This window comes from Nicotiana tomentosiformis, chromosome 8 (genome assembly GCF_000390325.3).
Source record: "Nicotiana tomentosiformis chromosome 8, ASM39032v3, whole genome shotgun sequence".
Taxonomy (NCBI): Eukaryota; Viridiplantae; Streptophyta; class Magnoliopsida; order Solanales; family Solanaceae; genus Nicotiana; species Nicotiana tomentosiformis.
The window spans coordinates 99,978,041-100,050,129 of record NC_090819.1 but is presented as its reverse complement, the minus strand read 5'-3'; the positions used below and the strand labels follow the sequence as shown (position 1 = coordinate 100,050,129).

Sequence of the window (72,089 nt, the reverse complement as noted above, 5' to 3'; positions counted from 1 at the left end):
CTTGAAGCTTAATGATTTCTAAGAAATTACTGGTGTTGGATTTATTGACCTAGGGTCCGTATTTTGGTTCCGAATCCCGGTATAGGTCCACTATAATATTTATGACCTGTCTGCCGAATTTGGTGGGAATCGGAGTTGATTTGATGTGATTCAGACGTCCGATTGTATAAATATAAGTTTTAAAGTTTTCATAAAAACTTCCTTTGATTTGGTGTTCGATTCGTAGTTCTAGGAGTTATTTTGGTGATTTGATCGCGCGAGCAAGTTCGTATGATGTTTTAGGACTTGTGTGCATTTTTTGTTTGGAGCCCTGAGGGCTCGGGTGAGTTTCGGAAAGGCTACGGGATGTTTTGGACTTTGAAAATCTGGTATTTTGCTGCAGCAGGTGTTCTGGCATGTCCTTGTACCTTCGCGAACGCGAAGAGTAAACTGGGCAGCTGAAGTTTTCTTCTTCGCGAACACGAAGGCTTGGTCGTGAACGCGAAGTGATGGGGCCATTACCCTTTCGCAAACGTGACAAGCTCCTCGTGAACGCGTAGTGTTAGGCACACCTGGGGGAGGGTTGATCATTCCTTCATCGCGAACGCGAGAAACACCTCACGAACGCGAAGGCCGAGGGGGGTGGGGTGGGGTGGGGAAGCCTCCGCGAACGCGAAAGCCACGGACTTATACTCATCGCGAACGCGACAGGCCCTTCGCGAATGCGAAGAAGTCCTGACCCCTATGACTTAAAATAGAACCAAAACGGGAATTTTCCCATTTTTCACAAACCCTCAATTATAACTCGTCTTAGGGGCAAAAAGGAGTTTTTCATGATTTCGAACTGGGTAAGTGTTCTTTGTCATATAGTGGTTGTATTTCATAAATCTAAGCCTATATTCATCATTTATTTAGAATTTAGATGGAAGAAATTGGAATTTTTGTAAAACTTTCCAAAAAACAAAAATTCAGATTTGAAGGTCCATTTGATATCGGAATTGGACAAATTTTGTATGGTTGAACTCGTATCGGAACGGGTGTTTGGATTTCTTGAGTTTTTTCGAGATTTGAGATGTGGGTCCCACTGTCGAATATTTTAATGAATTTCAGATTTTTATCCGAAAAATTTGTAAATTCATATGGAATTAATTCCTATGATTCGTATTAAATATATCAAATTGTTTGTGAATAGATTTGAAGCTTTCGGAGGCAAATTTAAAAGGAAATGTTGTGGTTGAATAATTGATTGGAATTTGCAAAGCGAGGTAAGTGTCGGGGTTAACCTTGACTTGAGGGAATAAAACCCTTAAATTATTTGTTATGTGAAATGCATGTGAACGACGTATAGGCGAGGTAACGAGCGTCTATACCTCGTCAAATTGACTGTTTGCCTACTTACTTGAAAAATCATAAATTATTTTAAATCATGAATTAATTATTATAATAATTGTTTCTCTCCTATTCTTTGTCAAACATTAATCCTTGAATTCTTGCATTAATTGTTACATGCTATTTGAATTATGTGTCTTAATTGTTTTTTGACATTTAACATATTAAATATTAAACTTCCTATTTTCTCCCTAATTCCCATAATAATTTGCTATTTGTCATTGTTTGTTTTATAATTAAATTATAATTATTGTATGCTTGTTGTCTTATCGTTTTATATTAATTATTGCATTTATCGAGAAAATTTCTTTTATAAGAATTGGTAAATGAATGTGTTGGAGGAGCGGGTTGCACGCCGCAACAGAATTGATTGAAATGGATATATATTGGAGGATCAGGTTGCACGCCGCAACATACTTATTAAAAAGTCAATATTGGAGGATTGGGGTGCACGCCGCAACATACTTATTAAAATTTCAATATTGGAGGATCGGGTTGCACGCCGCAACAGACTTATTAAAAAGTCAATATTGGGGGATCGGATTGCACGCCGCAACAGAGTTATTTAAAAGTCTATATATATATATATATATATATATATATATATATATATATATATATATACACACACACTTGATTGAAATAAATACAAGACAGACTTGATTAAAAGGAATATATTGGGAGAGCGGGTTGCACGCTGCAACATAATTGAATGTGAATATATTGTGAGAGCGGGTTGCACGCTGCAACAGAATTGGTTGAAATAATGATGGATTATGACTGTTGAGTTGGCTTCAATTATTATAAATGCGTTACCTGATTTATCTCTATTATTTGTTGTTGTTATCAATATTGCGTACAGGTTAATGTAAGTGATACTACACTCTGCACTTCTTGTGCAGATTTTGGAGTTGGTCCCAGCGGCGTATCATAGACTTTCTCAGATTTCAGTTACCAGAGGAGACTTGAGGTATAACTGCGTGGCGTCTGCAGTTTTGAAGTCCCGTCTATTTTACTTTAGCTGTGTATTTATTTCCAGACAGATTTATTTATTCAGACCTTTATTTGTATTTATTCTAGAAGCTCGTACACTTGTGACACCAATTCTGGGATGGTATTTAGACACCGTTATTTTTATGGATTATTTCACTATATTTCAAACTTTACTTCCGCTTTTGTTTCCTTGATTATTAATAATTTAAAGATTGTTTAAAAATTGGTTAATATTATTCTAACGTTGGCTTGCCTAGCAAGTAAAATGTTAGGCATCATCACGGTCCGAAGGTGGGAATTTCGGGTTGTGACAGTTTTGTTGTGGAGCTACTTGTTAATCTGGCGGGGAAGTTCTCTCATTTGAGTCATTTTCCATGACTGGGTACATTTGAATTGTTGCGTATTAGTGCACGGATGGCACGAGTTGTGGCTCCGAGTTATATTGGTGTGGTATGTCTGTGGAGCAGTTATGTTTAGTAATATAAGGTCATTGGACCTGGAATGGGTACTATCAGGTTTAATTTAGGTATATTCGGGAGTAATATATTGAAAGTCGGCTCAAAAAGTGATTATGGTTCCGGTTGGGGCGAAAGACCTCCATGACTTGTTGGTCTGATAAAGGGTTACGAGATTCTGCGTGTTTCTTTTATTATCAACAGTGTACGAAGGTTTTGAGATGAGTTTTGGTTCGATATGGGTTTAATACTAGTATGCGATTTGTTTTGGAGTAGTCAATGCGATCAGGAATGGTGCTACGAACATGCGAGTTGTGTAATATGCTGGGTGATTATATCTGTGGTTATAGTTATAGCTCGATGCAGCTTATTCAGACTTATACAGCGTGTAAATGTAAGATTCATGTCTTGAAAGAAATTTTAAAGGTTAGAAATTAAACTCCAAGGTTTATGGGCTAAGGTTCAATTAATGATTTTCAGTTGCATTGTGTAGTCAAGCGTATGTAGGATAGGGTGACGTGGGTTCACCCCCGGGTACGTGTGTGGTAAGATGGAATGATGATTTGATGGCTTGGAAACAACTCTTGCCACGTTCGAGGACGGACATATATTTAAGTGAGGGAGAATGTAACGACCCGACTGATCATTTTGAGTATTACAACCTTGCTTCCCCCTTTACTGCTCAAATTGTACTTTATAGTTGTTGTGTGAATTGCCGGGGTAAATGGTTCAGGTCCAGTGAGGTTTTGGAATGAATTAGAACACTTAGTTCCAAGGTTTAAAGCATAAGTTAAAATAGTGACCGGATGTCGACTTATGTGTAACGACCCCGGAATGGAGTTTTGATGATTCCAATAGCTCCGTATGGTGATTTTGGACTTAGGAGCGTGTCCGGAAAAGTTTCTGGAAGTACGTAGTGGAATTTGGCTTGAAATGCCGAAAGTTAAATTTTTGCGAAGTTTGACCGGGGGGTTGACTTTTTGATATCGGGGTCAGAATTCGATTCTTTAAATTGGAATAGGTCCGTAATGTGAAATGTGACTTTTGTGCAAAATTTGAGGTCAATTGGACTTGATTTGATGTGTTTCGGCACAAGTTATAGAATTTGAAGTTTTAAGGTTTAATGATTTCGAATTGAGGTGTAATTCGTCATTTCGATGTTCTTAGGTGTGATTTGAGGCCTCGAGTAGGTACGTGTTATGTTATGGGACTTGTTAATACAATTGGTTGAGGTCCCGGGGGGCCTCGGGTGAGTTTCGGAAAGTTAACGGATCAAATTTGAACTTAAGGAAATGCTGGAACTGCTGCCTACTGGTGTGATCGCACCTGCGAAGATTTTGATCGCATGTGCGAAGCCGCATGTGCGTGAAATAAGCCACAGAAGCGGCCAAGAGTGGGACTGGGCAGTGCTCACAGGTGGGAGGAACTTTCCGCATCTGCGAGGCCTCAGGTGCGAAGGCGTTGGCGCAGATGCGGACTGGGGCTGGAGTGAGGCGACCACAGGTGCGAAGGGGAATGCGCATCTGCGAAGCCCGCAGATGCGAGAATAGTGCCGCAGATGCGAGATTTTAGAGGGCCGGCTGTTTTTCGCAGGCGCCCATTTTTGTCCACAAATGCGGCTGCGCAGGTGCGAGTCCAGCCACCGCAGGTGCGGAAATGCCTGGGCAGTGTTTAAAACGAGGGTTCCGAGATTTTTTCTCATTTTTCGGATTTTGGAGCTCGGGTTGGCGATTTTGGAGCGGAAATTTTCCACACAACTTGGGGTAAGTGTTCTTAACTCCCTTGTGATTATATTCCATGAATTCATCTTCATTTTCAGTGTAAGATTATTGAATCTTCAAGAGAAATAGAAGGGTAAATTTCTACAATGTCACAAAATAAATTTTTCTAGTTTGAATACCGATTTGGAGTCGGATTGGAATGAAATTAGTATGCTTGAACTTGTAGTTGGATGGGTTGTCGTATTTTGTGAGTTTTATCGGGTTTCGAGACGTGGGCCCAACGGGTGATTTTTGGGGCGTAATTTCGGATTTTGTGGAAAATATTAGCATTTCGATATGGAATTAATTCCTATGAATTATGTGGACTAAATCAAATTAATTATGGTAGATTCGAGCTGTTCGGGAGTTGTTAAGCGCATAATGGGATTTTTGGAGCATTGATTAGCTTGCTCGACTTTGGATTCAGCTTGTTCGAGGTAAGTAACTCTTCTAATCTTGGAGTTGGGGGTATGAACCCTGAATATATGTATTTTGTGAATTGTTAGGAGGTGACACACATGCTAGGTGACGGGCGTGTGGGTGTGCACTGTAGAAATTGTGACATAATTGTTTCTGTGAAATTTTATAGTTAAATAACCTTGGCATTTTTCCATGCGGTTTTATGTGTTAAAGAAATTGAGCTGAAAAGCATATTAAAAATCATGTTGAGGCTATGTGCCCGTATTATTGGGACCCACAGAGGTCATATTGCTGTGAATTATTGTGTTAAATTGAAAACTCATACTCAGTCATATTCATTTCATTGCATATCATAACTCAGTTTTATGACTCTATTTTGATGCATATAAATGTTTTGGGCCAAATGCCATGTTTTACTAAAATACCTGAGTGGCTCGAGAGGTTTATGACTGAGTGAGGCGAGGGCCTGATTTATGTTGCATATTTATGGGATCGGGCTCCACGCTACAACATGTTGCATGTTTATGGGATCGATCTGCACGCCGCAACATGCTTGATATCGGCCGAGGGCCTGATAGTAAGGATGAGTGTGGATCGGTACTGCCTGCCTGCAACATATATTATTATTATAGCACGTGAGTTGTACGTGCAGCACGTGAGTTGTCCGTGTAGATTATAGCGCTTGGGCTGTAGGAGTCCCTCCGGAGTCTGTACACACCCCTAGTGAGCGCAGGTATCTACTGAGTGCGAGTGTTGAGCGCTGAGTGACCGGGAGGCATGAGTGATTGTTAGGTATGCCCGAGTGGCAAGAGTGATTGTGAGGTATGCCCGAGTGGCAAGAGTGATTGTGAGGTATGCCCAAGTGGCACGAGTGACTGTGAGGTTTGCTTGAGGGGCTGTATATGAGTGATGTTCTGCCCGAGGGGCTGTTTATGATTTTATAACTGAATTGGCATGCACACATGACATACAGGCATAGAGATGTATTTTTCCTCATGCTGTACAACATCACATCATTCATGATTTCTCACACATTTTTAACAGATGGGCCTAGTGATGCATTTGTTTTACACGTGTTATCCGGAATGAAAATGAAACATATTATTTATTATTGAGAAGATTTTTTTTGAGAAATTTATCGTTCAGGTCTTAGCCATTTTTACTCATTTTTGAGTTTCAACTCTCGAATTTTGGCGATTTCAAGGGGAATTTTCACGACTTTGAATTGGTTAAGTGTTCTTTAACCAAAAGTGATTATATTTCACAAATCCATGTCTATATTCATCATTTATTTCGGATTTAGATGGAAGAAAATCAGATTTTTATAAAATCTTCAAAAACGAAAAGTTAAGATTTGAAGGTCCATTTGATATCGGAATTGGACAATTTTTGTATGCTTGAACTCGTATCGGAACGGGTGTTCGGATTTCGTGAGTTTTTTTTGGGATTTGAGATGTGGGTCCCACTGTCGAATATTTAAATAAATTTCGGATTTTTATCCAAAAAATTAGTAAATTCATATGGAATTAATTCCTATGATTAGTATTGAATTTATCGAATTGTTGTGAATAGATTTGAAGCTTTCGAAGGAAAATTTAAAAGGAAAAGTTGTGGTTGAATAATTGATTGGAATTTGCAAAGCGAGGTAAGTGTCGTGGTTAACTTTGACTTGAGGGAATAGAACCCTATTATTTGTTATGTGAATTGCATGTGAACGACGTATAGGCGAGGTGACGAGTGTCTATACGTCGTCAAATTAATTGTTTGCCTGCTTACTTGGAAAATCATAAATTATTTTAAATCATAAATTAATTATTATAATAATTGTTTCTCTCCTATTCTTTGTCAAATATTAATTCTTGAATTTCTGCATTAATTGTTACATGCTATTTGAATTATGTGTTTTAACTCAGCCTCTCAATTAGTAGCAGTCAAGCACTCTCTTTTAGTGCTTCAGTGTCAATATCGACTTGTTATTACCCATATGAACCTACTTCATGGGATCTCCAATCACATAGGTTGGGTTACCATCTCTATTGACAACATGTCGGCATTAACCCCATCTCTTTTGAGGTTTGAAGAATTAATTTTCTTCCCACAGGTTTAGTCAGAGGATCAGCCAAATTAACTTTTGACTTCAACATTTAGCATATTAAATATTAAACTACCTAATTTCTCTATGATTTTCATAATAAATTGTTATTTGTCATTGTTTGGTTCATAAATAAATTATAAATTTTGTGTGCCTTGATGCTTAATAATTTCTCATTGGACGTGGTATTTATTGGAGTAAGTTTTATTACATTTATGAGTTGTTTAAAATTATATTGGGGAACGGGTTGTACGCCGCAACGAAAATAAAAGTGTGTGTGTGTATATATATATATATATATATATATATATATATATATATATATATTGGGGGATGGGATTGCACGCCGCAATAGACTTATTTAAAAGTTAATATTGGGGGATCGAATTGCACGCCGCAATAGACTTATTTAAAAGTCAATATTGGGGGATCGGATTGCACTCCACAATAGACTTATTTAAAAGTCAATATTGGGGGATCAGACTGCACGCCGCAACAGACTTATTTAAAAGTCTATATATATATATATATATATATATATATATATATATATATATATATATTGAAATAAATATATGACATACTTGATTAAAAGGAATATATTGGGAGAGCGGGTTGCACGCTGCAGAATTGAATGTGAATATATTGTGAGAGGGGTTGCACGCTGCAACAGAATTGGGTGAAATAATAATGGATTATGACTACTGAGTTGGGTTCAATTATTATAAATGAGTTACCTGATTTATTTCTATTATTTGTTGTTGTTATTAATATTGCGTACAGGTTAATATAAGTGAACCTCCTTAGCCTCGGCACTACTTCGTCGAAGTTAGGCTCAGCACTTACCAGTACATGGGGTCGGTTATAATGATACTACACTCTGAACTTCTTGTGCAGATTTTGGAGTTGGTCCCAGTGGCGTACCATATACTTGCTCGGATTTCAGCTACCAGAGGAGACTTAAGATATAACTGCATAGTGTCCGCAGTTCTGAAGTCCCCGTCTATTTTACTTTAGCTGTGTGTTTATTTTCAGACAGCTTTATTTTATTCAGATCTTTATTTGTATTTATTCTAGAAGCTCGTGTACTTGTCACGACCCAAATTTAACCTATAGATCGTGATGGCGCCCAACACTACAGCTAGGCAAGCCAACTAATAAGTCAATCGTACATTAGTTAAACTTTTATTCCAAAAAAATAAAATAAAAATACCAACTTCTACCAATGTGTGTGCCAAGACCTGGTGTCACAAGTGCATGAGCATCTAGTAGATTATACAAAACTCCAATTACTGTCTGAAATGAAATAGACAGAATATAAATATAAGAAGAGACACTGGTAGCTGCAGAACGGCTCAGAAAGGCAGCTCACCACTATGCCTCGGGATGACGTGGGTATGTGATGATAGGTCCTCCACTAGTACCTGTCTCAGATCCTGCACAAAAAGTGCAGCAAGTGTAGTATGAGTACGTAAACAACGTGTACCCAGTAAGTATCAAGCCTAATCTCGAAGTGGTAGAGACGAGATGGCCGACTTTGACACTCACTATGGGTCAATAATAATTGAAATAAAATTAGGATATTCAAATCAGCATGATTTACAGAATTTACAAATAATTTATTTAATCAGCGAAAATAATCAAATTCCTTCAAATGTGATAATTCTCAATATATTAATTAAATTCCTTCAATTCAAATAAATTCTAATTTATCAGTTGAATCTCATTTACAGGAGTAACAATTAATTCCTAAACAAGAAAGAATAATAATTCATTAAATTTCAAGGATTTTTCCAATTTATTACTTAGCTTCACAAGCTGAAATAAATTATTAAAGTATCGTGTAATTATTTTTATTAAGCACGATTTCTGCCGAGGACGTACGGCCCGATCCAGAGTGTCGTGTATACTGCCGAGGGACGTGCGGCGCGATCCATAGATGCATCTATCCTGCCGAGACGTTCGGCCCGCTCCACAAGAAAGGAGGACATTTTTCTTATGTGCCTCCGGAAGGAGAGTATATTCATTATAAGATGAATTTGGGAGGAGAACAATTTCTTTTAACAATTAATTGATTTAAACTGACAATCAAGCCTATGAGATTTTCATCCTTTAATATCTTTATCTAACAATTCACAATATATTCATATAGATGTCAATTAATATAAATAAATCAAAGAATATAGTTTACACAAGTAAAGCATGCTTTGAGTCCTAAACTACCCGGACTTTAGCATTAATAGTAGCTACGCACAGACTCTCGTCACCTCGTACGTACGTAACCCCCACAATTAGCAACAATTATTTAATCTTAATCACCTATGAGGTAATTTCCCCCTCACAAGATTAGACAAGAGACTTACCTCGTCTTGCTCCAATTTAATCCACTATATGGCCTTTTCCACGATTATCCAACTCTGTCTGGCTCGAATCTAGCCAAAATAATTCGATACAATCACTAAAAATTATAGGAAATAAATTCTATAAGGAAATACTACATTTTAAATAAAAATTCCGAAATTAATTAAAAATTCGTCCATGGGGCCCACATCTCGAAATCCAGCGAAACTTACAAAATCTGATAACCCATTCAATTATGAGTCCACCTATACCAATTTTACCAAAATCCGATAACAACTCGACCTCCAAATCTTAAATTTTCGTTTTTGGAAGATTTTGCAAAAATCTTGATTTTTCCTCCATAAATTCACGGATTCATGATGTAAATGAGTATGGAATCATGAAATATAATCAATATAGGATAAGGATAACTTACCCCAATGTTTTCCCGTGAAAATCGCCCAAAAATCGCCCAAGAACCGTGCTCCAAAAATCCAAAATGAAATGAATGAAATGACCATTTTTGGTCCTTAAGTTTCTGCCAATCCGTCACTAAAAGTCCATTTTTGGTCACTAAAAGTTCACCAGAAATAGTTCTTCCAACCTTCCTTCAATTGATCATAACTTTATGTACAAATATCCAAATGATAAATGGTTTAACTTTCTGGAAACTAGAATTAACCGACTACAACTTTCATGTTTGGCAATTTTTTTGATTCCTTATGAATTGCGAGATATAAGCTCCCAAAGTCGGCTCCATGCATCAGAATTTCTGGCGAAATTTTTGGCGAAACTGCTCTACCGGCCTTCATTCAATCCGTCATAACTTTCTGTACAAATGTCCAAATAATGAATGGTTTAACTTTCTAGAAACTATAATAAAACGACTACAACTTTCATATTTTGAAACTTTTCTGATTCCTTATGAATTGCGAGATATAAGCTTCCAAAGTTGGCTCCACGCACGAAATTTCTGCAACCGAAATTTCTGCAACAGAAATTTCCTGCACTCTTTGTCCGAAATCCATTCCGTTTACCTTCCGAAATCCACCCGAGACCCTCGGGACATTAACCAATTATTCCAACATGTCCCAAAATACCATACGAACTTAGTCGAGGCTTCAAACTACATCAAACAACATCAAAACGACGAATCGCACCTCAAATCAAAATCTATAAACTTTGAACTTTCAAATTCTATATCTTGTGCCGAAACACATCAAATCAATTCGGAATGACTTCAAATTTTGCACACAAGTCATAAATGATATAACGGAGCTATGAAAATTTTCAGAATCGGATTTCAACCCCGATATCAAAAAGTCAACCTCTCGGTCAAACTTCCCAAAAATTTAACTTTTGGCATTTCAAGCCTAATTCCACTACGGACTTCCAAATAAAATTTCGATCACGCTCCTAAGTCCAAAATTACCATACAGAGCTGTTGGAATCATCAAAATTTTATTCCGGGGTCATTTGCACATAATTCGACATCCGGTCACTATTTGAACTTAAACTTTAAAGTTTTTATCAAAATTCCATATCTCGGGATAGAGACCTCAAAATTTGATTACAGGCATACGCCTAAGTTCCAAATAACGATACGGACCTACTGGAACTGTCAAAATACTTATCCGAGTCCGTTTGCTCACAATGTTGACCAAAGTCAACTCAGTTGAGTTTTAAAGCTCTAATTCACATTTTAATCCATTTTTCACCTGAAAACTTTCCGAAAAATTTTATGGACTGCGCACACAAGTCGAGGAATGATAAATGGTACTTTTTGAGGTCTTAGAACATAGAATTAATTATTAAACTTAAAGATGATATTTTTGGGTCATCACAGTACTTGTGTCACCAATTCTGGGATGATATTTATACACCGTTATGTTTTATGGATTATTCACTATATTTTAAACTTTACTTCCGCATTTGTTTCTTTGATTATTAATAATTTAAAAATTATTTAAAAATTAGTTAATATTATTCTAAAGTTGGCTTGCCTAGCAAGTGAAATGTTAGGCGTCATCAAGGTTCGAAGGTGGGAATTTTGGGTCGTGACAAGTGTTTTTACAGTTCCGGTAGGTCCGTATCGTGATTTGGGACTTGGGCGTATGCCCAGAATCAAATTTCGAGGTCCCTAGTCCGAGATATGAAATTTTGATGAAAAATTAAAAGTTTAAGTTCAAATAGTGGCCGGATATCGAATTATGTGCAAATGACCCCGAAATAGAATTTTGATGATTCCAACAGCTATGTATGGTGATTTTGGACTTAAGAGTGTGATCGAAATTTTATTTGGAAGTCCGTAGTGAAATTAGATTTGAAATGGCTAAAATAGGAATTTAAAGTTTGAAAGTTTGATCGAGGAGTTGACTTTCTTATATCGGGGTCGGAATCCAGTTCCAAAAATTTGTATAGCTCCGTTATGTCATTTATGACTTGTGTGCAAAATTTGAGGTCAATCGGACTTGATTTGATAGGTTTCAATATCGAATGTAGAAGTTGGAAATTCTTATGTTTCATTAAGCTTGAATTGGGGTGTAATTTTTGATTTTAGCATTGTTTGATGAGATTTGAGGTTTCAAATAAGTTCGTATGATGTTTTAGGACTTGACATAAATTACCTTCAAAAATTATCGTTTTTGCCTAATAATTCCTCGACGTCCATTATATTTTAAAGCTCATGTCGCCTGTATCGATGGTATGGCGCTTCTCCATATAAGTGGTTTATCCCAGATTAATTTTTCTTTTCTATAGATATAGCATATCTTCACTATACTTTAATATTCTTATGATGGTGGTCTCGATTATTTAAAGAGGTACGTCAAATTTAGAGTGAACCATATGACCTCTTGATAAATTCATTATTGGTATATATCACTTGTTATTATAGGTAACATTATCATGCCTCCCGGTGTTTCAAGTTATGTACAGTATAAGAATATTCCTTCGATTCATCCTATTTAGCTACAAAGAACAATCCACGTTGAGGTTTAGCTCTAATTTCTTTTTCTCAATTCTAACACAATATTGCCACGTTGTGGAATTGCCACGTGGCTTAGGAGAAAGTTCGATATTTTTAGTTTTAGGATTTTAATGTTAGTACTTTAGTCAAACAACAATTTTGGTTGGATTTAAAGTTCTAAAATTAAGCAAAATCTTAAATTTTAGTACATTTTTATTCAATATGAATAGTAGTTTTAAAACAATAGCCCTTAGCTTGGAAGTAGTTGTGATGCCTAAGTTTCCGAGAAATCCCCAAAGCCATAAACTTCTTTTTGAATATCAGTTATTACTTGTAATTATCATTTGTTCTCTTTCACTTTTTATTAATGCAGCAAATTTTGACATATATTCTCATTTTCCTCTATTACTCGGTCTAGGACTTTCAGTTTCCAAGTACTATTACCAAGATTAAAGGAATAATTTAACTATGTATAACTTGCAAAAGTATTGTGATAACTATTACTTCTTTGGTTGAATATATTTATTTAGCCGATGGTATATAATCGCTATATAACTTAAAGTTGTTTGGTCCACAAAAATTTAATGTCTGTTAAATATTTTGAAAAAGGTTACTTTTATGGTTGAAAATATTTATTTAGCTAATTGTATATAACTAATATATAATTTAAAGCTGTTTAGTTAATTTTTATTTTGGATCGAGGCATAGTTATTACTGTTATTGTATTAAAAATACTTTATCAATCTTTTTTATTGCAAAAATTTAAAAAAATCATTTCAAATTAAGATTAAGGATTTTTTCCTTCCGAAGAAGTAGATTTCCTGGGCAATCTTTAACTTCAAAAGAAACGTCCTATTAGAAGGAAATAGGTCTTATTGTTTCTTAGATTATAACAGATTTTAGAATAACTATCGGTTCATCTAAATTTTATATTATTAATGGTAATTATAATTTTATCTAGCATATATTGTAGCAAAATATAATTAATTTTTCCAACACGGAATTATCTTTTGAAGAAAAAATACAGCTATTGAAGGGTATTTTATCGTTTGTTGACTCAAGAATTTGTTAACTATAATTAGGGTAGTTTTAGTGCAGTTTCATTGGACGGGAGGACTTCAGACAATAAATATTTATTGTCTCTATATAGTTTCGGGAGAAAGCAAAAGTTTATGATATTAAGTTTATAGTATAGTTTTATTCAACGTAGAATAGAATGATATTAATCAAATAAGGAAAGATTTATAAACATAATTTTAATTGATTTTAAAATTCTAAATATTAAAAAAATAGTAAAATGACTATTTTATCTAATATAAAATTTATTTTTAAGGCTATTTCGTGATATGTATAATAGTGAGGGATTATGGGACAAAAAATAAATTCACTTGGTTTCAGACTAGGTACAACCCAAGGTCATCATTCCCTTTGGTTTTCACAACCAAAATATTATTCTGAAGGTTTACAAGAAGATCAAAAAATAAGAGATTGTATCAAGAATTATGTACAAAAGAATATGAGAACGCCCTCTGGCGTCGCCCCCAATAATTTATTGGGCACTGTACGAAGTATTTGAAATACAGAAAAGAAATACCATTCAGGTAATATTTTCAAAGGGGTTGCAAATGGATCTGTCGGTTCACCAATCATTGATGGTCTAAAACGGTTAAGCCTACATTACATGCAATAATACAATGTTGGTTTACAAAAGTAACTTTATAATATTAAGTATAATAACTCAAAATAATATGGCATAACCGGAATTCTAGATTTCTAAATTGGAGTCAAACAAGGAATATAACTTTAATACAAATCCACTATATTAATACCTATAAATCCTTCCCGTAAGAATTCACGTACAAAAGGAATTTTCGAACAAACGAACATGAATGTGGAGAACTCCGAGATAGATTTGGAACTTCTCTTTCGAACATTAATTTTAGGATATACTTCTTAAAAAAATTATATTACTAATTTAATTTAATAACATATTATATTGTCCAAATTTATTTAGAAACATGAGAGCATATATCTATCTATATATCTATATCTTCTATTTATTATTATTATAAAAGCACAAATAATTTGTACTAAATATTGAACGACTAAAATATCCCTGAGATATTGATCGACTTTTATAACCTTAAATATTTGTATAATTTAAGAATATAATTATAAATCACCTAAGGCTAAAAATTCTTTTTCGATTTAAACTACATATACGCCAAGCCTACTAAGTTGAATTTGGGTCAAATTTGTTTGGGTCTTTATCGTTTTGTGTCTTTGTGATAGTAGCCTACTTCTTCCCGGACAACACAAAATTCCAATGTCATCATACCAATCCTACTTGGACTATAACCGGACAAACAAGGTTAGATTCAAATATTTATCTCGGCCGCAAACATAAAAAGCAAATGAATTAAAACTCGAGTGACTCAAAAAAGAAATATTATGAAAGAACTGCGAAGAAACTAACATAAATACATTTCCTTCTTAATCTATTATTTGGCATGTGTAACAAAACTTACTCATAATTTTTTGAAAGTAATATGACTCACTAACACTCGACTACTGAATGAGCATCCTCTTCAAATGACTTAATCGTTTAATGTAGGAAAATTAAAATAAAATTCAGGAATAAGCTTCGAAAGACTTTACAGAAAAGACAAACATTGATAATATGATTTGTTTTTAAAGCATGCTTTTAATACAATGTTCATTCGTTTTGAATTCAACTATTATGTTGATAATATGATTGATTTTCAATTTAAAAGATTGTTGTAGTTTTACTAAGACAATTGCTTTTCAATGATTAAACTTCCTTACTCTAGGTTGTGTTAATATTGACAAAGAAGTTCCATGGTGTTGCTATGTGTAACACTTAATATTATTTTGATGAATTGTTATTAAATACATTATAATTATATTTTTGGGCTATCACCATTTTGTATTTATCTAAGGATATTTAGTAGTTGGGCAACCATTTTTATTTCATATTTATCCAAAATTCTTAAAGATAACTTTGATTGACTTAGTCTTCCATAAACTCCCCATTTTCATTCTTTCAAGAAAAAGAAAACCCCTACCCTCTCTCCTTCTTATCACCTAAAAACTTCATGAAAACCACCATAAATTTCCACTAAACCAACCAGTAAAATTGGTTCTTGGTGAAACTCAAGTTGCTCCTCTCTTTTGTGGTAAGTTAGTAAACTCGTTTTTACACTAGGCAGCTATTAGTATTTTCTTCATATCTTTTTGTATAAAGCTCCGTTGTAAGTGATCTAAGACTTTCTGGAAAGATATTTCATATATCTATAACTTTTATGAAGGAACCAAAACCTGGTTTGTCTTTTATTTATCCGAAAATAGGTGATGAAGTACAGGGCAGGTGCTGCCCAGATTTTCTGTTTTACAAACCCTCCCTATACTATTGTTAGTAAGTTTAGCATAACATTTTGTACAAAATTGATATGGGGGTGATTCAAGATATTTTGAAACGCTAAGACACATATCTAAGTACGGGTGGCAGGAGTCTGTGCTTCTCCCTCGGCCTGAGATGTGGCAGGAGCAAGTGGAATTAACCTTGCCTGAGCTAGAGTGCCAAACATGCTCAAAAACTGGGCAAGAGTCTCCTGATGTGCAGGAGTAGTAACATGCGTCTCAGGTGTCTGCTCTCCAACTAGAGCTAGTGGTGGCTCTGGTGCAGCAATTCGTGCAGGTGCTCTGGCTGCACCACGTGATCTTCCTCGGCCTCTGGTTCGGCCTCTGCCCCGACCCCGGCCTCTTGCGGATCCAACAGAGGGTGCGGGTGTTTGATCATCAGATTCAGTTGTGCGTGTCCTCACCTTCTGTGAGAGAATAGAAAGACAATGATTTAGAACTTTGAAATCAACAAATGCGCACGATAAGGAATCAAAGAAGTGAATATTTTCCTAATAGTTCCATAGCCTCCCGAAGATAAGTACAGACGTCTCCGTACCGATCCGCAAGACTCTACTAAATCTGCTTGTGACTCATGACACCTATGAACCTAGAGCTCTATACAAAAATACAGATATAAATTGAAGGTTAGGGCAAAACAAGAATAAAGTGAATTATATGGGTTTTTTGTAAAATCATTGACCGGAAGCTGCTGTCCATTCTCCTTTCTATAAAGTAGTAAAGTAAAATAACCTTAACCTTCTAACCCATTTTCATTTTCTACTCCTCTCCGCTCACACACTCGCTCTCGCTCTCACTCTTATTCTCTCTCAAAACGCTAGCCGCCGCCGCCGCTGCCCTTTCGTAGTCTGTCTCCTTCCTCGAGCCTTTCCCTCTTATTTATTTCTGTCGTCTAGATCTGTTCGTCTCCCCATCCTTTAGATCCAAGACTGTCTGGGTCAGAATCTTAAGCTGCTTTTCCTTTCTCCAGTAGAGCATTTTCATCACTAGCAGTAAGCATTTCCCAAATCGAAGGCTCCAAAGACGACACAAAGACGGAATCTTTTCAATCAAAGCAATAGGAGAAGAAGAGAAGCCCTAGCATTCAAATCTAAGCAAATATAGAACCTTCAAATATGGCAAAAAAGGCAAATCTTTTGAATCAAAGCAATGGAGAAGCTTCAAACATGACAAAAAAGGCAAATCTTTTCAGATGCCAACAGCAGCAGAAGAAGAAGAAATCAGGACCTCCAAATCGAAGAATTCGCAAAGGTACCTGTTTCTTTCTGCCCTCTGTATGTGTGTGTGTATTTATTTTTCCTTTTTTCAAGAACTAGAGTGGTGTTTGAGGCAATTTTATATATAAAGATTTCATTTTGCCTCTACTGCACCCTTATCGTCTATATGAATGGGGGTGATCACAATGTTTACTTAATTTGCAGGTAAGAGAGTTGTGAAGCAGTCAAAGCAGATGGATATTGTTGATAAGCAGGTAAATAATTTTAGGCTGTTACTTACAATTGAGTTTTGAACTCTAGCTAGTTGGGGTAGCATTCTTCTTTAATATTTGTTCTTTATAATAATGTGTGTGTGTGTGTATGTGTGTCCGAAAGACTAATGTCTTCAACCTGTGAACTACTAAAGCACTTGCTTTGTCCTATCTAGGCCACTGGAATTCACTTCCATGAAGAAATAATTATACAAATCCTCATCAGGTTACCCATGCGGCCTCTTCATCAATGCAAATGTGTTTCAAAATCTTGGGCGGCATTAATCTCCGATCCTTATTTTAAGATGAAGCATCTCAATCATGCCATGAGTAACCAGAACTCCCAAAAACTTCTTATTTGCCAACCATGCCCCAAGGATGGTACCGTGTGCTTCTATCGTTCTTCTTTATCCTCCGTTGATGTAGAAAAGCTTGATTTCCCTGTAAACTGTAGAGCAAGGTGTTGTAAGATGTTGTGTTGTTCCAATGGCTTGTCTCTTGTCCTCGTCTTTGTTCCCGATGAAGTTGAGCAACTTTTCCTATGGAATCCCTCCACAGGAGAATCAATAATACTTCCCAATCCACAATTTCCACCAGAACATCCCTCACTTTCTATTTACGGATTGGGATACGACTCGACTAGCGATGGCTTCAAGATTCTTAAGATTGACGTGGATAAGCCTTATTCTACCCAAGTTCTTGCGCTCAAAAGTGGATCCTGGCAAAAAATTGATTATCCTCGCAACATTGACAATTTGTTCTCTGGTATGGACTCTTTGGCATTTGTACATGGGGCATTTCATTGGATCGGGCTTTCAGTATATCATTCTATTGTTTCATTTAATATTTCAAATGAGGTATATGGAGAGATACCGTTGCCGGATCAAATGTGTCATTCTTGCAATAGGTACGTCGAAACTGGCGTTTCAATATTGGGAGGAATGCTTTGCAGTTATTCTTCTTGTATTGATGTGAGGGGGGAAGGCACTTTTAGGATATGGGTTATGAAAGACTATGGTGTCAACGAATCTTGGATTAAATTGTATACTATACGAGATGGTATGTTTTACTCAAGCATACCGAAATATAGGTTTGCGGATGGTGAAGTGCTACTCTACGGGACAAATTTTCGATGTCTTGGGATTGGGAATGGATTTTCTACATCCAAAGGACCATTTGGGTTATGGCCTCAATATGATATCTATCATCAAGGATTTGTTTTTACAGAAAGTTTGATCTCTCCAAAATTACTTACTTAGGATTTTGCGAATGTTTGATTGAAACACTTTTTATTTCCTTTAGAAATCATGTTACCACCTCTCCTCAAGTGACTATGATTCATATTTATGACCCAACTTGTTTGGGCTGAGGCTTAGTAGCTGTTGTAGCTGTTGTATTGTAACCTTCTTATTCTTACAAGTTCACTAGTGAAGGCTGACCGGACTTTGCACTTGGAATGTGTCTGTTGCAAATTATGAATTTTTAGCACGAGAACAATGTTGTGCCGTAGATTAGTACTTTCTTTTACGGAAAAGGGTAAAAAGTGCCCCTCTACTATTAATTATTGTTTAGATTTTCCCTGTGCTATACTATGGGATCCAATATAACCTTACCATTAGCCACAAAGTTTCAAACTTGGCCTCCATTTTAACGGCAGGACACATGGACGCCAATTAATCAAAGACCCGACTGTTGGATTTAGAAACCTAGGCCACATCATAACCCGTAAGCTAATCGGATCCCCCATTCCTTTAAGACATATTAAACCCACTACAACCTCTGCACGAGCTGGTTATAACTCCCGGAAGAGAGAGAGAAGAGATTTATTACAGAAGTAGCCTCCATTAGTGACTGAAATATTGGCTTGGATTATCAGAGAACAAATTAGGAGATCCATAAAATTATTGAGACGAAGAAGAGGCAAACTGCTGAGATTCATGTGGATGCATGCTTCAGTTCATCATCATGCTCAACCAATTATTAGTAGGCTTTCCAGCCATCAGTTACCTACTGCTCATTATTGTATAAATAAACACATCTTAATAAAGTTTCTTCTTTAAAAGCCACACAAGAGAGATCCATTTCATGATCTCTCTCTCTTTCTTTATTTCTTTTTAGCAAAGCTTTTGCTCTTCTAATACATATCACTAGCTAGCTTTATGTGTCTTCTTTTTTTGTTTGAGCACCAAAACGAAACTTTGGTTAATTGGCCCGAATATTGAAGGGGAGGAACTGGGTTTAATGTCTTAAAAGGGATGAGGGGAACCGATTAGCTTACGGGTTAGGATGTGGCCTGGGTTTCTTAATCCAAAGGTTGGGTCTTTGATTAATTGGCCTTCACGTGTCCTGCTGTTAAAATGGAGGGTAAATTTAAATTTTTGGCTAAAGTTAAGGTTATATTGGATCCAATAGTATAACAAATGACATTTTTGACCCTTTTCCGTTTCTTTTATCTCCGGTTCTATCTTTGTTTAGATAGTTAAATAAGAGGTTATTAGATATTCAAATTTTGCGACTTGAAACTAAGCAGGTTCATTCTCATTTGTATGGTACTTGGAAATGCTTATTTTTCTTTTTTGCAATTGCTTTATCTTTCTCATTTGTTCGGTACAAGCTTTGTTGGTTACATTACTTTTTGTAGTCGGAAGATCTTATTTTAGCATCTCTTGTATCACAAAGTTATCTCACTTTGATGCAACTGTAGTCCACATGGAATCTAAAACTTCTGATGCTATCTAATGTTTTAATCCTTCAAAGACAGAAATCAAGACCTATTGTGGCTACGAGAATATGAATTTGAAGCTATCCGCCAGCCAACGGGAATCCTGATAACATCATTTTTTTTTATAGATAGAAGTCATCTATACTATGCTTCTCAAACATACAAAAAAAGATAAAAATAAGCTGGTAGTCACATTGAACGAAAATAAGCTATGCAGCATAAAGCTAAATCTAGTGCGCGAGAATGCGCGCGCACACATATATATAAATTATTTTTACCTCTGCAAACCCCATATGGAGACCCTAAAAACAGAACCCAAACCCTAAAGCCAACATTCAAGAGCTAGTGAATTTCGTAACAGCCTTCAGTAACAGCGTGCTTAGCCAGTTCACCAGGAAGTATATGTCTCACAGCAGTTTGAAAATCCCGAGAAGTAATAGTCGGCATATAAGCTCCACTTTTAAGTTTGATGTGAGTTCTATTATACTTTTGGATCTCTGTTCCATCCTGCATTGCCAATTGCAATCATCTCCCAAAAGTTTTACTAAACATTTTTCAATCTAACAAGACGATTCTGAAGCATATATAGAATCACCAAAGAGGAAAAAACAGAACATACATGTGACTATATATAATATAATTGAGCATAATTTTCAAGAATATATAATGTATATTATAAAAATACCTTTATTTAAATAATTATTTTTAAATTACGTATGTGGAATATATATTTTACAACTATTATTTATTTTCATTCTGAATTGTGTAAATAAATTTTTGAATTTTTGTTGTTAATACTAAAATTATTATTACTAACAAATTATTCTAATTAATTTTTTTACTATGCTCATTATTCTGTTATTCCAGCATTATATATGCTTAAATACTTTTTATTTTTTTAATTTATAAATAATATTTATTTATTCTATAGGTAAGTCCATAATGTAAATTAAAAAGGGAAAAAAATCATAATATTAAATTTTTTTAAAAAAATAAAAAGAAGATAAATGTTTATAATTTAGAGGGTAAAATAGGTATTTGGCAATCCAAAATTTAGAAAATCTAGTTGAGTGCTTTTCTGAGTGCAATAGGCATAGTTCAAGTGACTTTGTTGTTACAAACGAAAGAAAAGTGATTTTAGGAGATAATTTGGAATAGTTGAGTGACCATTTGAGTAATGGACTCGTCTTTTGGGATGTTGTAAATGTTTCTCTTCATATTTTATTTTTATTTTTAAAAGGAGCTTGATTTGGGTTCCGTTTGAATATACTTATGGAATAATTTTTGGTTTAACAGATAGTGATATTAAAGATGCATAGATTATGGAAAAGAAGAGGAAAAAAAAAGATTTGCCTTTTCTTTGCATACCAAGTTAAAAGGTAAAGGCTTTAAAATGGAAAATGAAATCTTGGAGTAGAAAGTAAAAGATTTATGCTTAGCTGCACCTTGTCGTTTAAATACTTCCTTTTGATTGCTAGTCTGTAAAATGTATAAGAACTGTTGAAATTGACAAAAGTCCCACATCGGTGGATGACAATTTTGAATAGAAATTTCACCCTATAAAAGGAGGCCTAATGTTTAGGATTTAGACACACCTCTCATTTGCCTTTTTTATCTTCTTAAGGCATTTGTATCTTCTCTCTTTAGTATTATTTCACTTGTAATTTTGGAGTGGAATAAAATATTGATTGTGTCCGAGGAAGTAGGCAAAATTGGCCGAACCTCGTAAATTCTGGTGTTCTTTTATTGTTGTCTTATTGTCTTGTTTATTATTTAGTGGTTGTCATAATTTTTGGTATAGTAGTTGTGACTCATTCACACTATATACATTTGGCTTCCGCAACAATTGGTATCAGAGCCAAGGTACTGTCTAAGTATGCTCTGTGGTTGCAGCATAGTCTGATCTTCCACATCAGAAAAGATCTATCTTGGTAACTGAGTCAAGGTTCTGTCTGAGTATGCTCTGTGGTTGCAGCTTAGTCTGATCTTCCACACCAGAAAGGAAATAATCTTGATTTGTGTCGTCAGCTACTAAATAATATTTGTGTCAAAATGGGAGACAGTAAACAAGAAGAATCTACATCAAGTGTCAATAATACGTCATCGTTGGCATCTTCGCTTATGACAAGAATTGTGTCAAATGCGAAATTTGCGGTAGAAATTTTTGACGGGTCAGGACATTTTGGGATGTGGCAAGGCGAGGTTCTAGATGTTCTTTTTCAACAAGGGCTAGATCTTGCCATTGAAGAAAAGAAGCCAGATGTTATTGGAGAAGAAGATTGGAAAATTATCAATCGTGTTGCTTGCGGTACCATTCGATCCTACCTTGCTAGAGAGCAGAAATATCCATACACAAAGGAAACTTCTGCAAGTAAATTATGGAAAGCACTGGAGGATAAATTTTTGAAGAAAAACAGTCAAAATAAATTGTACATGAAGAAGAGACTGTTTCGCTTCACCTATGTTCCTGGTACCACAATGAATGAACATATCACCAGTTTCAATAAGTTGGTCACAGATTTGCAAAATATGGATGCAACTTTTGATGATGGTGACTTGGCCTTGATGTTGTTGGGGTCACTTCCTAATGAGTACGAGCACCTTGAAACTACTCTACTCCATGGAAATGACGAAATTTCTCTCAGAAGAAGTTTGTTCGGCTTTGTACAGCTATGAACAAAGAAAGGGAGAAAAACAGAAGGGCGGAGAAGGAGAAGCACTAATTGTGAGGGGTCGTCCTCAAAATCAAACGAGGACTAAGAAGGGAAGATCCAAGTCGAGATCTAGACCCAGCAAAGATGAATGTGCCTTTTGTCGAGAAAAGGGGCACTGGAAGAAAGACTGTCCGAAGTTGAAGAATAAGGCCAGACATAACAATGGAAAGGCCATTATGGATTCAAATGTAGCTGATTGTGATGATTCAGACTTCTCATTAGTTACAACAGAGTTATCAACATCATCAGACATATGGTTGATGGACTCGGCTTGTAGCTACCATATGTGTCCCAACAAGGACTGGTTCGTGAATTTTCAAGAAGGAGAATATGGAGTCATCCACACAGCGGATAACAGCCCTCTTACCTCATATGGCATTGGTTCAATAAGATTAAGGAGCCATGATGGAATGATCAGAACATTAACAGATGTTCGATATGTACCGGGTTTGAAGAAGAATCTCATCTCTGTGGGAGCCCTAGAATCAAAAGGGTTCAAAATCATTGCAGAAAATGGAGTGATGAGAATATGCTCCGGTGCACTAGTGGTAATGAAGGCCAATCGGAAGAACAATAACATGTACCGCTATCGTGGTAGTACAGTTATTGGGACAGCAACAGTGACATCCAGTGATGACAAAGAGGCAGAAGTAACCAGGCTATGGCACATGTGCTTGGGACATGCTGGAGGGAAATCCTTGAAAGCTCTATCTAATCAAGGATTGTTAAAAGGCGTAAAGACTTGCAACTTGGAGTTTTGCGAGCATTGTGTCAAAGGAAAACAGACAAGGGTTAAATTTGGTACAACGATCCATAATACTAAAGGCATTTTGGATTATGTACACTCTGATGTTTGGGGTTCTTCCAAAACACCTTCATTGGGTGGGGAGCACTATTTTGTAACCTTTGTTGATGATTTTTCCCGAAGAGTGTGGGTGTATACAATGAAGAGGAAAGATGAAGTGTTGGGAATTTTTCTCAAATGGAAGACGATGGTGGAGAATCAAACAGGCAGGAGGATCAAGTGTATTCGCACAGACAATGGAGGTGAATACAAAAATGATCATTTCAATAAGGTCTGTGAAAATGATGGCATCGTCCGACACTTCACTGTCAGACATACACCACAACAGAATGGAGTGGCAGAACGTATGAACCGGACTTTACTGGAGAAGGTACGGTGTATGTTGTCCAATGCTGGCTTGGGCAAAGAATTTTGGGCTGAGGCAATTACATATGCATGCCACCTCATTAATCGTCTACCATCTGCTGCTATTGATGGCAAGACACCATTTGAAAAATGGTATGGAAAACCTGCTGTAGATTATGACTCTTTGCACGTGTTTGGCTCAATTGCATACTATCATGTGAAAGAGTCAAAATTGGATCCGAGAGCAAAGAAGGCTATATTTATGGGGATTACTTCTGGAGTCAAAGGATACCGTTTATGGTGTCCAGAGACAAGGAATATTATATTCAGCAGAGATGTTACATTTGATGAATCTGCCATAACAGATAAGGTGACAGTTGAAGATGTCAAACAAACTGGTGGTGCATCAAAACAGGTAGAGTTTGAGGGAAAATTTATTTTTCCTACACAAGAAGCAGAGGAGGAAACTCATGAAGATTACCCTCTAGAAGAAGAGCCAGTAGAGAGGGAGATTCCAACTCAGGAACCTCGACAACAACTTGAATCAATAGCAACCAGCAGGTAAAAAAGGACAATAACGAAACCTGTTCATCTCATAGAGACGGTTGCTTGCGCAACCTCAATTGTAGCTGATGGTGTTCCTACCACTTATAAAGATGCAATCCAAAGTTCAGAAGAAGATAAGTGAAGGATTGCCATGAATGAAGAAATGCAGTCCCTTCATCAGAATCATACATGGAAATTGGCCAATCTCCCGAAGGGAAAAGAAAACAATTGGGTGCAAATGGGTATTTGCAAAGAAAGAAGGATTTTCTAACCAAGAAGATGTTCGCTACAAAGCAAGATTGGTGGCCAAAGGATATGCTCAGAAGGAGAAAATTGATTACAATGAAGTATTTTCTCCAGTTGTAAAACATTCCTCCATTAGAATTATGTTGGCTTTGGTAGCACAGTTGGATTTGGAACTAGTTCAGATGGATGTAAAAACTGTATTTTTACATGGAAACTTGGAGGAGGAAATCTACATGAATCAGCCAGAAGGATTCAAAGTTGCTGGAAAAGAAAATATGGTATGCAAACTTGAAAAATCGTTGTACGGATTGAAACAATCTTCTAGGCAATGGTACAAGCAATTTGACAAGTTTATGTTGCGATAAAGGTACAAGAGAAGCAAATATGATCATTGTGTGTATTTGCGCAAACTTAATGATGGTTCCTTTGTATATCTTCTCCTATATGTTGATGATATGTTGATAACTTCCAAGAATTCGGAAGAAATTGATAAGTTGAAGATTCAACTGAAGGAGGAGTTCGAGATGAAGGATCTGGGTGAGGCAAAGAAAATTCTTGGCATGGAGATAATAAGAGATAGACGTTCAAAGAAACTCTGTTTATCTCAGAAAGAATATTTGAAGAGAGTACTACAGCGTTTTGGCATAGATAAGAAGACTAAGCCAATTAGTACGCCACTTGCTCCCCATTTTAAGCTAAGTACTACTATGTCGCCAAAGGATGAAACTGAACAGGAGTATATGTCAAGGGTACCATACGCAAATGCTGTTGGTAGCTTGATGTATGCAATGGTTTGTACGAGACCTGACATTTCACAAGCCGTTGGAGTTATTAGCAGATATATGCATAATCCAGGAAAGGAGCATTGGCAAGCTGTGAAATGGATTCTACGGTATATTCATAGTACTGTAGATGTTGGGTTAGTTTTTGAGCAGGAAGGCAATCGGTCTGTAGTTGGATATTGTGACTCAGATTTTGCGGGTGATCTGGACAAACGAAGGTCAACTACTGGTTATGTGTTTACTTTTGCAAAGGCACCAGTTAGTTGGAAGTCTACTTTGCAGTCAACAGTTGCTTTGTCTACAACAGAGGCAGAGTACATGGCTATTACGGAGGCTGTGAAGGAGGCAATTTGGCTTCAGGGGTTGCTAAAGGAGCTTGGTATTGAACAAAAAAATATTACAATTTTTTGTGATAGTCAAAGTGCTATTCAATTAGCGAAGAACCAAGTTTATCATGCAAGGACGAAGCACATTGATGTTCGGTATCATTTCGTACGAGAAATCATAGAAGAAGGTGGAGTCACGGTGAAGAAAATTCATACTACGGAGAACCCTGCTGATATGCTGACAAAAGTGGTGACTGCGGTCAAGTTTCAACATTGTTTGGATTTGATCAACATTGTTGAACACTAAAGATTGAAGATGAAGACACAACCAAAATTTGTTATTGAGAGAAAATTGAAGATGTGGAATTTTGCCAAGGTGGAGATTTGTTGAAATTGGCAAAAGTACCACATCGGTGGATGACAATTTTGAATGAGAATTTCACCCTATAAAAGGAGGCCTAATGTTTAGGATTTAAATACACCTCTCATTTGCCTTTTATCTTCTTAAGGCATTTGTATCTTCTCTCTTTAGTATTATTTCACTTGTAATTTTGGAGTGGAATAAAATATTGATTGTGTCCGAGGAAGTAGGCAAAATTGGCCGAACCTCGTAAATTCTGGTGTTCTTTTATTGTTGTCTTATTGTCTTGTTTATTATTTAGTTGTTGTCATAATTTTTGGTATAGTAGTTGTGACTCATTCACACTATATACATTTGGCTTCCGCAACAAGAACAAAAAGTGAAGATGTGCCATTTTCTTCAAAATTTTCAGAAACTATTAGTTATAGATCCAGCATAGTGTTTAAAGTGGTTAGATTTTTCATTGTGTCATTTTAATTCACATGCTTTTCTAACTTCTTTCTTTGTTGTATTGTTTATTATCCAAAATTAAATTGCTGAGGAATTTGATTTTCCGATCATTCTTGAATATTCGCTCTTGATACCAGAGATGGTTGCTGAATCTTGGTTTCGCAATTTCTGGAAAAATTCTAAAAAGTATGAGGGTGGTGGTCATCAAAAGGAGCTAGTCGGTGTTCTAGCATTTGAAGTTGCAAGCTTAATGTCTAAACTGGTTCATGTATGGCAGTCTTTGAGTGATAAGCAGGTGGCTAGATTGAGGGATGAGATAATGAACTCGGTTGGTATCAAAAAGCTAGTTTCGGACGATGATTCCTATATTGCAAGGTTGATGTGTACAGAGTTGGTTGAAAACTTAGGACATGTCGCAATTGCTGTTTCTAGGCTTGCCAAAAAATGCAACGACCCTTTCTTCAAGAGTTTTGAGCAAGCCTTTAATGATCTTCTAAAAGTTGGTGTTGATCCGTACGGGTGGCAACTTTCATGGAAGAAGATGGATCGGAAAGTTAAGAAGATGGAACGATTTATTGTGATTAATGCAAATTTATATCAAGAAATGGAGAATCTTTCCGATCTTGAATAGACATTGAGGAGATTGAAGGGAAATGATGATGCAGACAACATTACTCTGGTTGAGTACGAGAAGAAGCTTGCGTGTAAGCAGCAGGAGGTGAAGCATCTTAAGGATGTTTCTATTTGGAATAGTACTTACGATTGCACAGTCCGTCTTCTTGCAAGATCCTTGTTTACTATATTTAGTAGGATCGGGCATGTGTTTGGAGTTGATCCTGCGGATGAGGGCTAAAGCATCAAGAGAACTAGATTCTGGTCAAATCCATCGTAGCCACTCAGTTGCTTATGCCCAATCAACTGTTCACCCGTCTGAAACAGGCTTGACTAGATTTTCCTCAGAACCAGTAGAAAGTATCCTTTCCAAATCTGGGCCAATCTCGGGCACAAGAAACATTAACAATTCTTATTCAGGTCCCCTAAAAAGTTCAACTTCAACGGGAAGCCCGGTCCCTGGAAGACATTCTTCTGTTGGCTTCTATTCGGGTCCTCTGGGAAGGTCAACAACAAAATCTGGGCCGCTCCCTCTATTCAATAAATCCGGCATGAGGTGGTGGAAATCTCGTGATCGTTCAGGAAGAAGTTTACATGGAAAAGGTCCAAATCAAAAGCATTCTCGACTGACCTCTACAGGTCCGCTAAAAGGCTGCATGATGATCGGGAACGGTTCTCCCGTAGGTAATTGCTATCTGGTCCACAAAGATTTCATTCTGGTTTTCTCAGTGCAACGAAAGGAGCTAATGTAAATGGACATGCTGATGGCTATTCAACTTGCTCTTATATGACAAGTTATAATGCGAAAAAAAGGTGGTTAAATGCACCTCCAGAAACTCTTGGAGCTGCTGCCTTAGCACTGCATTATTCAAATGTCATTATCGTGATTGAGAAACTAGTGGCATCTCCTCACTTGATTGGACATGATGCGAGAGAAGACCTCCGGCTAGTTTAAGAGGAGTGCTTAGGGCGAAACTAAAGCCATTTGCCAAGAGCTTGACGTCATCAGTTTATGACACGGTTCTTGTTGGAGAATGGAATGAAGCAATGCTGGGGATTCTAGAGTGGCTCGCTCCGCTTGCTCATAACATGATAAGATGGCAATCTGAGCGGAGCTTTGAGCATCAGAACTTTGTTTCAAGAGCGAATGTGCTGCTCGTACAAACCCTTTATTATGCAAATCAAGAGAAGAAAGAATCAGCAATTACAGAGCTGCTCGTCGGTCTGAACTACATATGGAGGTATGGAAGGGAAGTGAATGCAAAAGCAATAGAGGAATGTGCTAGTGCTAGAATGATGTTTAATGATGATTACTTGGATGAGTGATTTTGGCTTTGAACGGTTGGAGTTTAGAAACCGGCCAATGGCAAAATGCTTCTCTTCAGAAGCAAATCACAAGATGTCTCCGCTTGGTTTTTCTCAGTTTCTGCTGATTCGAGCTACTCTGGCGATCATATTCCATGAGATTCTTTATTCGTTAAAAGGGAAACGAGTACTGAAGAGATGTAACTTTAAGCTTCTAAACATTCTTTCAGGTCAGTAAGTGATGACCATTTTTCTATTTTGCCAGGAAAACTTGGATCTCATTCAACATATCAGAGTCCACGCCATAAATTAAATGTCTTGTTATTTGATAAATGTATAGAATTAGTTGACGTTGTTTCTAGCTTTGTGAATTTACATGGCAAAGGCTTTCCCTTAATATATAAACAATGAAGGTTTGGCGCGAGAGGCGGATCTAGGATTTCTAGTATATGGGTGCACTACTAAAAAAAAGTAGAAAAAAATATATCAAGTGAGAATTGATCTCTATACTTCTTGGTAAATAATTCAACTTTTAACCAAGTGCACCATTCAAGCTTCTTAGAGTATGGGTGCCAAGAGTTAATATTATACCAATTTTAGAAAATATGTACGTAAAATATCTAATTTTATGGAGAGACCATGGGTGCATGTGCCCCATAATTACACCTATAAATCCGCCCCTGTTTGGTGCATAGTTTGTTCATGTACTTTCCAATATTATGAAGCATGAGAGTTTCAGCCAACATAAGTTTTAATCAAAGAACATTTACTTGTGGTAAATTTATTTTATTGGTACAGGTTTATTATGGAAAGCAGATGGAAGAATGATGGTTAATTTACTACAAAGTTGAGGAAGGAAATATCTTGTCACGACCCAAAATCAACTGTCGTGATGGCGCCTATCGTGGAACTAGGCCAGCCTCTACTTATCAACTCATCATAGTAAAAAATAACTTTGAAAGATAAAGACGAAAGCAGTTACCAATAAAGAAACCTTTTTGAAACAGGATGAATCCCAAAATACGATACAAACCAACCCAAAACCGAGGTGTCACTGAGTACATGAGCGTCTATTCAGAATACAATCCACTATAGTGTCTAGAAAAATAACTGAAAATACAACTAATGATAAAGAAGGAGAGTCAAGGCTTGCGAACGTTGTGCAACTACTTTAATAGTCTCCAAACTCCGAAGCCTCAATCAGCAACTGGTGTCGCGAACAGAGTCGCCTGGATCTGCACACGAGGTGCAAGGAGTAACGTGAGTACATCCAACTCAGTAAGTAACAGGTCCAAACTTTGGACTGAAAGGTAGTGACGAACTTAACCGATACAGATAAGATAGAAATAACTATGCAGAAACGTAGGCATGCTTTCAAGTTAAATAGACAGCTCAAAACAGTAAAGTAAAAAACAGATCCAGATAGAGTAAAGAATATGACTCCACTATCTCTATATGCCAATGCACATGCTGTATGGGATGTATCACACTATCTGCCTCATGTGCTCACACTCTCACATGCTCAACCACTCGGTACTGTATATGGCCCATGCGGCTCAGGGAAGATCCATCCCGGAACATATACATCACTGATTGTAAGTCACTCAGTACCGAGGAAAAGGGCAATCCAGCCCTGTGGAGAAGATCCATCTCCAGTATCAAGTATTTCGGACAAGATCCATGTCCAGGGAAGATCCATCCCTCAATAATATCAGCCACGCTCACTGGGGGTGTGTTACAGACTTCGGAAGGGCTCCTACAGCCCAAGCGCTATCACAAATCAGTATAACCGATGCGGCGTGCAGTCCGATCCCATAACTGTAACTCATAATCAGGCTCACGGCCTCACTCAGTCATCATTCTCTCCAGTCTCACTCACGGGCTCACAATATCATGAAAACTAACCCGAAACAATGACATGATGTATCAATAAGTAACAACTGAGACTGAAATATGATATGAAATGCAAGTACATGATTGAGTATGAAATATCAATGCAATCAGTGAGATGACAGTAAGAAACGACCACTATGGGTCCCAACAGTATCGGCATAAAGCCTAAACATGATATCTAGCATGATTGAAAGCTCAACTACTTTATCACATAGTGAAAACACGAATATCGACAAGATAGAGTCACTATATAGTGCCATGGTACCAACCAGGTCATAATTCTCACAGTTCACACCCGCACGCCCGTCACTTGGCATGTGCGTCACCTCAGTACCAGTCGCATAACACATAATTTGGGGTTTCGAACCCTCAGGACCAAGTTTGAAAGCGTTACTTACCTCAAACCAAACAAATCTCTACTCCGCAATGACTTTGCCTCTCAAATCGGCCTCCAGATTCCCCGAATCTAGCCACAAGCAGTACAACACAATTAATATAGCTAAAGGGACCAATTCCACAAGAAAACTACTAAATTAGAGCCAAAAATATGGAATCGGCTCAAACCCGGCCCCCGAGCCCACGTCTCGAAATCCGACAAAAGTCACAAAACCCGAAAGTTCATTCACTCACGAGTCTAACCATACTAAATTTATCAAAATCCGACACCATTTGCCCCTCCAAATCCCCAAAATTCACTCTCCAATTCTCAAGCCCTAATCTCCCAAATTTCACCTCAAAAACCCACCAACTAGGTGTAAAATCAGTAGGGAAACACCATTATTGAAGATAAATAGGCACAAGGAACTTACCTCAGTAAACACTTCAAAATCCTCCGAAACCCGAGTTCCAAAATGTGAAAATGGTGAAAAATCTCGAAGTCCCGTTTTTATTTGTTCTGCCCAGGATTTTCGCACCTGCGGCACTATATCCGCATATGCGGACCAAGATCCGCTTTTGCGGAAAATCACTTAAGCACTGCCTCCACTTCTGCAATCAAGAGACCGTATTTGCGCTCATCGCAGGTACGGAAGTCACATCGCACCTGCGATCCAAACTCGCACCTGCGCCCTGTTGTCCGGTTCTGCGACCATCGCAGGTGCGGAAATGCCTTCGCACCTGCGCCCTCTGCCCAACTCTTCCTTGGTTGCATCTGCGACCTTGCCTCACTTCTACATGCTCGCACCTGCGGTGCCCACTCCGCAGGTGCGGTTACACAGTAGCAGCAGCACTTCAACTGCATTCCTCAACTCAAATCAAGCCATTAACCACCTGAAATCACCCCGAGGACCTCGAGACCTAAACCAAACATACCAATACGTTCTATAACCCGATACGAACTTAGTCGAATCCTTAAATCATCTCAATTAACATCAAAAACACGGATTGCACTCGGATTCAAGTCTAATGAACTTCTAAACTTCCAAATTTCACAAACGACTCTGAAACCTATCAAACCACGTCCGATTGACCTCAAATTTTGTACACACGTCATAAATGACACCACAGACCAACTCAAATTCCCGAAATTTCCAATCCGACCCCGATATCAAAATTTTCACTGCCGGTCAAATTCGCCAAAATTTCAACTTTCGCCAGTTCAAACCTAATTCTACTACGGACCTCCAAATCACATTCCGGACGCACTCCTAAGTCCAAAATCACCTAACGGAGAAAACATAACCATCAAAAATCAAATCCAAGGTCTTTTACATACAAGTCGACATCCGGTTGACTTTTCCAACTTAAACTTCCAATTAAGAGACTAAGTGTCTCAATTCACTTCGAAATCACCCCGGACCCGAACTAACTAACCCGGTAAGTCATAATACAGTAATAGAACACAATAGAAACAGGAGAATGGGGGAACAAGGCTAAACTCTCAAAATGACCGGCCGGGTCGTTACATCCTTTACCTCTTAAACAAAATGTTTGTCCTCGAACGGGTCTAGAAACATACCTGAAGTCTCAAACAGGTGTGGATATCTGCTCCGCTTCTACCGCTCGATCTCCCAAGTAGCCTCCTCCATGGGCTGACCTCTCCACTGCACTTTCACTGAAGCTATATCATTTGACCTCAACTTTTGAACCTGCCGCCCCAAAATGGCCACCGACTCCACATCATAAGTCAAATCACCATCCAACTTAATCGTTCTGAAATCCAGAATATGGTACGGATCACCGATATACTTCCGAAGCATATAAACATGAAATACTGAATGCACACTCAAAAATCTAGGTGGCAAGGCACGCTTGTAAGCCACCTCCCCAATCCTCTGGAGTACATCAAAAGGCCCAATAAACCGAGAGCTCAACTATCCCTTCTTTCTAAATCTCATAACACCCTTCATGGGTGATACCTTCAGCAGAACCTTTTCCCCGACCATGTAAGACACATCACTGACTTTCCTATTAGTATAACTCTTTTGTCTCAACTGCGCTGTGCGAAGCCTCTCCCGGATCAATTTCACCTTGTCTAATGCATCCTCAACCAAGTCTGTACTCAAAAGCCTAGCCTCACCGCCTCCCATATAAAGTCTACACCGCCTCCCATATAAAGTCTCATACAGAGCCATCTGAATACTTGACAGATAACTGTTGTTGTAAGCAAACTCCACGAGTGGCAGAAACTGGTCCCATAAACCCCCAAAATCAATGACACAAGCACGTAGCATGTCCTCCAATATCTGGATAGTGCGCTCGGACTGCCCGTCCGTCTGAGGGTGAAACACTATACTCAACTCAAACTAGGTGCCCAACTCTCGCTGCACAACCCTCCAAAACTGCGATGTAAACTGCGTGCCTCTATCTGAAATGATGGAAACTGGCACCCCATGAAGGCGAATAATCTCTCTGATGTAAATCTCCGCCAACCGCTCTGAAGAATAAGTAGTACCAACTGGAATGAAGTGCGCAAATTTGGTCAGCCAATCCACAATCACCTAAATAACATCGAACTTCCTCGAAGTACGTGGGAGCCCAACTACGAAATCCATGGTGATACGCTACCACTTCCACTCCGGGATCTCTAACCTCTGAAGCAAGCCACCCGGTCTCTGATGCTCATACTTGACCTACTGATAGTTGAGACACCGAGCTACAAACCTAACTATATCTTTCTTCATCCTCCTCTACCAGTAGTGCTATCTCAAATCCTGATACATCTTTGCGGCACCCGGATGGATGGAATACCGCGAGCTGTGGACCTTCTCAAGAATCAACTCCCACAGCCTATCTACATTAGGCACACATATCCGGCCCTACATCCTCAATACCCCATCATCACCAATAGTCACATCTCTGGCATCGCCATGCTGGACCCTGTCCTTGAGGACAAGCAAGTGAGGATCATTATATTGGCGCTCTCTGATGCGATAAAAAAAGTAAGACCGAGAAACCATACAAGCTAGAACCCGACTGGGCTCCGAAATATCCAATCTCATGAACCGGTTGGCCAAGGCCTGAACATCAACTGCAAGGGGTCTCTCACCAATATGAAGGAATGCAAGACTACCCATACTTACTGCCTTTCTACTCAAGGCATCGACCACCACATTGGCCTTTCCCAGATGGTACAAAATGGTAATATCATAGTCCTTTAGCAGCTTTAACCATCTTCGATGCCTCAAAATGAGATCCATCTGCTTGAATAAGTGCTGGAGGCTACGATGATCAGTAAATACCTTACAAGACACACCATAGAGATAGTGCCTCCAAATCTTCAACGCGTGAACAATGGCAGCTAACTCCAAATCATGAACAGGGTAGTTCTTCTCATGGGGCTTCAACTAACGTGAAGCATAATCAATCACTCTACCCTCCTACATTAATACACACCCAATACCAACCCGAGAAGAATCACAATATACTGTATAAGAACCAGAAGCTGATGGCAGAACTAGAACTGGAGATGTGGTCAAGGCAATCTTGAGCTTCTGAAAGCTCTCCTCACACTCGTCTGACCACCTGAAAGGAGCACCCTTTTGGGTCAATTTGGTCAAGGGTGATGCAATAGACGAGAAGCCCTGAATGAACCAACAGTAGTAACCAAAAAAACCAAGAAAGATCTGAATCTCTGTAGCTGAGGACGGTTTGGGCCAACTCTGGACCACCTCTATCTTCTTCGGATCTACCTGAATACCCTCACTGGACACCACGTGCCCCAAGAACACCACTGAACTGAGCCAAAACTCACACTTGGAGAATTTGGCATAAAGCTTATCCTCCCTCAGCCGCTGCAATACCACCCTCAAATGTTCGGCGTGCTCCTTGTGGCTACGAGAGTACACCAGGATATCATCAATGAATACGATAATGAATGAGTCCAGATAAGGCCGGAACATACTGTTCATCAAATGCATGAATGCTTCTGGGGCGTTGGTCAGCCCAAAAAACATCACGAGGAATTCAGAATGAGCATAACGGGTCCTGAAAGCTATCTTAATAATGTCCGAGTCCCTAATCTTCAACTGGTAATACCCAGACCTCAGATCGATCTTGGAGAATACCCTCGCTTCCTGAAGCTGGTCGAATAGATCATCAATACGAGGCAAGGGATACTTGTTTTTGATTGTGACCTTGTTAAACTGCCTGTAATCAATGCACATTCTCATAGTGCCATCCTTCTTCTTCACAAATAGAATTGGTGCAACCCAAGGTGACACACTAGGCCGAATAAACCCTTTATCAAGGAGTTCCTGAAGCTGCTCCTTCAATTCCTTCAACTCTGCCGGTGCCAAACGATACGATGGAATAAAAATGGGCTGAATTCCCGGCACCAAATCAATATCGAAGTCAATATCCATGTCCGATGGCATACCCAGCAGGTCTGGAGGAAATACATCCGGAAAATCTCGCACCACCGGAATAGAATCAATAGTAGGGGTCTCTGCACTGACATCCCTCACAAAGGCCAAATAAGAAAGAAAACCCTTCCCAACCATCTGCTGGGCCTTCAAGAATGAAATCACTCTACTGGGAACATAATCCAATGAACCTCTCCACTCAATACGTGGTAACCCCGACATAGCGAATGTCACCGTCTTAACGTGACAGCCCAGAATAGCATGACATGGAGACAACCAATCCATGCCCAATATCACATCAAAATCAACCATACTAAGCAGAAACAGATCAACTCTAGTCTCTAATCCTCCAATAGTCACTACACACGACCGGTATACGCGGTCCATAACAATAGTATCGCCCACCGGCGTAGATACACGAACAGATGAAACTAGAGACTCACGGGACATGTTCAGATAATGAGCAAAATATAATGACACATATGAATAGGTGGAACCAGGGTCAAATAATACAGAAGCATCTCGATGACATACAGAGATAATACTTGTGACCACTGTGTCTAAAGCTATGGCATCTAGCATGGCAGGGAGTGCATAGAAACTGGCTTGACCTCCACCTGATCGGCCTCCCCCTCTAGGGTGACCTCTAGCTAACTGAGCTCCACTCCAAGCTGGCTGGGCGGGTGGTGAAGTAACTGGTGCTGAAGTCGAAGGCTGACCCCTCTACTGAGATGAACCTCCCGAAAGGCGGGGACAGTACCTCTTGATATGACCCAAATCTCCACACTTAAAGCAACCTCTCCCTGAAAATAGCGGTGGGGACTGAAAGTAGCCCCGAGCACCAGGATAACAGCTAGAAAGCCCCGACATAGATGAACCTTGAGCTGATGGTGTATGAGACGAACTCTGAGATGGAAGGGCACTGAGAGATGAGTGGCCCTGCTGAGAAATTTGAGAACTATGGCCAGATGATGCCCCACGATGAACTGGACGGGCCGTCTGAGCATGTCTGTAAGGACGACCTCTGTCGTGGTGAAACTAACCTCCAGAAGGAACACTACCAAAGCTACCTAATCCACAAGACCTTTTGGCCTCCCTCTCAACCCACTCCTGATTGCGGACCGACTCTATCTCCTGAGCAATGTCAACAACCTCATCAAAGGTAGCACTAGACACCCTCTCTCTGGTCATAAGTATCTGCAACTGAAATGTGAGGCCATCAATGAACCTCCTAATCCTCTCCCTATCTGTGGGAACCAACCAAACAACATGACGGGCTAACTCAGAAAATCTCATCTCGTACTGCATCACAACCATCTCATCCTAACACAACCTCTCGAACTGTCTGCGCAGCTTCTCTCTCCGAGACTGCGGCACATACTTCTCCAAGAAGAGAACGGAGAACTCTTGCCACGTAAGTGGCGCTTCACCAACCGTCCTACGCCTCTCATAAGCCTCCCACCAGATCAAGGCAGCTCCAGTAAACCTGAAAGTAGTGAATGAGACCCCATTGGTCTCCAAAATACCTGCTATATGGAGGATCCTTTGATACTTATCCAAGAAACCCTGCGCATCCTCTCCCTCTGCACCGCTGAAATATGGAGGCTGGAGTCTCCCAAACCTCTCCAATCTACGCTGCTCATCATCAGGCATGACAAGGACCACATAATCCTGAGCAGCTACAACCAGCTGGGCTGGTGGTGCCCCCAGTGTCTTGAGTCCCTGTACCACCTGCTCTGGTGTGTAGGCGGAGGGAGTCTGAGTACCTCCCCCGACTTGGGAAGCAGCGGTTGCAGTAGAAACAGAGACCACCTGAGCAAGACTGGTGCACACGGTCGGAATATGAGCTAAGGCCTCCTGACATGATGGGCACAACTGGTGCTTGAGCTGGTCCCGCTGGTGCATCTACAACTGGGACCTGATCCTGAATTGGGGCAACTGGTGGATTTGTTGGTGCTGCCCTATCTACTATGCGAGCCCTACCCCTGCCCCTAACAAGGCCTCTACCGTGACCTCGGCCTCTCGCGTCCCCGACTAGTGGCACTGGTGGTTGTCCGTCCTGCCTAGTAGCACGTGTCCTCACCATCTGTGAGAGAATAGAATAATATAAGTTTAGTTACCAGTATCAATAGGTTCGCACGATAAGAATTCAAGAATGTGAAGTTTCCTAAGCGTTCTGTAGCCTCTTGAAGATAAGTACAGATGTTTCCGTACCGATCCACAAAACTCTACTAAACCCGCTCATGACTCGTGAGACCTATGTAACCTAGGCTATGATACCAACTTGTCATGACCCAAAATCAACTATCGTGATGGCGCCTATCGTGGAACTAGGCCAGCCTCTATTATCAACTCATCACAGTAAAAAATAACTTTTAAAGATAAAGACGGAAACAATTAACAATAAAGAAACCTTTTTGAAACAGGATAAATCCCAAAATACTATACAAACTAACACAAAACCGGGGTGCCACTGAGTACACGAGCGTCTATTCAGAATACAATCCACTACAGTGTCTAGAGAAATAACTGAAAATACAACTAATGATAAAAGAAGGAGAGTCAAGACCTGCGAACGCTGTGCAACTACCTTAATAGTCTCCAAACTCTGAAGCCTCACTCAGCAACCGCCGCCGCGAACAGAGTCGCCTGGATCTGCACACGAGGTGCATGGAGTAATGTGAGTACATCCAACTCAGTATGTAATAGGTCCAAACTTTGGACTGAAAGGTAGTGACTAACTCAACCGATACAGATAAGATAGAAATAACTGTGCAGAAACGTAGACATGCTTTCAAGTTAAATAGACAGCTCAAAACAGTAAAGTAAAAACAGATCCGGATAGAGTAAAGAATATGACTCCACTATCTCTACATGCCAATGCACATGCTGTATGGGATGTATCGCACTATCTGCCTCATGTGCTTACACTCTCACATGCTCAACCACTCGGTACTGTATATGGCCCATGCGGTCCAGGGAAGATCCATCCCGGAACATATACATCACTGACAGTAAGTCACTCAGTACCGAGGAAATGGGCAATCCTGCCTTGTAGAGAAGATCTATGTCCAGTATCAAGTACTTCAGACAAGATTCATGTCCAGGGAAGATCCATCCCTCAATAATATCAGCCGCGCTCACTGGGAGTGTGTTACAGACTTCGGAAGGGCTCCTACAGCCCAAGCGCTATCACAAATCAGTATAACCGATGCGGCGTGCAGCCCGATCCCATAACTGTAACTCATAATCAGGCTCGCGGCCTCACTCAGTCATCATTCTCTCCAGTCTCACTCACGGGCTCACAATATCATGAAAACTAGCTCGAAACAATGACATGATGTATCAATAAGTAACAACTGAGACTGAAATATGATATGAAATGCAAGTACATGATTGAGTATGAAATATCAATGCAATCAGTGAGATGACAGTAAGAAACGACCACTATGGGTCCCAACAGTATCGGCATAAAGCCTAAACATGATATCTAGCATGATTGAAAGCTCAACTACTATATCACATAGTGAAAACACGAATATCGACAAGATAGATTCACTATATAGTGACATGGTACCGACCAGGTCTCAATTCTCACGGTGCACACTCGCACGCCCGTCACTTGGCATGTGCGTCACCTCAATACCAGTCGCATAACACATAATTTGGGGTTTCAAATCCTCAAGACCAAGTTTGAAAGCGTTACTTATCTCAAACCAAGAAAATCTCTACTCCGCAATGCCTTTGCCTCTCAAATCTGCCTCCAAACGCCCCGAATCTAGCCACAAGTAGGTATAACACAATTAATATAGTCTAAAGGGACCAATGCCACAAGAAAACTACTAAATTAGAGCCAAAAATCCGAAATCGGCTCAAACCCAGCCTTTGGGCCTACATCTCGAAATCCGAAAAAAGTCACAAAATCCAAAAGCCCATTTACTCACGAGTCTAACCATACTAAATTTATCCAAATACGACATCATTTGCCCCTCCAAATCCCCACTCTCCAATTCTTAAGCCCTAATATCCCAAATTTCACCTAAAAAACCCACCAACTAGGTGTAAAATCAGTGGGGAAACACCATTATTGAAGATAAATAGGCACAAGGAACTTTACTCAGTAAAAACTTCAAAATACTCCTCACAATCCTCCGAAATCCGAGTTCCAAAATGTGAAAATGGTGAAAAATCTCGAAGTCCCATTTTTATATGTTCTGCCCGGGCTTTTCGCACATGCGGCACTATATCCGCATCTGCGGAGCCTGTGAGCACGTAATTTTTTCTCGATTAAAATACTCCTACAAAAATTCACTAATAGATTTTTTGTTAATTGTTTTATGATTTATAGGAATGTTTTGTTAATTGTTTGCATTTAGTTGCATTTTTATGCACGTTTAATATTTTAAAGTCATGAAAAATACCAAAAAAATATTTAATTATTCATTACATAGAATCTTAGGTCTTAATTGTATTTAGGATTTAATTACTTGAGTTAACTACATTATTAGACAAAAATCACAAAAAATATTCGTCATTTTTATATCTGTAGCTTTTAATTTTAAAGTATCAATTTCCTTTCGTTATTTTAAGCTAAATTAATTTTTCAAATGTTAGGAATATTTAATTAGGTTTATTTCACAAATTAGATTTTGATTTAGGACCTAATCTAGGTTTTTAATTAATTAGGTTAGGATTTTAAAATTTTAAAAAAAAAGAAGAAGAAAGAAAACAAAGAAAAGGAGCTAAGGTTCATTTTGGGTTTTAATTAGAATCTGTGCCAAAATTCAATGGCCCAAATAAACGAAACGACGCCGTTTCATCTTGGTTAATCCCCAACCGTTGATCATTTTGATCCAACGGCTCGCAACTGACCCTCACTTTCTCTTAAAAGTGTCCGAAATTAGACCCCCAAACCTTAGACTCCCCATAACTCAATCTCTCACCTCTCTGTCAAACCTCCGCTGTAGGCAATCGCCTACGGCGGCGGCGTTACTCCAAACCCCCTCAAATTCACACCCTGTACTCCTCTCTCCATCCTCAACACCAACCTACCTCCAATTTCACCATAAAACCAACCAAAATCCCCGAATTTCAGATCTAAAAAAGGGCCAGAAACCCTAGCTTCCCCCCGCCCCCCTTTGTTTAGAATACCCCCCCTTTGTTTTTTATTCTAAATTTGCGGCCGCATCAGTTGTTGGCTCGTGTTAGGAGTTACCAAATGTTGGTTTCGTGACATTTCTCAATTGTCAGTTTGGGTTACTCAACCTCGCTGGCCGGCCATGGTCATTATTGCTTTGTGTAGCGTTGGTTCTACTTTTCAAGCATGAATCAATGCTCACACATCGATATCGACCATTGGTCGGATTTCTTAAAGTCTGATTGTGTTCATCGGTAGGTACTTCCTTTTTTCAATCCTTCAGGTTTTCTTTATTTTAATTGCATAATTCAATGTTACTGTTTTTGTGTGTTGATTGCATTTAGTGACTTAAGAACATTTAGTTCGGTTAGGTTAGCTAAGGTTTCAGTAGTTTAGTGTTGATTATTGTTGTGATTTAGCCTGTTAAGAAATTATTTATTTAGTTGCTAGTTCACTCATAATTCTGTGCTTGATCAGTCTTTATTTAGGATTGTTTGTCGTTTGTTTTAGTTAGTTTATTGATTATGTTCATTCTCAGCTTAATTAATTCAAGTATGTTTGTTTAAGAATTTTGAATTGAATATCAAGGAAAGGTTAAGAGATAATGGTAATTGAGGGCAAGATAAAGGGAGGGGTAATTACAGAAGGTTGGGAGGGCAACGTAGTCTTTGAATTTGAAAGAATCTTAGGCTATAACTGTTTGAGAAAGTTCTAGAATAGAGACAAGGGACTAAAATGTAATAAAACAACTGAATTAGATCAGATTTTGGGGTTTAAAAGGGTTAAAATCAGAAGTAAAAGAGCTGAAAAAATGTGAGTAAATAGCTGAATGGACAGTTGTCCCAACAACTGTCCATTTTCTGTTAAAAAGATTCTTTTCCCCCTAAATTTTAGGGACTGCATTCCCAAGAATTGTTCCCTCACCCTTTTCCTATATAAGAGACCTCACGTTCCTTTACTCAGACACGTTAATTTCTACATTTTACTCTCTCTAAAAAAGCATACATACTTACAGAAGAAATTTGGAGGTTTTTGGCATTTTACACTGTTTTACATCAAAGGAAATCACTGAAAATTCCAGCGAGTTTCTTTTGTCGAGTTGTCTTCTCTGTTGGATTGGATTTTTAACTTCTGGTTTTCTTCAAAGTTGAAAGAAGTTGCTAAATCTGTTGTTGTCACTTGGTTGGTTTAGCTGAAATTTTTGAAGCTGTTTCCTTCTGCCTTCTGCTGTTATTAGCTGAGCTTCAGTTCTTGGTTTTGTTCTTAGCTTTATTTGGTTCCGCTAAGCTTATCTCTTGATTTTGAGGTATGTGTCTCAATTTACGTAATGTACTCACCATAATCACTGATTCAATATCATAATATCGTGTGATTTGTTGCAATATGCTCGCTATGTGCTTTCTCTTGTGATTACAGTTGCAAGTTTAGTGATGATTTGTTTGATACAATTGATCTTTAAAAGCATGCTGCTAAAATTTGAATCACATGCTATTTTGTTTGTGTGGTAATTTATTAAAGAGTATTTCTAATTTGATCAGTGTTATGTGTGAAATTTCTGGAGTTTCATTGTGTAACCTGTTCTGGAAAAGAGTACTGAGGAGTTTATGATAATTTGAGGCTATGACTCTTGTTTGTGGGGCTAGGCAGGAGTTTCATAAGGTTTGATAGCAATATGTTTTATGTAATGTTTGATTTGTTTTGGTACATTTTGCCCTGTAATGCGAGGTTCTTCGACAATGTGTTTAACTCATGCTTATACAAAAGATTCAACCCTCAATTTGGAAGATACAAAGCATGCAAGTTAGGATCTTTTAGTGTCAGATGTTTAAAGATTTAGATTCAGATTTTTATTATTAATACCATTGTAATGCATGCTTAAATTTATCATCTATTTGATTAATTGACGACTATTCCTTCCTTGTGATTAATTTCTTGCTGTTTTACACTATAATCTGCCCCAGAAAATTCTCTCATTGATGGGTTCAATACAGAAAACCCAAATGTTTTGGTCAGAGTTTGAGAAATTAGGCCCCGTCTGCGCAAGTGCATTTGGGCTTGCACTCAACTCAGAGTCAACTGGACTCTGTTACGTGGCCCAGTAAATTTGGGGTCTTGACAAGCTTGTGACCCACTTTATTATAATAAGATGGTTACATGAATGAATTCCCTCTTTCAATATTGAATTCTTAAATTCCTTAGCTGTTTCCTTTGGCTAAATTACGTTCTATTGTGTAATCAAAATGTGTAATTTTGGTGAAATCCTAACCAACAAAATCTTTGCTAGTTCTGATTTAATTTAAAAGAACCGATAATTTAGTTGTTTTTAAAAATGAATCGTAATCTCAATCCCAGAAGTTTCTTCGCCATAGTTGCAACCTTACAACAAATCTCATAAGTTTAGGAAAATAATCAAACACCGTAGTTTGCTTTAGGCGCGTAATTAAATCATCACAATTACGGGTACGGTTCCCGCAATGTAGTTGTGATATGTAATTCCCAAAATTCGGGTGCTCATTTCATGTGACTCTGACCATAATTTCAAACAATAATAAAATAAACATGTTGTAGATCGTGGGTACGGTTCCTGTGACGCGATTCACAATGTGTACAAAAATAAATGAGTGCGTGACATCGCGGCTTGTTCGAACAAATTCCATAAATAATTAAAAGCGGTTAAAAAGGTTAAAAATGCACAATGGTTTTAAAATTTGTAATTAATCAGATAATTAGGCCAATTATTAATAGTTAAGCGACCGTGCTAGAACCACGGAATCGGGAGTACCTCACACCCTTTTCCAGGTTAACAGAATTCCTTACCCGGTCTTCTGTGTTCGCGGACCATAAATAAGAGTCAAATTTTCTCGATTTGGGATTTAAAATAAACCGGTGACTTGGGACACCATAAATTATCCCAAGTAGCGACTCTGAAATTAAATAAATAATCCCATCTCGAATAATGTCACTTAAATTGGAAAAACTCCCTATCCCCTTCGGGAAAAAGGAGGTGTGACAGCTCTGGCGACTATGCTTGGGAGCGAATCCAGAATCTCTGGTTCAGGGTTCAGAATTCGAGTTTAGATGACTTTTATACTTGGCTTTTGTTTATTATCTAATTTTTTTTTGCGTGTTTTAGCCTAATGTGATAATTGCCGCTCTTTACTGCTTTGATATTGCCGTGAACTGTATATAAAACTGTTACGAAACCCTTCTTCTCTCTGAGTCTTCTAAATTTTCTTGGAAGTGCACGCTGGCGTGACTTCTTTTCTGTTAGTGCCATACCCTAATTTAGAACGAGGATCAGATCAGTTACAAAGCCGGATGGTCTTTTAGTTACCGGTACGTTGCCCCACCTTGGCTCGAGTTGTCCACTCGGGTAAGCCAGGTCTAGAACAATACACCCAGGTTTTAAACCTAGAATAACATAACCTCATGCCGGATCCCTAGTAGGAACACTTGTTTGTATCACGTGCATTTGACTTTAGGGACTCAATACAGGAGTTGGGTCCGTCTAGGACAGGTGTACCCGAAAAAAAGGCCATCCTGATGCATTTTACATGCTACTTGTGCATTTATTTGTTTCGGCTTGCATGTTGATCGGCTTCTAGAATAAGGAAATAAAATAAAGAAAAACCAAGATTGAGGTAGGAGAGAGAAAATTACCCGGTGTTCCGAAAATCCCAAAACTCCGCCATCATATTTTCCTGTTGCGTCAAAACTTACCGAACTACGCAGGTTTGATTCCCACCGGACGTGGGATACGTAGGCAACCCTTATCGGGTCCAGCCCCGCTTTTGCAAAAATAATCAAAATATGAAATGTCGTCATTTTGTCATAAATAAAGATTATGTGATGTCGTTTTTGTCCAAATAGCCAGAAATGTCCCGATCGGATGCCAGAAGTCCGTCTTTGCAAGAATAGCCGCCTATGGTCCTTTTTTCTAGTTTTTGGCCATTTAGCAAATATAGCCCTAAAATCTTCCCTTCTGAAGTGCTGAAGGGCCGTATTTGCAAAAGTAGTCGTGATTTGTTTTAAATTGAATTTTGCAAAAATAATATTTTCTGATCACTTTCAAACAAAACTCACATGTTTTAACCTAGTCACCCTAATTTAAAAATGTACAGAATGAGCACTGTTCAGAATTTACCGGTAAAGGTTATGGATCAGATTCCACTAGCACTCCACATGTGGTGGGAGGACTTGGGAAAACTAGGGCAAGACAAGGTCAACCGATACCTAGGGGCACTTACTGGACTATTGAAAATTCAACCTAGAAGTGATTTGATAGAGGCATTAGTGTCATTCTGGGTCCCCGCTCACAATGTTCTGCACTTCTCAGATTTTGAGCTTACACCTACCTTGGAAGAAATGGCGGGCTATGCCGAGAATACGGAGGGATTAAGACACAAGTATCTGATATCTCCAAGGACCGTTACCCCTCACAAGTTTCTAGACCTACTGAAAATAAACATGCAGATCAAGACTGAAAGTCTAGCAAGTGGAGCTTCCACTTTTCACTTTCTATACCAACAGTATGGGCATTTAAGGGGATTCGAGGACCTAGAAAATGGACTCTGCGGTAAGGGAAACCGATCAAAGTGGGAAACACATAGATGTTTTTCCTTCATGGTGTCATTTTTAGGACATTTAGTGTTTCCGAGGGAGGACGGGCACTTTGATTTGCGTGTAGCCGGAGTTGTCCATGTTTTGATTACCCAGGCTAAGAACACCCTTGCACCCATGTTCGTATCAGATATATACCGAGCCCTCACATCCTGTAAGGCCGGAGTCAGGTTCTTCGAGGGATGCAATCTACTGTTGCAAATATGGATGATCGAGCACCTTTGTCACCGTCCCCGATACATGAACTACAGGTCTACGAGAAAGAACTGCATCGAAGAGTTTGGTACACGAGTGACAGGATTCGAAATGCCAGAAGGGGTCAAAGATTGGATATCCCGCCTTCGTTTTATAACCGCAGATAAGATAGAGTGGACATTGGGTTGGCTTCCCATTGATGAGATTGTTTACATGCCCGTCACAGGTCCCTACTTCCTTCTAATGGGTCTCCGAAGCATCCAACCCTATGCCCCGTACCGGGTTTTGAGACAACTTGGAAGATGCCAGACAGTTCCTAGAGATGAAGATCTTAGTACTTATGTAGTCTAAATCCGCTCCGATGGCCAATTTCCCGAAGAAGTGGTTCGCTAAATTCGGAGAGAATGCCAGTATTTGGGGGCAAATACCCGAGTACGTGATTTGTCCAGGGGTGAGACATTACCTGGTTATGTCGCTTGGTATGTAAAGAGAGTTGCGACGAATGACGAATCTGAAAGACCAACTAAAAGGCCTCATATCCAAGAATTTGTCGACACATCGTATGAACAATGGGCTTGGTTAGCCAAAGAGAATGATTACCGGGCTACCATAAGCAAACTGGAATATCAAATCAGAAACATCAAATTTGATAGTAGTTTGTAGGCTGCTGTGGATGAAGGGGAAAAGAAAAAGTTGGCTCAGGAAAACGAAGCCCTCCAGGCTCAGATTCAGAAAATGAAAATAGTCGTTGAAAACCTGATAAGAAACGAAAAAGATGAAAGACTCATAAGCAATCTGATGCGGAAAGTTCATGATTATGGGTTTGATCTGACAAAGGCCGAGGATGAATTGGCAAAAGCTTGGGCAAAATTGACAAAAAATGCAAAAGAAAGGACAAGCTTTGTTCAATAGTTAAAGCAAAAGTATGACAGAGGAGTCACGATCTTAAAGAAAAAGCTGACCACTCTTGAAAATGAAATGGTCTAGCAAATAAAGGATTTCAAAGTGGAAAGAGAGCATTGCTATATATTGATTTCCCGATTGGAAGAAGACATGAAGCAATTGCAAGACCAAAACCACTCACCCACGCAAGTGTTGGAGGCCCGGTCTCAGCAAATTGGACGCCTGCTCTAAGAAAAGGGTATCATTAGAATGAGGATTAAAGAAATCGCTCATTATGTTGTAATGAAGTGCCATGAATGCGAAGATATGACCAGGTCCATGTTCTTTGCTTCTGTGATGACTTTTTTCCGTCAGGTGATGGCTTATTTAGAGTACCTTCAAGAAGAGATTGCACGCAGGCCCGCGTCGAGACCGACTAATGTCCCGCGGCCCCCCGGAGTAGTGTTGGAGGCTCTTATGTATTCCTAATTTTTGTTTTTTTTAATTTTTTTGCTTTGAGCATGTATTTTACCTTTTCAAGTCTGTTTTTCTTTTCCAAGTCTGTTTGTTTTCTGTTTTTAGTCTGTATGTTTAATCGTCAGTATTTCCGAAGTCTTTGTAATAGAAAAACCCCCCAAAAAAAGATTTTATTTAACGAAATATTGAAAAAACCAAAATTTTCTTTTCTTTTATTCTGTATTAGTTTCCTGAACTACGTAATGATCTGATTCATGCGGCGTCATGATACGTAGGCAATCCCTATCACATTCGATCATAGCTATAGACAATCTGAGTGAAAAATAAACCGAAATGATAAAGAAAAAGAGAGAAAAAGAAGGAAAATTGAGTGAACAAGAAAGAAAAAAGAGTGAAAAATAAAACGAGTGAAAACAACAAAAAGAGAAAGGAAAAGAAATTAGGATTTGAAATCTGAGAAAAGAAATAGAAAAACTGGGATGAAACACACAGCCGTTGCAAAAACATTCAGAAATGTTTAACTGTTCAGGTGCATTGCATCCCCAATATGCGATTCCCTATCTGTTAAATGTCTCAAATTAACCAGGTTGTTGTGTATGCAATTAAGATAGGTCCTATTTGAGGTGGTGGGTTTTGTGGTAATCTGGCTCCCTATCCTTACTTCACAAGATCTAAAGGCAGTGTTCCTATGGCCTCCCAAAGTCATCTACCAATTATTGAGCCTGAGGATAGCCCGGTATCAGTCATCCTACAGTCAGAATCAGCAGCTGCTGAAAAAAACAGAAGGTTGCGTTACCGTATGTTAGAAACGTGGGACGCTTGGTCTAATGGCAAAGAACCACCCAGTACAATCCCCATATTTCCTGAACTGCTTCCCAGGACAAGCAGAACCTCCAACGTTCCCATTCCCGTAACCAACCCATTCATTCCGTTTGGTTACCCCACTATATCAGCTAATTTCACCGGTATGCCTTCTGAGGTTCGCCCCCAGACACCATTTTCGGGAGTATCTTCTACAGTATTCACCGCAGCACAAGTCTCAACTACGGCACAACCAACCATGCCTAGGCCATGCTTCGAACCGTCAGCTTTCACTTTCCAAGTACCACAGTTTCATCTTGACACAACTCATGTCATCCCTACCCTCAACACCAGCAATATGAGTCTCCAGTGGAACAGGAAAGAACGACAAGAAACCCCGAGCACGAAGAAATGGCTCGGAAGATGAAAAGTTTCAAACAAAGTCTTAAGAACATGCAAGGCCTAAGTGGCCAAAAGAGTGTCTCGTACTCTGATCTATTCATGTTTCCTCATGTTCATTTACCCGCTGGCTTTAAAGTGCCAAAATTCAAAAAGTACGACGGGCACGGAGACCCGATTGCTCATTTGAAAAGATATTGCAATCAACTGAGAGTGGCAGGTGGAAAAGAAGAACTTTTGATGGCCTATTTCGGGAGAGCTTGACGGGAATTACGTCAGAATGGTACATGGACCAGGACATCTCCCATTGGCATATATGGGACGACTTGGCCCGAGATTTCGTCAGACAATTTCAATACAATGTTGATATAGCTCCATATAGGAATTCCCTGACCAATTTCAAGAAGAAAATCGCGAAAAGTTTCTGTGAATACGCTATCAAGTGGTGTGAGCAAGCAACCGGAGTGAAATCGATTATGGATAAGACATAAATGGTCAATGTTTTCTTACAAGCCCAAGAGGCCGATTACTTTTAGAACATGATGTCTACCATGGGCAAACCTTTTGTAGAGGCCATAAAAATTGGAGAAATGGTAGAAAATGGCTTGTAAACTGGCCGAATCATAAGTCAATCTGCTTTGGGAGCCACCTCCCAAGCCATCCAGAATGGCTCGGGAGGTTTAACAAATCGAAAGAAGAGGGAAGAAGGAGCCATGGTGGCTTGAGGTTCGAGAGTCCCCCGTCGATCACGTGATCATTCCTACCTGCCTCCAAGAACCCCACAACACTACTACCCCCATCAAGATGCAGCATATGCCGTGGCACCGCCTCACTATGCGGTGATGAATACCCAACCCTATACACGGCCATAACAGCATTACAACCAAAACCGAGCTCCACTTCCTAGAAATAGCCATCCCCACCAAGCTCCATATAACCCCCGTTCACCACAAAACAACTACCAACATAATACACGCCCCCATGAACCTCCCAAGAGAAACGACTTCACCCCTATTGGTGAGTCCTACTCTAGAGTGTTTCCAAAATTAAAACAGATGGGTTTATTGCAACCTGTGCCTCCAAACCGACAAAATTCGGAATCTCCATCATACCGGCCTGGTACTAGGTGTGCCTATCATTCAGGGGCAGAGGGTCATGATATAGAGGATTGTTGGACTCTCAAGAGGGCAGTTGAGAGTTTGATAGAACAAAAACGAGTGGTGCTGAGGGATGAGGAAGTCCCCAATGTGACTAACAATCCATTACCGGCTCACAATAATGGGCCGGTCATTGGAATGATTTGTGGTGATAAAGAGTTTGATCCAGCCTTAAAAGCTATCATTGCCATTTCCGATTCAGAGGCAAAACCCATAGCGGCGGCAAAACAAGTCAGAAATGAGAAGAAAATCACTCCAATCGCTCAAGTCGCAGAAAACGCTGTAGAAACAAATACTGTGGAAACACCTACTAAGAACTCAATTCTCTATGTTCCTAGGTCCCCAAGGAAATAACAACTCATGTTGAACACTCCCAAAAGATTTGAGCAGAGGAAGGTCACGCTAAATGTGCCAAAGTTATATGTGCCAAAAGGGACTTATGTGGCGCGGGGGCCGGTAATTTCACCAAGGCTGACTGAGCCCGTGGTTATCAGCTGTGCATAGTAGATCCCTATGAGAGACCCCACTGTAGTCCCCTGGAATTATAGCAAAACAGTGGTTACATATAAAGGAAAAAAGATTATGGGACAGGTGAACGAAATGAACAAATTTGGGAAGTACCACAACCTAGAAAAGCTAAAGAAGTTAAAACTGAACAATGATAAACGGTTTCTTCCCAAGAAGCATGTGAGCGCTGAAGAAGCAGAAGAATTTTTCCGAAAAATGAAAACTTCAAAATATGCCATAGTTGATCAACTCCGGAAGACTCCTTCCCAAGTTTCGCTTTTATCCCTGCTGTTGCGCTCAAATGAACATCAGAAGGTACTTTTGAAAACATTGAACGAGGCATATGTCCCGGTTGAAACTTCACTTGAACAATTGGAGAGAATGGCTGAACGATTCTTTGAAGTCAACAGGATTTCTTTCAGCCGCGATGATTTGCCCCTAGAGGGAGCCGTCCACAACCATGCCCTTCACTTAACTGTCAAATGTGAAGGTTATTATGTGAAGAGAGTCATACTAGATGGCGAGTCCAGGTTCGACATTTACCCTCTCTATGCTCTAGAGGATGGAAATTGGAATAGAAAGAATTCGACCAAACAATGTCTGTGTGCGTGCTTTTGATGGTGTTAAGCAAGACACAATAGAGGAGATCGATTTGATTTTGACCATTGGCCCCGTGGACTTCGAAGTGACTTTCCAAGTTTTGGACATGGATACTTCATATAATTTTCTCCTAGGAAGACCATGGATTCACGCTGCAGGAGCTGTGCCCTCCACTCTCCATCAAATGGTCAAATTTGAGTATGAAAACCAAGAAATTGTTGTACATGGGGAGGATGAAGAGTCCATTTTTCGGGACCCTTCAGTCCCGTGTCTCAAAGCTAGAGAAGTAAGTGAGCACATTGTATACCAAGCTTTTGAAATTGTGGTCGCCGACCAATGCGAAGAAGGGGCCTCATTCCCTCAGCCCTGCTTATCTAATACATTGGTCATGGTCTCCAGTGAAATGATTAAACATGTGTACAAGCCCGGAAAGGGGCCCGGGGTATCTCTACAAGGCATCACAGAGCCCGTCACTACGACTGCCAATGAGAAGTTCTTCGGCGTAGGTTTCCAAGCTATAAATGCCGATATAAGATGGGCTGATGAGCGCAAGAAAAATGGATGTGTTGTGATCCCGTGTAGCTTGTGGTGTTATATGAGCAGGATTGCTCTCGAGATGCAGGTCATTTATTGTACCTTAGTCGTGCTTGAGTTTTGTAGCGTATGGCACTATCCGTCTCCCCAGGGTTGTATTATGCACTTGGCGTATTTGTAGTCGATATTCGGGCATTTTGTAAGTATAAGCATTATGGCTGATAGGTGTTTCCTTATTGGTTGTTGTGGGGATCGGGTGTCACGCCGCCATGGGTATATTGTTTGGATTGGCTGGCACGCTGCCACATGTATATTGGTTGGATCGGGTTGCACGCCGCAACGATATCATGCGCAGATCGGGTAGCACGCCACAACGATATCATGTGTGGATCGGGTTGTATGCCACAACAGTGAGATGTTGAATACAGTTCCCTATACTTATTTCTGTGTATTTTGTTTATAATTCTTTGAGAAAGGTTCATAGCATCTTTTCAGCTGTTTTATTTGTTACACGGCTGGGTAGTTCCTTATCAGAGTTCGTTCTTCCTTATGAGTCATATTCTAGTTGTAGCTTATTGGCGCTGTATGATATTTTAGATGGTGTTAGCGATGGCTTATTGCCCGAGTATCTTGTACGGGGTAAGACGAGCTTATTGGACCTGAGATCGGTGCGATCAGATTTAAGTAGGGTATATTAAAGAGAAAATATCGTTATTCAGTTCAGAATGAGGTAATGGTTCTTGTCAGGTGAAGAGACTCCATGAATTATCATTTTGGTAGGTGGTTACGAGATTCTACACATCTCTTTCATCGTGGCGGTATTGCAAGAGTTAGAACAAGGCTTACGTGTGTTCTGAGGCATATTGCGGGCATTGGATTCGTGAAATTGCAGCTATTATGGTCGAAGAATTTTATTATAGGCATGTGAATTATGCAGTGCGTGGTGTGATTTCAACAAAGGTGCATGATCATGTTTTGATACAGTGTGTAGTGATTGATGCAGTGTTCGTATGTTTGAATCGGGTCTCGTGCAGAATTCCGGATGTTGGAAATTGGTTCTAAGGCTTGTTAGCTAAGGTTATTGGGGGGATCATCAGTCTGGCTTGAGTTAATGTGCTCACATGGGTTGTGGTGGTACGGTAAGGTGAACGAGGTGTTAAACAGTCATTTTGGACAACTCCGGAACAATTCTTGGCACGTTCGAGAATGAACATATGTTTAAGTAGGGGAGAATGTAACGACCTGCCCAGTCGTTTTGAGCTCTAGCACGTCGCTCGACAGTTTGAGGCATTGTGTAGGTTCACTTCATGTTTTATGACTTGTACGCGTAGTCAGAATCGAATTTCGGGAAGTTTAGAGTTGATTCAGACGAAAAATTCTAATTTCGGAACCTTTAAGTTTGAAGAATTGACTAAGGTTTGACTTTTGAGTAAACGACCTCGAAATCAGGATTTGAAGTTTCCAATAGGTTCGTATGATGATTTTGCACATGGGCGTATGTTCGGGTTGAGTATCGGGTCACCCGAGAGCATTTAAGCGCTTATTATGGAAAGTTGGCATTTTGAAGGTTTTAGAATTTTCTAAGTTTGGTTTGCGGTGGAAATTGGTGATATAGATGTCCGTTTGGGGTTCCGAGTCTTGGAATATATTCGTATCGTGATTTGTGACTTGTGCGTAAAGTTTGGCGTCATTCTAGAATGTTTTGATATGATTCGGATGTGTTCGTCGATGTTTGGAAGTTTAAAAGTTGAAAGAAAGATTTTTATCGTCGATTCATGATTTTTATGTTATTTGTGGCATTTCGAGCCTTTGTTTAAGTTTATATAAGGTATTGGGACTTGTTGGTATGTTCGGACGGGGTTCCGAGGGGCTCGAGTGAGTTTCAGATCATTTTTATGCCATTTTTAATCCCTGGTTTTTGGCTACAACAGTGTGCATCGAGATCGCGGACATTGGATTACGTTCGCGAAGAGAAAAATGGGAGAAAGGGGTTTGTGAATCGTGTTCGCGAAGACAGATTCGCGTCCGCGAACAAGATATTTTTGCTGCACCCGGCTGACTTTGGAGTTATAACTATTATACTAGAGGCTGTTTGGAGGAGTTGGGCAGCTTGTTCTTCGCGATTGCGATTGGTTTTCCGCGATCGCAAAGGGCAATTTTGAGCTGAGAAAAGTTGTGCTTTGCGTTTGCGAAGCACTTTCCGCAATCTAGAAGGGTAAATACCTGGGCAGAAGCTATATTTCGGGGGTTTCGGCTATTTTATCATATTTGGAGCTATGGAGCTCAGATTGAAGCTATTTTTGTATAGATGTTCGCCATATGAATTGGGGTAAGTGTTCTCTACTCGTGTTTGATTATATTTCATGAATCTATCCTCGTTTTTGTCATTTGGTTGATGATTTAAAAAGATAAATTGGGGGTTTTGTCTAAAGTTTCCTAGAGTGAATTGTTGAGTTTTGAACGTCGATTCGGAGTCAGATTTGAGTGAAACTAGTATGGTTGGACTCGTAATTGAATGGGTTGTCAAATTTTGTGACTTTTGTCAGGTTTCGAGCATTTGGGCATGATGGTTGACTTTATTGACTTTTCGAGCGGAGTTGGGAATTATTTTAAATTGATTTATTACGAGTATTAGAGTATATGTTTATTTGTTTGCACATTATTTGACTAGTTTTGGAGCGGCGGGCATTGATTTGAGGTGTTAGAATGGCGTTGGAGCCTGTTATGGAACTTCGGAGTTGGAATTTATCCCGTAGGTGTTATATTATTATGTGCTATATGTTGTGGTCGCTACATACGTATGAGGTGACGAGTGTCCGTGCGTATGCTAGAATTCCTGATTATGTCCAAGTAGACTTAGGTTCACGCCATGCTATAATTGTACTATATGAGTCATCTTTGCTCGTTTAATTCCTTTTATTTCGTGTTACGAGTTGAGACTAGACTTGCATAGGGTGATAGACTCACTATTGTAGAGATGTGACGAGCTACTTGATAATCCGCCGAATAATTTGTGCTTCCCTTATGAATTCCTCCCATGTTATGCGTTTTCATCGCAAAGCTTTCCTTAAAGTTCATAACTCACACGTTTATTCGTGAGTGGGGTCAAGGACCCATTAAAGCTTCTTACTCTAATGGGATCGGGCCGATCGCCTTGACAGGATTATGTACCATACAGTTATGGGAGCGGGCCATTCACCTCGACAGTATAATAGATGTATCTATGGTTCGTGACGTTCGACCCTCAGCGGTGTACACATTATTATGGGATCGGGCCGTACGCCTCCACATTTCTATAAAATACTCTTATGGGATTGGGCCGTTCACCTCAATAGAGTCGTGTGTAATATTTGACAAGAAATCAGTGTATCCGTGTGTTTTCCTAATTTGAGTTGTGACGACCTATCTGGTGAGGTCCATTTCATATATACTCTGGTGTAACGAACCGGCTGGTCGTTTTGAGTATTATAACCTTATTCCCCCATTTACTACACAAGTTATGCTTTACAGTTGTTTTATGAGTTACCGATTTAGTTGGTTTGGGTCCGGAAGGATTTCAGAGTAAAATGAGACACTTAGTCTCATAATCAAAAAATTAAGTTAAAAAATTTGATCAGATATTGACTTATGTGTAAACGACCTCGGATTCGAATTCTGATGATTCCAATAGCTCAGTATGGTGATTTTGGACTTATGAGTGTGTCCGAAAAATTATTTGGTGGTCCATAGTGGAATTAGGCTTGAAATGGCGAAAGTTGAATTTTTGGGAAATTTGACCGGGGGGTTGACTTTTGATATCGGGGTCTGAATCCGATTCTGGAAATTTTAATAGGTCCGTTATGTTATTTATGACTTGTATGCTAACTTTGAGGTCAATATGACATGATTTGATAGGTTTTGACATTGTTTGTAGGATTTAATAATTTTAAAGTTCATAAGGCTTGAATCCGAGTGCAATTTATGCTTTTGATGTTATTTTATGTGATTTGAGACTTCGACTAAGTTCATATAATGTTTTAGGACTTGTTGGTATATTTGGTTGAGGTCCCGGAGGCCTCGGGTGAGTTTCGGACGGATAACAGATCAATTTTGATCTTTTAATTCTAGCTGAAGAATGCTGGTTTTCTATCACTGGTTTCCTTCTATGCGATCGCATGAGAAGGTCCGCGATCGCATAGGCTTGTTTGGGCAGAGGGGAAATTGTTCTATGCGATCGCGTGAAGGCAACCACGATCGCGTAGGCTTGTTTGAGGCAGTGACGATTTTGCTCTTCCCGATCGCGTGAAGAGGGTCACGATCGCGTAGCTGTGGGTGTCTGTTATTCGCGAACACGTGAATAAGGTCGCGTTCGTGTAGAGTAAGTGGAACAGAAAAGGGGGTCACACGTTTTATGCTTCGCGATCGCGTGGACGAGTCCGCGAACGCGTAGGCCTGTGAGTTTGAGCTTCGCGTTCGCGTGAAAGACATCGCGACCGCGTAGAGTAAATGCTTGGGCAAAGAGTTTAAGTTCTGAAAATGGGACTTCCATTTTTACCAATTTGGAGCTCGGAGAGAGAGAATTTTCGTGATATTTGCAAGGAAAACAACGGGGTAAGTATTCCTAACTCAATATTGGTTAAATTACCCGAATCCATGGTTGTTTTTAACATTTAATGGGTGAATTAAGTTGGAAAATTTAGAAAACCCTCTTGGTTTAATTTGAAGATTTGAGGGTCGAGTTGAGGTTGGATTTTGGTAAAATTGGTATGGTTAGACTCGTGGTTTAATGGGCTTTCAGATTTTGTAACTTTTGTTGGATTTCGAGCGATTTTTGAGCTAAATTTGGGATATTGTTGGAAAATTTGTATTTTCTTATGGAATTAATTCCAATAAATTTTATTGACTGAATCGAATTATTTATGGCTAGATACGAGGATTTTGGAGACCAATTCTCGTGGCAAGGGCATAGCGGAATAAAGAGTTACACGGTTTGAGGTAAGTAACAATTCTAAAATTGGTCTTGAGGGTATGTAACCCTGGATTATAAGTTCTGTGATTGGTTTTGAGGTGACACACATGCTAGGTGACGGGCGTGTGGGCGTGCACCATAGGAATTGTGACTTGGTCAATTCGATGGGTCTGTGTTGTTGAATAAATTGTTGCTACCCTTACATTTTTCTACGCATTAGGAAAATTGAACTATAAATCATATTTAAACCATGTGTTGACACTGTTGGGACCCACAGAGATTGTGTACATGTTGAATTATCTTTAAATTATTATTTTGTACTCAGTCATGATTTTACTTGCATATTACATCTCGGTCTCTCTTGTTCATTATTGATGCATCATATCATTGTTGTTGGGCTACTTATCATGATTTCTGAGAGCCCGAGACTGGAGAGGTTGATGACTGAGTGAGGCCGAGGGCCAAATTGTGAGGATATTTATGGGATCGGACTGCACGCTGAAGCATGTTTTATTGATTTATGCCATGATTGGCTTGATATAGTACTTGGGATGATGGAGCCACTCCGGAGTGTGTACACATTCCCAGTGAGCGCAGGTACCTACTAAGTGCGGGTGCCGAGTGCTGAGCGATTTGGAGGAATGAGTGACTGTGAGGTTGGAGTGAATGGGAGGACTGAGTGACTGTTACTTTGAGAGGATGCATTGATTTCATTATTACTGCATTTCAGCTGTCATATATCACTATTTTGGAAATTTCGGAAAGACATTATTTTCTGTTTCAGTTATAGTTGATATTAAATTACTGTGAAATTTTTAATGTTGAACTTGAAAGCATGTCTACCCTTTTATGTTGGAGATTACTGTATTTGGACTTAACTGTGAAGCTCGTCACTACTTTTAGTTCTTTATTTATTATTGTTACTTGCTGAGTTGGTTGTACTCATACTACACCCTGCACTTCGTGTGCAGATCCAGGTGATCCCGGACATAGTGGGTATTGTTTCTTTCACACAGTCAATTTTCCGGAGATTCAGAGGTAGCTGCCATGTTTCGCAGACCTTGTCTCTCCTTTCATATCCTTTTGTTTATTGTATTTGGTCTCAGATTATTATAGACCGTGTTTTCCAGACTTGTAAAGTATAGATGCTCATGTACTCAGTGACACCGGATTTTGGGAGTGTTCATATCAGTATTTGTGAGATTTTGTATTGTATTTAAATATTATGTTTTCAAACTTAAAGGAAATCGTGGATTATTAATGTTATCGGCTTGCCTAGTATTGAGATAGGTGCTATCACGACAGGTGAGATTTTGGGTCATGACAAGTAGGTATCAGAGCCTAGGTTACATAGGTCTCGCGAGTCATGAGCATGTTTAGTAGAGTCTTGTGGATCGGTACGGAGACGTCTGTACTTATCTTCGAGAGGCTACCGAACCCTTAGGAAAATTTCACTTTCTTGTATTCTGTCGTGCGAATTTTTTGATTTCGGAAACTAAATTTCTATTATTCTATTCTCTCACAGATGGTGAGGACACGTACTACTGGATCAGAGGGTCAACCACCAGTGCCACCAGTTAGGGCCGCGAGAAGTCGGGGCCGTGGTAGAGGTCGGGGCCGAGGTAGAGGTCGAGGTGTAGCTCATACAACAGTTAGAGCAACACCTGTAGCACCACCAGTTGCTCCAACTCAGGAGCAGATTCCAGATATAGTTGAGCTGGCGGGACCAGCTCAGACACCAGCTACACCTATTATGATTCCGGTCCTTCAGGAGACTTTGGCCCAGATATTGACAGTTTGCACTGGCCTTGCTCAGGTGGTTTCGACTCAGGCTGCACCTGCCACTTCTCAGGACGGGGGAGGTACTCATACCCCTATTACCCGTACTCCAGATCACGTAGTACAGGGACTTCAGATATCGGGGGCACTACCAGCCCAGCCGATTGTAGCTACTCAGGCCCTGGTAGTTCCTGTTATGGAAGATGATGAGCAGAGGAGACTTGAGAGATTCTGGAGGCTTCGACCTTCATCATTTAGCAGTGCTGAGTCCGAAGATGCTCAGGGTTTCTTGGACAAGTGCCAGCGGATGCTTCGGACAACGGGTATTTTGGAGACCAGTGGGGTCTCATTTACTACTTTTCAGTTTTCTGGGGCTGCTTTCAGATGGTGGGTGGCTTATGAGAGGAGCAGGCCGGTCGGTGCAGTACCACTTACATGGCAGAAGTTCTCCGTTCTCTTTTTGGAGAAGTTTATGCCGCAGTCTCGCAGAGAGGAGCTGCGTAGGCAGTTTGAGCAGTTATATCAGGATGGCATGTTTGTGATGCAATACGAGATGAGATTTTCTAAGTTGTCTTGTCACGTAGTTTGGTTTGTTCCCACTGATAAATAGAGGATTAAGAGGTTCATTGATGGCCTCACATATCAGCTACAGTTACTTATGACTCGGGAGAGAGTATCTGGTGCTACTTTTGATTAGGTAGTTGACATTGCTCTACAGATAGAGATGGTTAGTAGTCAGAAATGTGGAGAGAGGGAGGCCAAGAGGCCTTGGGGACCAGGTGATTTCAGCGGTGTTCCTTCAGGGGGTCAGTTTTACTACGACACGAGTCGTCCTTACAGACACGCTCAGACGGGTCATCCAGTTCACTATGGTGCATCATCCGGCCATGGTTCATATAGTTCTCATCAGGGCCAATCATCTCTCAGTGCCCTTCCATCCCAGAGTTCATCCCGTGCCCCTTCAGTTCAGGGTTCATTTGCACCGGGTGCTTATAGCAGTTATTCTGGTTCTCGAGGCCCGATTCAGTCCGCACCACCACCAGTACCGGGGAGCTTCTTTGAGTGCGGGGAATTTGGGCATATGTGGAGACAGTGTCCTCATTGCTCGGGAGGTCCAGTGCAGCAGAGGAGTTAGACTACGACTTCAGCACCAGTTACTTTGCCACCCGCCCAGCTAGCTCGGGGAGGGGGTCAGTCAGCTAGGGGTTACCCAAGAGGGGGAGGCCGATCAGGTGACAGTCAGGTCCTATTCTATGCTTTTCCTGCCAGGCCAGATATTGTTGCTTCAGATGCAATGATCACATGTATTGTTTTAGTGTGCCACATGAAGGCTTCTGTATTATTTGACCCTGGTTCCACTTATTCGTATGTTTCATCGTATTTTACTCATTATCTGGATATGCCCCGTGAGTCCTTAATTTCACCGGTTCGTGTATCTACGCTGGTGGGCGATACTATTATTGTGGGTCGTGTGTACCGGTCGTGTGTGGTAACTATTGGGGGATTGTAGACTAGAGTTGATATTTTATTGCTTAATATAGTTGATTTCGATGTAATTCTGGGTATGGATTGGTTGTCTCCATGTCATGCTATTCTGGACTATCACGCAATTGGCGATGCCGGGGTTGCCAAAGGTTGAATGGACAAGTTTTCTAGATTATGTTCCTAGTAGGGTAATTTCTTATTTGAAGGCGCAACGTATGGTTAGGAAGGGATGCTTGTCTTATTTGGCCTTTGTGAGAGATGTTTATGTAGGTACTCCTTCTATTGATTCAGTACCGATAGTGCGAGACTTTCCAGATGTATTTCCTACAGACCTGCCGGGGATGCCACCCGATAGGGATATTGATTTCGGTATTGACTTGGTGCCGGGCACTCAGCCCATTTCTATTCCTCCGTATCGTATGGCACCAACTGAGTTGAAAGAATTGAAAGAGCAACTTTAGGAACTCCTTGATAAAGGGTTTATTAGGCCTAGTGTGTCACCTTGGGGTGCACCGGTTCTGTTTGTGAAAAAGAAAGATGGTACTATCCAGATGTGTATCGATTACATGCAGCTGAACAAAGTTACAATCAAGAATAAATACCCTTTGCTGCGTATTGATGATTTATTTGACTAGCTTCAGGGAGCGAGAGTGTTCTCCAAAATTGATTTGAGATCTGGGTATCACCAGTTGAAAATTCGGGATTCGAAAATTCTAAAGACGGCATTCAGGACTCGTTATGGCCACTATGAATTTCTCGTGATGTCTTTTAAGCTGACCAACGCCCCAACAACATTTATGCACTTGGTGAATAGTGTATTCTAGCCATATCTTGATTTTTTTGTCATCGTATTTATTGATGATATCCTGGTGTACTCACGTAACCAGGAGGAGCATGCACGATACTTGGGTATTGTATTACATAGGCTAAGAGAGGAGAGACTTTACAAATTCTCTAAGTGTGAGTTCTGGCTTAGTTCGATGGCATTCATGGGACACATAGTGTCTAGTGAAGGAATTAAGGTGGATCCGAAGAAAATAAAGGCAGTTCAAAGTTGGCCCAGGCCATCTTCAACTACTAAGATTCAGAGTTTTCTCGGCTTGGCCGGTTATTATCGTCGCTTTGTGGAGGGTTTCTCGTCTATTGCATCGCCTTTGACTAAATTGACCCAGAAAGGTGCTCCGTTCAGGTGGTCAGATGAGTGTGAAGAGAGCTTTCAGAAGCTCAAGACAACTTTGACTACAACCCCAATATTGGTGTTGCCTACAAGTTCAGAGTCTTATACTGTGTATTGTGATGCATCACGTATTGGTCTCGGCGCAATGCTGATGCAAGACGGTAGGGTGATTGCCTATGCGTCTAGATAGTTAAAGGTATATGAGAAGAATTATCTGGTGTACGATCTTGAGTTAGAAGCTATTGTTCACACCTTGAAGATTTGGTGCCATTATTTGTACGGTGTCCATTATGAGGTTTATACCAATCACCGAAGTTTACAACATATGTTTAAACAGAAGGATCTTAATTTGCGGCAGCGGAGGTGGTTGGAGTTGCTTAAGGATTATGACATCACCATTCTCTATCATCCCGGAAAGCCCAATGTGGTGGCCGGTGCCTTGAGTCGTAAGGCGGAGAGTTTGGGCAGCTTAGCATACTTACCGATAACAGAGAGGCCTTTAGCCTTGGATGTTCAGGCCTTGGCTAACCAGTTTGTTAGATTGAATGTTTAGGAGTCGAATCGAGTTTTGGCTCGTGTGGTTTCTCAGTCTTCTCTTTATGATCGTATCAGAGGACGTCAGTATGATGACCCACATATGCTTGTCCTTAAGGACACAGTTCAACACGGTGATGCCAAGGAAGTCACTATTGGGGATGAAGACGTATTATGGATGCAGGGCTATGTGTGCATAATGTAAATGGTTTGCGTGAGTTGATTCTCCAGGAAGCTCATAGTTCTCGGTACTCCATTCATCCAGGTTCCACGAAGATGTATTAGGATTTGAGGCAGCACTATTGGTGGAGGCGAATGAAGAAAATATAATTGGGTTTGTAGCTCGGTGTTTAAATTTTCAACAGGTGAAGTACGAGCACCAGAGACCGGGCTGATTGCTTTAGAGATTTGAAATCCCGGAGTGGGAGCGGGAGCGGGAGCGGGAGCGTATTACCATGGACTTCATAGTTGGGCTCCCACAGACTTTGAGAAAGTTTGATGCTGTTTCAGTGATTGTGGACCGGTTGACCTAATCCGCACATTTTATTCTAGTTGGTACTAATTGTTCTTCGGAGTGGGTGGCTGAGATTTATATCCGTGAGATTGTTCGCCTACACGGTGTGCCAGTGTCCATCATTTCAGACCGAGGCACGCAGTTTACATCACAGTTTTGGAGAGCAGTGCAGCAAGAATTGGGCACACAGGTTCAGTTAGGTAAAACATTTCACCCTCAGATTGTTGGACAATCCGAGCACACTATTAAGATATTGTACGATATGCTACGTGCTTGTGTTATAGATTTCGGGGGTTCTTGGGATCAATTTCTGCCACTGGCATAATTTGCATACAATAATAGCTACCAATCGAGCATTCAGATGGCTTCGTATGAGGCTTTATATGGAGACGGTGTGAGTCTCTGGTGGGTTGATTTGATCCGGGTAAGACTAGACTATTGGGTACTGATTTGGTTCAGGATGCTTTGGAAAAGGTTAAATTGATTCAGGAGCGGCTTCGTACGGCGCAGTCTAGGCAGAAGAGTTATGCCAATAGGAAGGTCCGTGATGTTGCTTACATGGTTGGGGAGAAGGTTCTGCTTAAGATTTCATCCATGAAGGGCGTGTTGAGGTTCGGAATGAAGGGCAAGTTGAGCCCTCGGTATATTGGGCCTTTTGAGATACTTAAGAAAATTGGAGAGGTGGTTTATGAACTTGTTTTGCCACCTAGTCTATCAGGTGTTCATCCAGTATTCCATGTATCCATGCTCCGAAAGTATGTCAGGGATCCGTCTCATATTTTGGATTTCAGTACAGTGCAGCTGGACGGTAATTTGACTTATGATGTGGAGCCGGTGGCTATTTTAGACCGGCAAATTGGAAAGCTGAGGTCAAAGAACATATCATCAGTGAAGGAACAATGGAGAGTCCAGCCAGTCAGAGAAGCTACTTGGGAGATTGAGCAAGAGATACAGAGTAGATATCCACACCTATTTGAGACTCCAGGTATGATTCTAAACCCATTCGAGGACAAACGTTTATTTAAGAGGGGGAGAATGTAACGACCCGACCGAACGTTTTGAGTATTATAACACCGTCCCCCCATTTACTGCTCAAGGTATGCTTTACAGTTGTTTTATGACTTACCGGGTCAGTTGGTTCAGGTCCGGAAGGATTTCAGAGTGAAATGAGACACTTAGTCTCATAATCGAAAACTTAAGTTGAAAAAGTTGGCCAGATATTGACTTATGTGTAAACAACACCGGATTCAAATTCTGATGATTCCAATAGCTCCGTATGGTAATTTTGGACTTAGGAGCATGTCCGGAAAATTATTTGGAGGTACATAGTGGAATTAGGCTTGAAATGGCGAAAGTCGAATTTTTGGGAATTTTGACCGGGGAGTTGACTTTTTATATCGGGGTCAGAATCCAATTCTAGAAATTTGAATAGGTCTGTTATGTCATTTATGACTTGTGTGCAAAATTTGAGGTCAATCAGACATGATTTGATAAGTTTCGACGTTGTTTGTAGGATTTGAAAATTTCAAAGTTCATAAGACTTGAATCCAGGTGAAATTTGTGTTTTTGATGTTATTTGATGTGATTTGAGGCTTCGACTAAGTTCGTAGATGTTTTAGGACTTGTTGGTGTATTTGGTTGAGGTCCCGGGGGCCTCGGGTGAGTTTTGGACGGCTAACAAATCAATTTTGGACTTTTCATTCCAGCTGAAGAATGCTAGTTTTCTGTCACTGGTTTCCTTCTATGCGATCGCGTGAGAAGGTCCGCGATCGCATAGGCTTCTTTGGGCAGAGGTGAAAGTTTTCTATGCGATCGCGTAGGCTTGTTTGAGGCAGTGATGATTTTTCTCTTCGCGATCGCGTAGCTGTGGGAGTCTGTTATTCGCGAATGCGTGAAGAAGGTCGCGTTTGCATAGAGTAAGTGGAGCAGAAGTGGAGGTCACATGTTTTATGCTTCACGGTCGCGTGGACGAGTCCGCGATCGCGTAGGCCTGTGAGTTTGAGCTTTTCGATCGCATGAAGGATACCGCGATCGCGTAGGGTCTTTTCTGGGTAGTGGAAGTTTGTGCTTCGCGATCGCGTGTGGTTGACCACGATCGCGTGTGGTTGACGGCGATCGCGTAGAGCAAATGACTGGGCAGAGAGTTTAAGTTCTGAAAATGGGACTCCATTTTTACCGATTTGGAGCTCAGAGAGAGGATTTTCGGAAGATTTTCAAGGAAAACAATGGGGTAATTGTTCCTAACTCAATATTGGTTAAATTTTCCGAATCCATGGTTGTTTTTAACATTTAATGGGTGAATTAAGTTGGAAAATTTAGAAAACCCTCTTGGTTTAATTTGAAGATTTGAGGGTCGAGTTGATGTCGGATTTTGGTAAAATTGATATGGTTCGATTCGTGGTTGAATGGGCTTTCGGATTTTGTAACTTTTGTCGGGTTCCGAGATGTGGGCCCCACAAGCGATTTTTGAGCTAAATTTCAGATTTTGTTGGAAAATTAGTATTTTCTTATGAAATTAATTCCAATAAATTTTATTTACTGAATTGAATTATTTTTGTCTAGATACGAGGAGTTCGGAGACCAATTCTCGTGGCAAGGGCATAGCGGAATATAGAATTACACTGTTTGAGGTAAGTAACAGTTCTAAATTTGGTCCTGAGGGTATGAAACCCTGAATTATGTGTTATGTAATTGGTTTTGAGGTGACGCACATGCTAGGTGACGGGCGTGTGGGCGTGCATCGTTGGAATTGTGACTTGGTCAATTCCATGGATTTGTGTTGTTGAATAAATTATTGAATCCCGGATAGGCCCGTTTAGGACCGCTTGAACCGGTCCATTTCCCAGTTGGTCCCGATTTCGCGGGCCTCGCCTATGGGACCGACCCATTACCCAGCCCACCTCCCCACGATCCCGGTCCTATCCGGTTATGATCGTTTAGGCCCACCGCCCATTTGGGCTTGCGGTCCTGGGCTGGGCTCGGTCCTAGCCGGCCCACATGCCACCCTTATTGCTACCCATACATTTTTTCATGCATTAGGGAAATTGAACTATAAATCATATTTAAACCATGTGTCGGCACTGTTGGGACCCACAAAGGTCGTGTACATGTTGAATTATCTATTAAATTACTATTTTGTACTTAGTCACAGTTTTACTTGCATATTACATCTCAGTCTCTCTTGTTCATTATTGATGTATCATATCATTGTTGTTGGGATTCTTATCGTGATTTCTGAGAGCCCGAGAGACTTGAGAGGTTGATGACTGAGTGAGGCCGAGGGCCAAATTGTGAGGATATTTATGGGACCGGGATGCACGCCGCAACATGTTGTTTTGATTTATGCCCTGATTGGCTTGATATAACGCTTGGGCTGAAGGAGCCTCTCCGGAGTCTGTACATACCCCAGTGAGCGCAGGTACCTATTGAGTGCGAGTGCCGAGTGCTGAGCGATTGGGAGGAATGAGAGATTGGGAGGAATGAGTGACTGTGAGATTGGAGTGAATGGGAGGAATGTGTGACTATTACTTTGAGAGGATGCATTGATTTCATTATTGCTGCATTTCAGCTGTCATATATCACTATTTTGGAGATTTCGGAAAGACATTATTTTCTGTTTCAGTTAGAGTTGATATTAAATTACTGTGAAATTTTAAATGTTGAACTTGAAAGCATGCCTACCCTTTTATGTTAGAAATTACTGTATTTGGACTTAGCCGTGAAGCTCATCACTACTTTCAATTCTTTATTTATTATTGTTATTTGCTGAGTTGGTTGTACTCATACTACACCCTGCACTTCGTGTGCAGATCCAGGTGATCCCGGACACGGTGGGTGTTGATTCTTTCACATAGTTGATTTTTCGGAGATTCAGAGGTAGCTGCCATGTTTCGCAGACCTTGTCTCTCCTTCCTTATGCTTTTGTTTATTGTATTTGGTCTCAGATTATTATAGACCATGTTTTTCCGACTTGTAAAGCATAGATGCTCATGTACTCATTGACACGGAATTTTGGGAGTGTTCATATCGGTATTTGTGAGATTTTGTATTGTATTTAAATATTATGTTTTAAAACTTAAAAAAAATCCTTGGTTATTGATGTTATCGGCTTGCCTAATATTGATATAGGCTCTATCACGACATGTGAGATTTTGGGTCGTGACATCCGATTTAGGAGGTAACTGATAATTGAGAGCTTGAATTTACTATTCAGAGAAGGATTGTACCACGTACCTATATTTGTTTATACTATTTATTACCCTGCCATAAATTTGTTTACTTCCTACTATATTTGATTTATCAGACCACTAGTAAGTGTCGATGTCGACCCTTCGTCACTACTTCTCCGGGGTTAGGCTAGATACTTACTGCGTACGCGTTGATTTACGTATTCATGCTACACTTGCTGTACTTATTGTGTAGGTATATATATATATATATATATATATATATATGTTTGGTGGTCTTATGGGCGCAAAGGTGCGACTGTTGTAGGAACTTTACGGTGAGTTGAATTTCATGTTATGATCCACAACATACAGAGTCTCCATCAGAGTTATTTATATTCTCCTGTCTAACTTGTATTCCAGACAAATGTTGTATTATTATTATACTCCTTAGTAGATGATCATGAACTTGTGACACCGGGTTTTGGGGGTTCCTACTGGATGTTCATTATCGTAGTTCACGCAATTATTATCATTTCACCTTGTAATTTATATTTTATACGAAAATTGGAAAATAAAATCACGGGTTTTCAGCGAGTATCAGATTTTATTCTACTTTTTTTTTATTGGGATTCATAATTTCGAAAATAAAATGATTACTAAGTTGATTAATCACCACTGGCTTGCCTGAGAGCGGCGTTAGGAGCTATCCCCACCTATAGTGGATTTTGTTTCGTGACTGTAACTAAGAGTGTTTTATTTGTTTTCACGTTTTCCCGTTTATTCATAAAAAAAATAGAAGTATTACTATAACAGCAAAAGGACAAACAAAAAATATATTGAAAGGAAGATTGATTAATTAGAAGAAAAATAAAAGGAAGATTGAAAATAATGATTTAGAAATAATAATTAATATATTTATATTGAATAGTAGGTCAAATCTTCTATATATATATATATATATATATATATATATATAAAATAAGACGATAATTTAAAATATGATGAAATCAAGTGGCAATCTAATAAAAAGTCACATGGCAATTTTAGGACAAAACTAATAATTAATACTTTGAAAAGGAAACATGATTAATAAGAAGTAACTGAATGAAGTTATCTAAAGTATAATTATTAAAATTAATTGAATGAAGATATCTAAAACATTAAATAGTTTAAGTAATCTAAATAACATATTAAAAATATATAGAGAGAAATAAGAATATTTGAATATAGATTTTTTTTGTGAAAGATAAAAGTAAATTATTTTTAAATTTTGCATCTAATTTCTAAGATCCAAAATAAAGATAGTTATAAAGTTAAATATACACATAAAAGTAAATAACAAAAATTTAAAATAAAATTAAAACTCAATCTTCTATATTGAAAGTAAAGGAGAACATAAATTTACGCTTGAAATAACGACATATGCATTAAGCTATATGTTTAAGATTTATGTATTTTTTTGTTGTGTAATAATAATAATAATAATAATAATAATAATAACAACAACAACAACAACAACAACAATAATAATAATAATAATATATTTATAACGACCCGACATGTCGTTTTGCTTTCTAAATCCCCGTTCTCCTAATTAAGACTCCCCGTATGTTCTTTTACTGTTTATGACTTGCAGGGATGGTTAGTTCGGGTTTGGAAGGGTTCGGGTTGAAATAAGAATATTTAGTTTGGCTTAAAATGGTTAAGTTTGATTTGAGTCAACGTTTTGAGTAAACGACCTCGGAACAGGGATTTGACGGTCCCAATAAGTTCGTCTGATGATTTTGGACTTGGGCGTATGTTCGGATCGAGTTTTGGATGACCTAAGAGCATTTCAATGCATGGTGTTGAAAGTTGGAGCATTGAAGGTTTTCAAGTTCTTTAAATATGGTTTGAAGTAGGTTTTGGTGTGATCGAGGTCCGTTTGGTATTTCGAGCATGGGAATAGTTCCGTATGGTAATTTATGACTTGTACGCAAAATTTGGTGTTATTCCGAGAAGTTTAGGTGTGTTTCGGCGCATTCTGAGTAAGTTGGAAGAACTTGAAGTCCATAAGTTGATTTGATTTGGTTTGGGGTTCAATTCTTAGTTTTGATGTTGTTTTACGCATTACGAGGGTTCGAGTGAGTCCGTTTTATATTTATGAACTTGTTGGTATGTTTGGGCGGGGCCTCGGGGGGGTTTCAAGTGCTATTCGGGGCGATGTGCAGAACTTGTTTAGACTTGGGAGCACTGCTGAAGCAGCAGCAGTTCTGGTGCGTTCGTACCTGCGAGAGACTAGCCACAACTACGAGAGTGGGCTGGCTAGAGTCCATAGAAGAGGACTCGCAGATGCGGTGGGAGGCAACATGGCATAGGTCGCAGGTGTGCGAGGCCAGCGCAGAAGCGGGCTCGCAGATGCGGAGTTTGTCCGCAGGTGTGACCAGTGCTGGTTCGTACGTGTTCCGCAGGAGCGGAGATTTTCCCGCAGAAGCGGCGAAGCTTCCACAGGTGCAAAACCACAAAAGGCAGTAAAGTTCATTTAATGTTGAGACTTAGGCTTTTTGGTTCATTTATTTCACTTCTTGGATGATTTTAGAGCTCATGGAAGAGGGGTTTTCACCTAGAAGTTTGAGGTAAGTAATTTCTATACAAGATGAGTATAATACATGTATTTTGGGTAGATTCTTAACACATAAATTGTAAAAATTGTGGGTTTAGTTGAAAAACCTAGGTTATGATAAAAATGGGATTTAACCACGAAAATGATTATGGAATAGGGTGAAAATTATATATTTGAGTTCGTGAGGTTATGAGTAACATTTATCCTCGAAAATTTCTGGAATCCGAGTACGTGGGCCCGAAGGTGAATTTTTGGGATCTTCTAATATGGGTTGGGTAGTTTCTCAAATGGCTAAATTATGAAATTATGAGTGTGTATTGATTAATTTATATAATATTTGGCTAGTTTCGGATTGATTGGCACTAATTTGATGCTTTAGAGCAGATTTATGGACCGGAAGTGAGCTTGAGAACGAGTTAAGTCTCTTGCCTAACCTTGTAAGAGGGAACTCATCCCCTTAGGTGTAGCTTTGTTGTGTATTACTTGTGTGGGGAGCTACGTATGCTTGAGGTGACGAGAGTCCGTGTATAGCTATATTCCATGATATGTCCGGGTAGTCTTAGATCCACATCATGCTTTAATTGTACTATTGTATTTATTATGCATATTAATTGTCTTGAATAGAGCTGATGCTAGGGATTTTAAAGTTGCAATTTTTTGATTTAGAATTCTTATTTCTGGAAAAATGAGGAATTCATAATAACTCTGAGAAATCCTTGTCCTCTCGCATCGCAAGTACTTCCGTGAGCAAGGTAAACTTTTCTACTCGATGCATCTATGGTTCGTGTCGTTCGACCCTCGACAGTGCACACCTTAATTTGGATCGGGCAGTACTACCTCAGCATAAATCGTGCATGATAATACTTGTAGCCCGATTACACTATATTATTTTATGGCTTGAGAGGTTATAATTTATTTAATGACCTGAAATTGTTGTAATTATTATGTGTCAATTGGAGACTTTTTAAATTGACTATTAGTTAAAGAACCATTTATTCATTGTTGGTTATTGTATTATTATTATTATTATTCTTGTATTCCATGCCTATTTAGAATTTCTGTATCGTATTATTGGACCGTAGTAAGTGTCAATGTCGACCCCTCGTCACTACTTCTTCGAGGTTAGACTGGATACTTACTGGGTACATGTTGTTTATGTACTCACGCTACACTTCTGCACTAATCATGCAGGATCTGAGGCAGGTGCATCTGGAAGACATCCAGGCGCGCACCCCTGTTACCTCATGGAATAGTGGTGAGCTGCTTTCTGATTCTGTTCTGCAGCATCCGCAGTCTCTCTTTTGTATTTACTTTCTGTATATCTCATTTCAGACATTAGCATTGGTGTTTTGCATAATCTACTAGTTTCTCATACACTTGTGACACTTGGTCTTGGGAATATGCTAGTAGACACTTGATGGATTTTGAATATTTATTTCACCATACTTGCTCTTTTATTAATTTACGCTTTACTTTTTCAAATTTTCCACTTCTCATTTACTTAATAAATAAAAATTAACTACTTTGAAATTATTAAAAAGATTAAATACATGGCTAGTTCACAGTTGGCTTGCCTAGCGACAACATTGGTGTAACGACTCGATTGGTCATTTTGAGCTCTAGCGCATCGTTCAGCGGTTTGAGGCCTCGAGTAGCTTAACTTCAGGTATTATGACTTGTACGTGCGGTCGGAATTGAATTTTGGGAAGTTCGGAGTTGATTTTGAATGAAAAATCTAAATTCGGAAGCTTCAAGTTGGAAGAGTTGACTAAGTTTTGACTTTTGAGTAAACAATCTCTGAATCGGGATTTGAAGATTCTAATAGGTTTGTATGATGAATCCGGACTTCGGTGTATGTTCGGATTGAGTATCGGGTCACCCGGGAGCATTTCAGCGCTTATCGTGGAACGTTGGCATTTTGAAGGTTTTAGAATTTTCTAAGTTTGTTTTGTGGTGGACTTGGGTATTATCGATTTCCGTTTGGGGTTCCAAGCCTTGGAATAAGTGTGTATCTTGATTTGTGACTTATGCGTAATGTTTGGCGTCATTCCGGAATGTTTAAGTGTGAATCTGATGCGTTCGTCGAAGTTTGAATGTTTGGAAGTTTAAAGAAAGGTTTCGATTGACGATTCGTAGTTTTAATGTTGTTTGGTGTGATCTGAGGCCTCGATCAGGTTCGTGATATGTTTTGGGACTGGTTTGTGTAGTTGGACGGGGTCCCGGAGGCCTCGGGTGTGTTTCGGATGTGTTCGGGTAGTGTCGCTCTCTTATTTGATATTTTAGTGTCGTTTTCTTGGGTATATAGGATAATATATTGAGGAAAACGACCTTTTATTTGTGACTGGATTGAACCATTAGACCTGTATCGTAATTACGGAGCCATAGCAATAAGAATCGTCGAATTCCGATGTCGTATGAGAGAGTTATGTCCATTTCCGTGTCGGACGAAATTGCTAGTTTCTGGTGCGAAGCTTTGTTCTTCGCGAACGCAAGAGAGGTTCCACGAACGCGAAGAAGGATTTCCGGGGTGACAAGTCAACACGAAAAATTGCTCTTCGCAAAAGCGAAGCTCTCCCACGAAGGCGATAAAGAAGGGGGTAAATATATGACCTTTATTTTGATGTTTCTCCATGATTATTTCCGTTGTTTATTATTTGTATCCGTGTTTGGATTGTAGAAATTGAGATTTTGAGCCCCAAAGTTGAGAAATGGTAAATCCTTGATTCGAGGGTCGATTCATGCACGATATTGGATGATTTTCTAGATATAGACCATATGAGTTATGGGTAATATTTATTTTTAATAATTTTCGGAATCCAGGCACGTGGGTCCGAGTGCTGACTTTGTTAACTTTTCGAGCGAAGTTGGAAATTGTTATGAAATGATTAATTATGAGTATTAGAGTGTATTTTTATTGGTTTGCACATTGTTTGACTAGTTTTAGAACGTTTGGCTTGGATTTGAGATGTTACAGAGGCGTTGTTATGTTACAGAGCGAGGTAAGTCTCCTGTCTAACCTTGTGAGGGGGAAACTACCCCTAGGTGATGTAATTGTTATGTGCTACTAGTTGTGGGTGCTACGGACGCACGAGGTGACGATAGTCCGTATGTAGCTAAAGCATGTTTATGTCCGGATAGACTTAGGACTTTATCATGTAATATTTGAATTATTTAAACTCATTCTGCTGGCTTAATTAATTAAATTTATAATTTAAATTGATTTAGAAATATATGTGTATATTAGGTCGAGCCTTATCACCTTGAGTTGTTGGAAACTTATTTGAGAAACGGTAAAGGTTATATTCACTTTGTGCTCATGTACTGTCACAACCCAAATTTTCCTCTGTAGGATGTCGTGACGATACCTTGTATCTAAGACTAGGTAAGCCTAAAAATTATGTGGAATAACTGAATATAAAGGTAAAACTCAACTTCAACATCTGAAATAAATAAGAACTGCAATTCAAAATAGTTACAACTTCCAAAACACGAAAGAAATAAGTCACAAGCTCTAAAGAGAAATGCTAAGTGCATCTATATATTAAAGTCTAATGAAAATAAGGAAAATAATATCATAAAAATAGAGGGGGAATCTGAGGTCTGCGGACGCTGGCAGATGTACCTTAGAGTCTCTACGTACCGGCTAGCTCACTGGTACCTGGTCTGGTAAGCAGTACCTGGATCTGCACAAAAAGATATACAGAAGTATAGTATGAGTACACCACAACGGTACCTAGTAAGTGCCAAGCCTAACTTTAGTAGAGTAGTGACGAGGTCAGGTCAGGGACCTACTAGAATAAAAAGGAAACAAGGGAGAAGATATAATAATATAATGAAATGACTGAGAATTTAACAATGAGAAATTACAGAAAGGTAACAACACAACAAATATAGGCAAACAGCAAGGACGCTCCCGAGGTACCGCATCGTAGTCCCAAATATAAATAAACAACAGGGGAGCTCCCGAGGTACCGCCTCATAGTCCCAAAAGTAAATATGCAACAGGGGCGCTCCCGAGGTACCGCCTCGTAGTCCCAAAAGTAAATACACAACAGGGAAGCTCTCGAGTTACCATCTCGTAGTCCCAAATGTAAATATGCAACAGGGGCATTCCCGAGGTACCGCCTCATAGTCCCAAAAGTAAATATACACTCATAACCTATGGAACAATGAATTTACAGTAGGAATCCTACGGTTAAAGACTAAATACAAAATTATGGAAGCAGGTAATTCAACTAAGCATGTTGCACAAATCGCAAGTAAAAGTTAAGACAGATAGACATATGACATTAGGCTAAACATGATAACTACACATGCTAGAGCAACTCAGTTAAGGAATTAAAAGAAAACTACTCGGC

General features: G+C 39.5%; 3 protein-coding genes and 1 pseudogene across 4 annotated transcripts; 3 read left to right on the top strand and 1 right to left on the bottom strand.

Annotated features, from left to right (window-relative positions):
* The first annotated feature begins 16,580 nt into the window (after nucleotides 1–16,580).
* LOC104113839 (F-box/kelch-repeat protein At3g06240-like) lies at nucleotides 16,581–18,762 on the top strand. The gene is made up of 3 exons (XM_009624142.4): nucleotides 16,581–17,088; nucleotides 17,259–17,308; nucleotides 17,482–18,762. The coding sequence occupies exons 1-3, from the start codon at nucleotides 16,953–16,955 to the stop codon at nucleotides 18,562–18,564; spliced, it is 1,269 nt and encodes a 422-aa protein (XP_009622437.1). The 5' UTR covers nucleotides 16,581–16,952; the 3' UTR covers nucleotides 18,565–18,762.
* A 7,848-nt stretch (nucleotides 18,763–26,610) lies between these two features.
* LOC104095805 (uncharacterized) lies at nucleotides 26,611–28,942 on the top strand (annotated as a pseudogene).
* A 4,727-nt stretch (nucleotides 28,943–33,669) lies between these two features.
* Nucleotides 33,670–36,531, bottom strand: LOC138897893 (uncharacterized). The gene is made up of 4 exons (XM_070183914.1): nucleotides 36,258–36,531; nucleotides 35,076–35,645; nucleotides 34,376–34,434; nucleotides 33,670–34,092 (listed from the first exon to the last, which is right to left on the bottom strand). The coding sequence occupies exons 1-4, from the start codon at nucleotides 36,529–36,531 to the stop codon at nucleotides 33,670–33,672; spliced, it is 1,326 nt and encodes a 441-aa protein (XP_070040015.1).
* A 3,602-nt stretch (nucleotides 36,532–40,133) lies between these two features.
* LOC104095806 (uncharacterized) lies at nucleotides 40,134–46,710 on the top strand. Of its 2 annotated transcripts, none has more exons than XR_686184.4 (2): nucleotides 40,134–40,605; nucleotides 41,890–42,261. XR_686184.4 is itself a non-coding variant. In XM_009602022.4 (2 exons), exons 1-2 carry the CDS (start codon nucleotides 40,538–40,540, stop codon nucleotides 45,515–45,517), a joined length of 1,113 nt encoding a protein of 370 aa, XP_009600317.1. In that variant the 5' UTR covers nucleotides 40,134–40,537; the 3' UTR covers nucleotides 45,518–46,710. The 2 variants fall into 2 exon arrangements, 1 of the variants encoding a protein (XP_009600317.1); XM_009602022.4 differs by lacking the exon at nucleotides 41,890–42,261 and adding an exon at nucleotides 44,473–46,710.
* The last annotated feature ends 25,379 nt before the right edge of the window (nucleotides 46,711–72,089 follow it).

What these genes read in the sequence shown, in the direction of transcription:
- LOC138897893 (XM_070183914.1), bottom strand. Translation starts at nt 36,531, where the DNA reads ATGGTTGTGATGCAGTACGAGATGAGATTTTCTGAGTTAGCCCGTCAT. An exon ending in TGGTAGTGTTCCTTCTGGAG is followed by an intron (nt 35,646 to 36,257) that starts GTTAGTTTCACC and finishes GTGAGTCTCTAG; the next exon opens with TTTCATCTGTTCGTGTATCT. An exon ending in CAAAAGGGTGCTCCTTTCAG is followed by an intron (nt 34,093 to 34,375) that starts GTGGTCAGACGA and finishes GTGTCTTGTAAG; the next exon opens with GTATTTACTGATCATCGTAG.
- LOC104095806 (XM_009602022.4), top strand. Translation starts at nt 40,538, where the DNA reads ATGAATCAATGCTCACACATCGATATCGACCATTGGTCGGATTTCTTA. An exon ending in AAGTCTGATTGTGTTCATCG is followed by an intron (nt 40,606 to 44,472) that starts GTAGGTACTTCC and finishes AAAAATGTACAG; the next exon opens with AATGAGCACTGTTCAGAATT.
- LOC104113839 (XM_009624142.4), top strand. Translation starts at nt 16,953, where the DNA reads ATGGCAAAAAAGGCAAATCTTTTGAATCAAAGCAATGGAGAAGCTTCA. An exon ending in AAATCGAAGAATTCGCAAAG is followed by an intron (nt 17,089 to 17,258) that starts GTACCTGTTTCT and finishes CTTAATTTGCAG; the next exon opens with GTAAGAGAGTTGTGAAGCAG. An exon ending in TGGATATTGTTGATAAGCAG is followed by an intron (nt 17,309 to 17,481) that starts GTAAATAATTTT and finishes TGTCCTATCTAG; the next exon opens with GCCACTGGAATTCACTTCCA.